At 24.5% G+C, this 72089-nt stretch overlaps 1 protein-coding gene across 1 annotated transcript; it reads left to right on the plus strand.

The window, feature by feature from the left end:
• The first annotated feature begins 7664 nt into the window (after positions 1 to 7664).
• Positions 7665 to 44798, plus strand: LOC107072900 (uncharacterized). The gene is made up of 6 exons (XM_089173207.1): positions 7665 to 8249; positions 8341 to 8437; positions 8531 to 8638; positions 14508 to 14669; positions 33714 to 34252; positions 43792 to 44798. Exons 4-6 carry the CDS (start codon positions 14534 to 14536, stop codon positions 43969 to 43971), a joined length of 855 nt encoding a protein of 284 aa, XP_089029333.1. The 5' UTR covers positions 7665 to 8249; positions 8341 to 8437; positions 8531 to 8638; positions 14508 to 14533; the 3' UTR covers positions 43972 to 44798.
• The last annotated feature ends 27291 nt before the right edge of the window (positions 44799 to 72089 follow it).

The following is a 72089-nucleotide window of genomic DNA, read 5'->3' on the forward strand; positions in this document are numbered from 1 at the left end:
TTCTCTATACTTACATATGTAAGTAATAACTAACATATATTATTCGTACTTACATACGTTTTTTATATACGTGTGACCCCTCCAAACCCCCTCCCCCTAACCCTCTCCACCCCCCATTTCTTACAATTTTAAGTAAAGAAAATGCAAGTTTGTTTCTTGAATTTTGTTTTATTATTATTTGTTTTTTTATTTTTTTACTGTTAGGATATGTTTTAAAGTTTATTTATAAAGTTACAACACGTGTGTTTATTTTATAACTGATATATTTTATACATATAAATAATATTATTCTTAATAAATATAATATTTATTAAATTTAATTATTTATTTAATTTATAATATTATAATATTTTATATATATATATATATATATATATATATATATATATATATATATATATATATATATATAATATTTTTAATATTTAAAATATTTATATAATATTTTATAAATTTAATATTAAATTATTATACAAATATTAAATATTATATAGATAAATATTATAATTTGGAATATTATTAAATTAATAAATAAATATTATTATAAATTTATTTTTTAATATTATATATTTTTTTTAAATATTTTTTTAATATTATAAATTTAATAAATAAATATTTATTAAATTTCAAAAGTAATAATGTGCAATAATAGTTTTGGAAATTTGTTTCTTAAATTTTTCTTTATCATTATATTTGCTTTCTTTTACATTGTCAGAATATTTTTTAAAGTTCACCTATGACGTTACAACACACGTGTATGTGTGTGTGTGTGTATATATATTTTATATATGTTATATATTTTAAACGTAAATAACATTTAATCTAATACAATTTTGAAAAGAAAGAAATACACAATAATATTTCAAATATTTTTCTTACATTTTTCTTTATCATTATTTGTCTTTTTTTTTTGTTTTGTTTATTTTTTTTTTTTTACTATCACAATATCTTTTAAAGTTCACCTATGACGTTACAACACGCACGTGTGTATATTTTATCTCTCTGATATATTTTTTATATGTATATAAATAATACTATATATTATCTAATACAATTCGAAAAGAAAGTAATACGCAATATTATTCTTATAGTAAAATTCTTATTGGATTTGTTTTTATTTTGATAAATACTATCGAACCTTTTATCGAACTTAAAGTCCCATGCAATTAAGGTTAAATGGTCAGACGAAAAACTTCAACGTGTTTCAACTTGTATCCACGTGTTCCTTGAAAAGAACCTGTTTCTGATAAGTTGATGGTATCAGATTTGTGTATATTACGATTTTATAAAAATCATTCTCAACACAATATCATTTAGTAATTAATTATTAATCGTTTTTCTTTTTTTTCATATAACAATGATCTTTTAAAAATTATTAAAAGTTAACGAAAATTACTTTGCCTTTTATTTTGCCATTGACATTCATTTTGGAAACGTGTTAAAGTTATCTTTTAAAATCATTTTCAACGATAACATTATTAATTAATTATAACATTAATATATATTTATAACATTATATTATTAATAACATATAATTAACATATAAATTATAACATTATTAATAACATATAAATTACACTTAAATTATAATATTATTAATGACATATATAATACATATACATAACATACACATTATTAATAATATATAATAGCATACAATATATATATATAACATTATTAATCACATATAAATTATAATATTATTAATAACATATAAATTATATATAACATTGTCATATAACATTATTAATTAATTATCAATCATTTTTCATTTATACAAAAATTAATGTACTTTGTTCAATTTTGATATTACAATTACATATAAGTATATAATATTATAATAATAATAATTATTATTATTATTAATATTATTATTAATTGGCATTAAGAAATTCGAAAGTTCATTGCAACAAATATCACCAAATCCCACCACTGTGATTTAACATTTATTTCAAACAATTCGTATATACGATACGTCGTTTTAACAAGTTGGTATAAAAGACTTTGATCATTTGATATAAGTTACTTTCCTTTTACTTTGACATTGAGATTTGTTTTAAACGACGCAAATGATCGGTTCGCGAGAACACGTAAGTAACTAGTATTACTCTCTCATTCTCTCTCTCTCTCTCTCTCTCTCTCTCTCTCCCTCCCTCACTCTCTCTCTCTTTCTCTCTTTTTCTCTCGAAAGGTTCGTGACTTCTACGAACAACGAGAGAAGAAGTAAAGTCTCCTGACGACTACTACTTACTCTCCAAGCGAAAACGACCAACACTAAACTCCATGTGAAAGAAGAAAATATCAAATTACAGATATTAGTTTTTGTCCTTCTCCTCCTCCTCCTCCTCCTTCTCCTCCTCCTTCTCCTCATCCTCCTCCTCATCCTTCTCTTAGTAGCCCTCCACCCTCAACCCCCCTTCATTTTCCTTGTATGATAAATCTATACATACATACATACATATATATGTGTTTATTCTTTACTTTTGCACACAAGTGTTGGAATATTATATTTTTCAAATGCTTACATACGCGAAACTTTATCATTTAAAACACTGTGTCTGTCTGTTTCTCTTCCGATCATATTTTTTATTTCTCTTTCTCTTTCTATCTTTCTCGTGTTCCCATACACAACACCATATAAATATATACATATATATACTGACCACGTATAGGTTGCATTTTATCAGCGATAAGAAGCACTGTTTATGCACCACGATGCAATGTAAGCGCGTACGACGGTAATCGAATTTCGATGTCTAACCGCCATTTTTCTTTTCTTATCTATCGCGAAAACGTGGTCGCAACTGTATCCTCACCCTCAGCCCCCCTCCCTCCTTCAACCCCACCCACCCCACCTTCTTCCTCTGATTATCTTTTTATTATTATTAGAAAAGTCAAGGTATAGGTGTTCAGAAGTTTTCCAAATTTATTTACTCGAGATTGATTGAACTTTTTGTTTGTTTTATTATTTTTGTTAATAATTTATTAAATAATTATCGAAAGATTTGTGAATCGAAATGATTAGATTTTCTTCTTAGAACACCATGATGACAAAGTTACGCACGTTGTTGTACAATTTTTTTAATTTGACGATTGTACTTTGTAATACGAGGATTAGACGATTATAGCCGTCCTTAGTAGTAACGTGTTGATAAACTTTTTTTTTTTTTTTTTTAAATCATTCATCGAATAAATGACGATCAATTTTCATGGTATAATATCTCTCGTACAATGTTTTTTTACCATTTATTATCTTTATTATAAAACCCTTTTGTGTGTGTGTGTTATTTCCTGTTGAGAATCACTCACATCAGTGAAGGTCGTTTCCTAGATCATTTCCTCCCTCCCTCCCTTTCCCCCCCCCCTTTAACACCACCACAACCCCCTCCCCTTTTTTTTTACTTCTTGGGCTGAGAAAAACATATTTTCTGTTTTTTGTTTTGTTTATTATATTAAATTGACAGGAATAAATGTTAGAAAAAAAAAATAATAATAATTTTAAGTCGATTGGAATTTCGTATATTTCCTGTTTTTGTAAATGAAATTTTAATTCCCCCCCCACCGTCTACTCTTTTTTTTATTTTTTTTTATTTTTCTTATCTTTATTTACGTATGTAGGAAACGTATACATATATATATTTAAGTATATAATATATAATACATTTTATATTATTAATTATTTTAACTTAGTTATTTTATATTATTGTAAAAAATATTATATTATATTATTATTTTATAATATTAATTAATTTTAATTAAATAATAATTATTATTATTATTAATATTATTATATTAAATTAATATTATAATAATTAATATTAAAATAATTAATTATAATTAAATTATAATAATTATATTATATTATTGATATAATATATATATATATATATATATATATATATATATATATATATATATATATATATATATATATATATATATGTATACGTTATATATATGTATATAAATGTTATTATATATGTATGTAGAAAAAGAAAGGAAATGAAATGGAAAGAAAAGAAAAAATGATGGTCATCAAATTGCATTATGAACAATTTCGTACTCTAATCACGTTCGATGAACCTTTCGATCATATGGGGTTAACGTACGAATAAAACTGATAAAAAATGATAACGTACCGCAATTCGTGGCATCGACAACATATGAACGAACGTATGAACGTAGCAGCAGACAAGTTTACTCACCTTTCGTAATGTTCCAGTTTTTCTATCTCTAAAACTTACCTGCATTGATCTTGTTCGTTAACCTTCTAATATTTTCTAATGCTTTAATTTTATCATAGACATTTCTAATCGATTACATTTATTTCTCTTAATTCAATGCCAATATCATTTGATATATTTTTATTTGTTTGTTTTTACTTGAATTCACACATTTTGAAAATATATCAAATTACATTTTTATTATTTATTATATTCTATTATTTTTTTTCATTATTATTACTTTTATTATTTATTATTTTATTATTTTATTTTTTATTATTTATTCTTTTATTATATTATTTTTTATTATTTCAGTTTGTGTTATATTTATTATTTTATTATTTATTTATACACCCTGCCTGGTTAACAGGTTAAACATTATTATTATTATTATTATTATTTTTTTAATTTTATTTTATAATCAATAAACCATATACAAAAAATATTCAATTAAAACCATCATTTAATTTAGAAAGATTGAGATTACATTTTAATGAAAATTAGATAAAAGTTATTAACAAAAATTCATAGTTTTTTTTCTCTTGAAATATTAATTTGTAATTTAAAACAATTATGAAATTGCATAATGCATTTTTTTTTTTTTTTTTAATACAAATACCAAATGTAATTGCATAACAAAGTGTTGTTAATCGATGATTTAAAGGTACTTTCAAATTGATAATCAAAAAAATTGATGAAAATCATGGAATTTAAACAACAAATGTCTCCTCTTTCTTCCCCCCTTTCTCCCTTGTGTCCTAGAAATTGTATTCTTCAGACCACAATACATATATAAAAAAAGTTAGATCCTTATCTAATCAGTTGGTATCAATATAAATAATCTGTATGTACTGGCTTCCTATAAACAGTGATCATACGATCCTTTACAACGATCATACGATGTAATACGAATTATCTCGTATGACTGTCTAGATCAATAAAGACAAATATACAATATAGACAAAGAATAAACTTAGAAAATCATTAAGCACTTTCTTCTTTCTATTTCTTGGGTTTTTTTTTTTTTTTTTTTTTTTTTTTTATTTAAATACAAAACAATTCTATCACATAATTTTCGTGAACGTTAATCAACACAACAAGTTTGAAATAATTTGATGATAATTATTTTTCATACGAATTCAAATAATATTTTTTAATATAATCAGAAAATCTGAATTAATCTTTAATACATTTCTTTATTAAAAATCATAATTATTAATAATATTATTATTTTTTGAAAAAAAAAAACAACAAGACATATATTATGCAATTTTCTTTTTATTATTTAACACTCAATAATAATTGTAATATATATTTAATATAATTAAAATAATATTTTATTATAATTGGAAAATCTTAATTAATCTTTAATACATTTCTTTATTAAAAATCATAATTATTAATAATATTATTATTTTTTGAAAAAAAAACAACAAGATAGATTTTATATACTTTTCATTTTATTATTTAATTAACACTTCATAATAATTGTAATGTATATGTTATTTAATATAATTACAATAATATTTTATTATAATTAGAAAATCTTAAATAATCTTCAATAAATCTTTTATTAAAAATCTTAATTAATAATAATATTATTATTCTTTGAAAAAAAAAAAAAAAAAAAAAAAAAAAAACAAGACATAAATTATACACTTTTCATTTTATTATTCAATATACACTTGATAAATACTTAAAAAAAAAAAAAAACGATGGAATATTCAAGATTCGAATATCTTCAAATTAAATTAATTAAATAACTGATTTGAAATTTAATTTAACAATTAAAAAATTAAATGTAATTCTAACTTTTAACTACCTTAAACAACATTATCATCTCATGCATATTATCTTATGAATATGTTATATTATCTTATGAATATTGTTTCTATTAAGATTTTGTTGTCAATGGTAATCCACCAATTTACAAGATACTACACAACACATTTGAAACGATGAAGTGTGCGTAAGAAAAATCTTACGTGTTGATGGTGGTTCGAAGAGGAGGATGAGATGAGGAGGTGGATGAGGAGGAGTAGGAGGAAGAAAAGAAGGAGGTGAAGGAGAAGGATAGGAGGGGAGACAAGTCTTTGCATCTCGACAGGGATGATCGTTGCGATGAGAGTGCATAAGCTCGAAACAAAGTAACACGAGTTTCTGAACCGTTGACCAGCAACCAACAAACCGCCCACGCGACCACGGTGGTCGTTCTAAAAATATACACATGTACACACACACACATACATACAGAATCAGTTCCACGCGGTACAGAGTGGCTACCGGTTTTAAATCTCACCGCTAGTGGATCGATACCAACCACCACATCCTCCCACCTCATCCACCTCATCCATCCATTTGTAAAACTTATTTTCTTATCCGTTATGCGTCTTTAAGGGATGTGATAATGGTTTTCTTTTTTTTTACTTTTTCTTTTCTTTTCTTTTTTTTTTTCTAGTAACTTCACTTCCAAAAGTTGGTACGTTTTCTTTTTAAAAGTTTTACTAAAATAAGCAGACACGTGTTATTATTATCATTTGTGATAATTGATCTTCGAATCGTGAACAAATTTTTTACATTACTGTACTTTTTTTTTATTTTTTTGTATTTTTTCTTTTTTTTTTTTTTGAAAAATTTTATTGTCCATTTCTATTGAAATTAACTAAAGTTTCTTTTTGTTTTTAGTTTTTTTTATTTGTTAATTCTCATTTTTAACTACTGTCTATTTTTTCTTTTTCTTTTTTCTTTTCGTTTTATTATTTGTTGTTCCCCTTCTCCTATCTTTGATTAGAAATTGCTTCGTGTATTGCGTCATTTGTAATAGATAAAACATTTGTTTTTTTTTTCTTTTTCTTTTTTATTTACTTTTTCTTTTTTTTCTTTTTTTTGAGACACTTTATGTAAAGAAAATAATTTGTTTGTTTCTTTTTAAATCGAGTATTTAATATTTAATTTTGTACGATCAAAGTCCGTCTAGAAAAATGATTTTTGATCGTTTTAAATTGATTGTTTGAAATTTTAGATTTAAAGATAAGATAAGTAGTTTTCTTCTTTCTTTCACATCGTTATAAGATTTATCAATAATCGTAGTTTGTGATAGATAAAATTTATAAATACACTTCGTTCTGTTTTTTTTCTTCCTTAAGATTTAAAATAAAAAAAAATAAAAAAATAAAAAGAGAAAGAATAGTTTTGATATGTATGATTGTAGAAAAAGATTATTTTATTTTAAATATGATGACTAACATGATGACATAAATATGATGAATAAAGCACATAAGTTTGTTTACAAGTTAAGCAGTAAATGTAGTATAAAACAAAGCACATAAGTTTGTTTACAAGTTAAGCAGTAAATGCAGTATAAAACAAAGTATGTACAAAATGCAGTTTAGAACAAAGCACATAAGTTTGTTTACAAGTTAAACAGTAAATGCAGTATAAAACTAAGTATGTACAAAATGCAGTTTAGAACAAAGCACATAAGTTTGTTTACAAGTTAAGCAGTAAATGCAGTATAAAACAAAGTATGTACAAAATGCAGTTTAGAACAAAGCACATAAGTTTGTTTAGAAATTAAGCAGCAAATGCAGTATAAAACAAAGCACATAAGTTTGTTTACAAATTAAGCAGTAAATACAGTATAAAACAAAGTATGTACAAAATACAGTATAGAACGAATCAATTATTTTGTTACAGTTTGTTTTAATATTTATAATAATTAATAATTACATATAATGGTTGATTTTATTAAAGCTAAATTAAATAGCCTGGTTGACAAGTCAGATAAAAAGGGTTTGGCAAGAAACGTGTTAAACTGTATTATAGAAAAAATAAATAAAATCAAATAGGAATATTATAGAGGAACATTGAACATTTTTTATAACATTTATATATTGCAAATAATGGAAACTTAATTATAAATAGAATTAGAAAAATATTTTTAAAAAACTAACAAAATTATTATATTATGTTACAGGTACGAATACGAAGTAAAACAAGGATTGACGAACAATCCAAAATTTTGATGTAAGTATACCTAAGTTTAATTAAAATGTTCTTATCTATTAATATTTTTAAATATCATCATTAATGTAATCTTAATATTCATATGTTACAGATTATAATACGAGTATAGAGAAGGATTAAAAGTATAATCCAAAATAGACAATTTTGTCTGAAGAATATAAAAAAAAATTATTAAATATTGAAACAATGTAAGTATACTTCTTTAATTCAAATTTTCCTTCCTATCTGTTAATATTATATTTAAATATTATCATTAATCTAAACATTCATATACGTTACAGATTACAACATTACAAGTATACAAAGATTAAAAGAATAATTCAAAATAAGAAAGACAATCTGGAAGAAGTAGGAAAAATATCACAAAAGTTACATTTTCTTGATATTACGTGAGTACAAACGATTCTAATTAAATTCAACATGTGTGTCTTATTTATTTATATTATTACATATCATCTATATGTTGTGCAATATCACATTTAAATGTATGTGTGTTGTGTGTATGAAAAGATTCACCTGGCTTTTAAATTCTCATAGGCCAATAATCCAATGACAATGTCTCTTTGGTTTTCTTTTGCTATTAATCTGTTCTTTATACTCATTCTTATCATTATAAAGAAACATATATGTACAATATGTATATGTATATATATATATATATATATATATATATATATATATATATATATATATATATTATCTATGTGTGTCTAGTTTAACTATTAGTATTAGAAACACGTATACATATAAACTGAACGGTGAATGCATCTAGTACCCAGCAGATTGATTCAAGTGGGTCGTTAAAGCAACGCGATAGAAACTGAGATCGATGCATATATACACAAACATACACATATATATATGTACATACATACAGTACACATTCGAGTACGGTTACTTTGTCACGGAAAACCAGTTTTATTACCGTTCGTTCGTTTCATCGTCTTTTAACCCGAACTTGTTTAAATTATTACCACAAGACGGTATTTCTGAAATTTGATCATATTTTTGCTTTCATTAAGCTTTTTTTATTTTTTATTTTTTATTTTTTTTTTTTTTTATTTGCATTATCTGTAATCAATGTGTATATGTGTGTTACAAAAAATCATAAAATTCGTGATTGACACGAGTACGATGATAACGAACATTAGAACACGTATCTTTTTCTCACTCACTCGTTTTCTTTTTGTCTCTCTCTTTTACGAGCTTTGATATTCACTCATAGAAACCAAAAAATATATATAAACCATGATGAAAATGAAACTGAAAATGAACAAAAATGAATTGTCAATAGGCCAATTATTACGTGCCGATGAATGACGTCACACAAATCGTCGTACAAACGATTGAACTATAAATCATAAAATTGTGATTAGAACACGCAATACTTAACGTTGTACATATTCATATTTTTAATTAAATATTATTATTATTATTATATAATATATATATATACAGATATATTAGGTCGTCCAGAATATTTCTTAATTTTTTTTTTTGGTGATAAAAGTTGCACTTAATATTTTTTATGTTATTTTATTAAATAATATTGATAGTATTCTGTATAATTTTTCTTTACTGTATATTCAATACGGTATACTAATTATATTATTATATATATTAATATTAAGTTGTACGTAATATTTTTTATATTATTTTACTAAATAATATGGATTGTATTCTATATTATTAATTTTTCTTTACTGTATATTCAATATACTGTATACTTATATTATTCAATATAAAAAATATTGTGTGTATGTAAAATTATTTAAAAAATTACAGAAACTTTTGGGACGACCTAATATATAGATGTATATATTATACTTATATATATTTTTACAGTATATATACTATACTATATTATAGTTTTATATATATATATACTTTAAATTAATATATATAAGTATAATATATATGTATATATTATAATTTGTTACTTTTTTCTTTTTGTTTTCTCCAAAATTACAGATCGTTGCATTTCCAAAAAGAAAAAGAAAAGTAAAGTATGTAATATCTAACGATCTTATCTAAAAGATATGATGTGTGATCTGAATTATCGAAGAAGTAAAAACGAAGAATGATAATCGAATATGATAAGAGGAAAAAGTGTCTTTTAATATATCACTTCTGGTTATTAAACATTATCTTTTCAAATTAACGAATTAACGATTTGTGTCTCTTAGTGTGACTAACAAAATCTAAACAACGATGTCTATTAATGATGTCTTGGTTGTTTGACAAAATCTACAGAACATATAAAAATCTATTCAAATTAAATTGTCATTAAAATTCAATTTATAATTAATAAGCATAAATAAATGAAGAACAAAATTAGGAGACACATGATTATTACACATTATCTTTTCAAATTAAGGAATTAATGAGTTGTGTCTTGGTTGTTTGACAAAATCTACAAAACATATAAAAATAGAAAATAAAAATATAGATAAATCAAAGTGTCAATTACAGTTCAAATTATTATTAAATAAATATTAGTAAAATAAAAAAATAGGAAACACATGGTTATTATACTGATTCTTTTTCAAATTAACGAATTAACGATTTGTGTTGTTGTGTGACTAATCAAATCTACAGAACATATAAACATAGAAAATAGAAATCTATTCAAATTAAATTGTCATTAAAATTCCATTAATAATTAATAAGTATAAATTAAAAAAAAAAAAAACAAAATTAGGAAACACATGATTATTACACATTATCTTTTCAAATTAACGAATTAACGATTTGTGTCTCTTGTGTGACTAATAAAATCTACACAACATTTATTTTCCATTAATTAAATCAATTCAAATCAAAGTGTCTCGTTACAATTCAAATCATAATTAATCAAAATATAAATAAAAATTAAAAATTAAAAATTAAAAAAAAAAAGAAAAATAACTAAAAGACAAAAAAGAGCAACAAAACATTTTGTTATATTACCAACCACCATGAATATAATATTTTCGATTAGATTTTCAAGGCTGTTTTGGTTAAAGCATCGAAGTAGGAACGTTAAAAGATAACGAATGTCGGGTGATACATCCATCCATCCATCGTACGAAAGACAAATACATATATAAATATACAGAAAATATATACATACACATACCACATAGAGGACAAATACACACAAATACGAAACTAAACGTCCCAGAAACCCTCGGAAGGCGGTCCGAAGAGAGTAACGTTACCCTCCCCCTCGCAAACTACGCAGTTACGTTCGACGAGTGTCATACGCGCGTTCAGAAGCGTGCGCAGGAACGCGCCAGTGCGTTGGAGGAGAAAAGAGAGAGAGAGAGAAAAAGACAGACAGAAAGAGAGAGCGAGAGAGAGAAATAAAAAGAAAAAGAGAGTGAGAGAGAGAGAGAGAGTGAGATAGAAGCAATAAGCCGATGTGCGAAATCTGTGCGCGCGCGAGTCTGTTACTCTCTCTCTTCTCCCCCCCCTCTTTCCCCCTCTCTTACTCTCTCTCTCTTTCTCTCTTCTCTGCCCTTCCTTTCTCTCTCATTCCTCCTTTTTCTCTCTCTCTCTCTCTCTCTCTCTCTCCTTCTTTTCCTTCAACGTGTTTCTCTTCAACCATAACCGATGCGTCATCATTTGAGAGATAAGAGAAAGAAAGAATAACAGAGAGAAAGAGTAAAAGGACAAAAAAAGACAAGAAAAAATAAAAAGAAAGAAAAATGAAGAAAATGAAGAAGAAAGAAAAAGACAAAAAAAAAAATAACTAAATACATTTTATATGTGTACATATGTATGTATGTGTAAGGGAGAGATAGATATGAGGAGTGTCCTTTTGTAGGGCACGTTTTAAAAGACAATATTTTAATTTTATTTTTTTTATATTTATTTATTTATTTATTTATTTATTTAGTGTTTGTTACAATTGCATACATGATTAGTTATTAATTTGTTCTATATTTATATATTGATATATAATTTTGTAACAATTTGTCGTTAAATAATTTCGTAATTTTAACAAATTCAAATCGTGCGTTTAATTTGTATTAAACATTGGAGAAAGTTTGTTTACAAATCTATTACAAATATTTTATATTTGTCACGTAGTAGTAGTAGTAGTAGTAGTAGTAGTTTCGTTTAGTTTTGAATATTGGATTATTTAAATTTAATTTAATTAGTCAATTTATTTATTATCAGAATCGCATACATGAATAGTTATTGACTTGTTCTATATAATACACTTATATATAATTTTTGATTACAATTTATCAAGAAATAATAATTTCGTAATTTTTACAAATTTATATTTGTCAAATAGAGTAGTAGTATATTTATTTAAAATACGTTTAAAATTAGTCAATCTTAAAAAATTGCATTTTTTTTTTTCTTGGCGAAATTTTCGTCTAAAAGTAAAAACGTAAAAAGAGAGAAAGAAAAAAAAAATTAAAATTAAAATTAAAAGAGGATAGTTTTCTTTCTCCCTGTGTCTCTTTCTCTTTCTCTTTTTCTTTTTTGATTTTCGTAGTTGGTGTCTTTAGCCCGCTTGACCCTAACCGGTAAATTTACAACGTTGCGAACGCGTGCATTTCTCGAGAAGTAGGAAGGGAAAGGAGTAGGGATAGGTAAGGGGAAAAAAGTAGAAGATGAAGGTGAGGAAAGGGGAGAGGGTTGCAGTACACGCACACAAATAAACGTGGGCAACTGGGTACGACGAAGACGACGGATAAACTCGGTTCCCGTCGGTTTCCCTTCGGTTCGAACGCCGATATTGGGTTGAGGAAAAAGTGGGGTTGTCGGGGGAGGTTAGTGGGGGGGGGTAGTCCTCGAAAGTGGGGATTTCTCCACTGTCCGCTTCCCTTTATTCCCCACTACCTCACGTTAACTTCGGTCACGCGTTGCGCGCGCATACTTGGTGGGGATGGGAGTGGGGGATAGAAACGTGCGGCCGCCGAAGTTGCTCAGAAACGAAAGCACAGAATCATTATATCGCTAGACTTCGAGGAGAGTTGACGTGTTTGAAGTTACTCAAGTAAAGCTTAGATCTCGTGCTTCCTCTATCAGTTAATAATAGTGGAACAACGAATATATATATATATATCTATATATATATATATATTTTTCGTGTGTTATTTTAAACCGAGACTGTTTATTTTTCTTCATTTATACTCTCTCTTTTGGTTTTTCTATAATTACAAATTTATATTTTATATATTATAATATATAAATATATATATATATATGTACACATATATTATATGTATAAAATATATGAATTATAGTAAAATACGATTTAAAAGAACATTTTACTTGGTTTGTTCTTATATCATTTCGTTGAAGAGAAAGAAAAAAGGACTTGTGAGAGTTTTTACAAATAATAACGACGTGTGAAACGAGTTGCACGTGAGTTGATTAAAAAATAAATAAATAAATAAAAAAAGAAAATAAAAAAAAAAAGGAAGAAGTATCGAACTTTCTTCGTCAAATAAATCTTGTGCACTGTGTAAAAGAACTTAGAATAATTCATTGAACGAGACATTGTTTTCTTCTTCATCCAACTCTCTTTTCTTAAAAAGAGAAGAATCTAGAAAAGATTGGAAGAGTTTGGGTAGTCAAGAAGTTAATTTGAAACAACAATTACAACAACAACAAATATACAACGAGAGCAACAATTTAACGGTGCACACGTCGAATTAGTGAAAATCTCAAGATCATTCGCCGCGTAATCTTCAATCTCGTCGTGTTTTAATCTCAGCACCTATGGAAAGTGATCCGTTCGAGGATCCACCTTACGGACGTTTCAGACGTCGAATTTAAGTGACGAAAAAGAGTGAGACTTGAAAATTTACGGAGAAGAGAAAAAGAGAGACCCTTCTTCAAAAAGACATTTTCAAATTCATCACAATTGCTGATACATATCCAGCAAAATTGAACGAACTATCGTAAAACGCGAACTACTAGTTTTCTTTTCTGCCGAACGAACACATATACATCGTCCGTTTAAATTAAAAAAAAAAAACAACAAGACTACTTTTTTTTTAATTAATTAATTAATTAATACTGTGGGGGTTTTATTCGACGAATAAACATTCGTAAAATATTGTTAATAATAATAATTATATAATAAACTTTTTACGAAGATACATAAAGCAAAAAGGAATAAACAAAAAGACATTGACATTGGTTGACAAAAAAAGACTTACTAGTTTTTATCTTCCCAATAGGGGGATAAAATATTGTAAGAGAAAAAAAAAGTTACAAAGTTTTTTAAATAAAGCTCATTTATATAAACAGAAAAGTAATTAAGGTATACGAAGAAAATGGCAATACCTTTTTTGATACCTGCCGCCGAGGAGGACCAGCAGGAGTTCTCCACTCAACAGCTGCAAGCCATCCTAGCGTTGTATTCGGCGCTAGAAAGACATCTACGCACCAGAACTGGTGCAACACCGACATGTGAGTTTTTATTTTACTTTACTATGACTATTTTTTCGATATATGACCTTTCTACAATTATGGAAATTATTCAAGTACTAAACGGATAAATTAGATCGAACACTTCGTTAGAAACAAACTCAAAAAAAAAAAAATGATTTAAACAAATAGAAAAAAAATGATGCAATAAGCATCAAATTACTTACGGGATGGTTCAATTATTCTTTTGCCACTTATTATTTTTTAATTTGTCTTATTCTTCTTTGAGTTTTCACCACCTGTTCGTCATTTGACTGCGAACGATATTATTTTCTATTTTATTGTATTTTATTTCTTTTTTTTTTTTTTGGTTGTTTGTTTGTTTGTTTGTTTATTGTATTATTATTTTGTAATATTGTAAACATCGAGAAAATGTAATAACCGAATGTGTAATTTAATATTGTTAAAATAATTGTTAATTAATTGTTAAATAATTCGATATAAAATGAAAAGATAATTGAATGATTGGAATCAAGCAGAAAAACCACAAATGTATGTATGAAAATCAAATAAAAGTATCAAGAAAATAAGAAATGAAGAATTTGTTTAAAAAAAAAAAAAAACAATGTAATAGTTACGTATGTAATAATTAAATTTATGTTAACGTTTTATCAGACAAATAATACTCGAAATATTGTAACGCAAATGGGATACACGTGTGGTAGTGTTCTTTGGTTGGATGGTTGTTTCCCTTCCGGTTAGGTGCAACACGTGGTTGTTGTTGAATTTGTCCGTAAAGATTCTCAAACTGGCGTATGAAATTATTCTGTAGAGTAAATTTCGAATGTAAATTTAAAAAATCATTTCGAATCTCATGCCATTTTTTTTATTTTCTTCTCATTTTTCTTTTTATTTTATTTTATTTTATTTTTTTTTCTTAGTATTTGTAGGCTCTGCATTTTCTTTCATTTTCATTTTCAATTATTTTACGAAAATTCATGAAATTTCATAATGAATTCGAGATCAATGAACGAGAAAAGAAAACTGTAATAATAATTTGTGTGTTAAAATTTGAAATTAAAGTTGATTGAAAAGTTAGTTTTTGTTAAGAAAAGTCAAAGTTGTTTTTTTTTTGAGCCAATTGAAGTTTTTTGTTGTTTTAAAATTAAATTTGAAAAACTTTTCAATAATTGTTTTAAACGTTGTTGTTACGTTTCTTTCTAAAGTTATCTCGGTTTCAAAATGATGACATTAAGAAAGTTATCTATGATGATAATCGAGAGATTTTTCATTTAAAATTGAAATAAGTGTTTTGTGTATGTAAATATTTGCTTTTAACACATTTGTGACGAGCACATTTTTTCCTTTTTTTTTTTTTATTTAATCCTGTGTACCAAACAAAAAAAAAAGAAAGAATTATTTCAATTTATATTTAAATAATAAAATATAATGATTGAAATATTATCATGAAACAAGTGAATATCAATTTATTTGTATGAAATTTGTCAAATTTAAAATGACGTGAAATTCACGTCAACGTCAATTAGAAATAGAATTTGAAAATACGTGAGTGAATTTACGTTAGCAGTCGTGAATGTGTTAAAATAGGAAGAGTAATGTAAATAATAGAAAAAAAAAAAGAAACAGTGTAAGAATATAAAAGAACGTTAAAAAAAAAAAAACTCAACAAATAAGATATTGACACTGAAAAAAAAAAAAAAAGAAAAAAGGATAATAGTTCAATTTCAACGCAATTTTCAAATAGTTTGCTGAAACCGAACCGTAGGTCAATGTACCCCAACCAAATATCACGTGATTGGTCGTTCATGAGTCATGTTAACAAAATCTTTCGAGTTTCATCATTCCAGGTATTAAGATCGAAACCTGTCTTCATTAAAATAACATGTGAAAAATGAAATTGACATTGATGACAAATTTAGTGAAAGTTGTACAATTCGTTTGCATACTTTTTCTTGTTCTTTCTAAAATTCTTGATACTTTTTTTTGTTTTTGTTTTTTTCAAATTAATTCGATATTTTTGTTGTTCACGTTTCTGTTGGTATTCGATTAATATAAATTGTTCTAATTTTTTTTTTATTTAAATATAGTACAATTATTTATTATTATCCGTAACGATGAATTTTTATAAAAAAAATATTTCAACATTTATGTGAAATATGTATGTTCGTTTTTATTTAATAATTATTATTATATTTTATTTATTTATTTATATATTCGTGTATTGTTCACGAATATTTAAATTAATAATCTTGAAATAATTTTATTTGTTTTTTTATTTGTAATAATATATAATTGGTACTATATTTAAAAAAAAAATAATCGAACAATTAAAATATCTTTGATCTTTGAAAAAGATCAAGGGAAAAAGAACTAGGACTTCATACAGATAAAAATAATAAAATTAGAAAGTAATTTAGATAAAAAAAAAAATAAAACACCCCTATCAACTTGCATTACACGTTTCACAAATATGAAATTAAAAATCCATAAGAGATAATCTAATGAAATTTTAATCGCCATTATACGATAGTTCATATCTCTATGATTCCATTTCTTTTTTCCTAATTTTGTTTAATCAATTTATCCTAAGTGATAACTCGAAGTAATGTAATTATTACAAATAAGTCAATAATTATTGATAAATTTAAGAAATTATACAGCGATATATTTTCTAAATTATAATTTATATTATAATTATTATATTTTCTAATAAATTAAAAAATTTCCTAAAACATAAAAAAAACAAATTCAACGAATATTACTAATATATTCTCCAGAAAAATGTTCATTTCAAAATCATCAAAAAAAAAATCGTAAACTTTTTGAAATTACCATCATCAATCTTCGACAAGACTACTACAAAAGAAAAAAGAATATCATTAATGTTACATCAATTACACGAATAATAATAAATTCAATATAATAATAAATAATTGAACACCCCCTCCCCCCCCATAGAAATAGAAAAAAACAAGTTATCGTAATCAATCTGTTAAAAATTAGATGAAGTACCATTTTCTTAATAAATAAATAAATAAATGAATGAATTACAAACCACCAAATGAAATTTGTAAAACTTGTTCACCAACAATTATGTGCAATTGTGGGCCCCGTTAAAAATTTGATAGTAACAAATATAAAAAATAAAATTAAAAAAAAAAAAAAAAATAATAATTTGTTAAATTTGTTAATAACAAATGCAATTTGCAATTGTGACACACAAAATGAGAGAAAGGATAGAAGAAATGAATAAAGAAATGTATAGAACAGATGTATATATATATATAATGTGGGTGTATGGACAATTTTATGAGTGTGTATGGCAGACGATGTCCGGCCATGACCCTGCTGTGTTGGCCGAGCCTCCTCTCTTTGCTAAGAATAAGAGAAAAAGATAGAAAAGGTGGTCGGGGTGGAAGAGGTAGAGTGGATAAAGGTGGCGGAGCAGTCAGCAGGGAGAAGGGGTTATAACATTGGTGAGAGGGTGGGGGGTGGGGGTGGGGGTGGGGTGGGGGCGGGTGAATACGATGAACGTGCATTCGCTCAGTTGCATGAAGGAACAATAAAAAAAAAAATGAGTAAATGTAGAAAAAGATAGAAACATGTTGACGACCAGTGGTCAGCCACAGTGTTGCACAGTAAAACAAAAGTTTTGTTTTTTTGGTGTACTGTTAACTCCAGGTAGATTACTAGCAGATTTACCTTTACATTCATAACGGAAGCTCAAACTTTTGCTTGCAGATTGTTCTATTATCTCCACGTAAGGTTGTGTCTCATGTGTTTTCTATCAATTTCCATCGTTTTTTGATCCTTGTGTCGGTTAGATTGCACAAAACTAGGGTTGGTAGTTAGTATGATCTTGATGACATCACTTATGTTCAAGTTGTCATCGATTATATCATGTTTCATGATAATTGTTAAACTTTTGTTTTACAATTAGTTAATTTTACGGGCATTTTAATCATCTGCAAATTATAACCATAAATGACATTGACAACAAGCTTTATAAAACGCGATGTTCAACGAGAGAGGGGATTCATACATGGAAAAATGAGAGGGGGACAGTGAATCTTTTTCTATCTTTTTTTTTTTCTTTTTTTCTGACATTTTGTATTTTTTTATTTTTTTTATTTTTTTGTAATGTTAACAAGTTGTTACTTGTTAAATCATGAGGTGTATTTGCATATGTGTAGGTGGATAATACGATACTTGGTGTTTTCTAAGTCAAATATTAAAAATTGTCATATTCGATGTATATATATATATTTTTTTTTATATATTGCATTTGATTATTTATTTATTTTTTTTTTTGTATTAATTTGTACGTTTAAATGTCAATTATAAATTTGATTTTTAAAAGTATTTTGTATCTTTTGTTAGAGAAAGGTTTTTTTTTATGTAATTCGTAATTATTGACACGATCGAGTTGAGAATTAAATTGTTAATTAATTAATTATTTAAAAGTAGTATCTTGTTTATTTATTTATTTCTTTTTTAATTTTGTTTTGTTCACAAGACTATTTGCATTTATCCAAAAAATTGTTTCAGACGAATGTTTTTTTTATTATATTATAATTAACTTACTGTATTATGTTTGATATTATATTTGATAACTTATTGTTCTTCGTGTAAATGTAAAAATGGTAATTTTGAATGAAATCAAATTTAAAAAAAATATATATATATGAATATTGAAGAGTTACATTTTCTAAGATAAATATAATTTTGAGAAATGTTTATGCCAAGTTACTTAGTTTCTTTAGAATCCCATTAGCGAATATCTGTAAAAAAAAAAACAAAAAAAAACAGTAAAAAAAAGAATTATTAATAATAAGGTAGAAAATGTAAAAAGAAAATATCAAAATTAACCTAAAAATTAAATTTCTTTTAAGATTAATGATAAGATCGCCATATTTCTTTATCAAAACCAGAAAAAAATAAAATTGAAAAGATTATAAACTTTTGTAAATGAGGGTTGTATGTGAACATCTTAAAAAAAATTAATTATAACAAGGTAGAAATAGTAGAAAAAAAAATCAAACTTAACCTAAAAATTAAGTTTCTTTTAAGATTGAAGATAGGATCGCCATATTTCTTTATCGAAACCAGAAAAAAAAATATGAAAAGATCATAAACTTTTGTAAATAAGGTGTGTGTGAATATCTTTAAAAAAATTATTAATAATAAGGTAGAAAATATTTTTAAAAAATATGAAAATTAACCTAAAAATTAAGTTTCTTTTAAAACAAAAGATAGGATCGCCATATTTCTTTATCAAAACCAGAAAAAAAAAAATACGAAAAGATTAAAAACTTTTGTAAATAAGGTGTGTGTGTGAACATCTTAAAAAAAAAAAAAGAAAACAAAAATTAATAACAAGTCATAGAAAAGAAAAAAAAGAAAAGGATATCAAACTTAACCTAAAAATTAGATTTCTTTCTTTTAAGATAAAAGATAAAAGATTCACCAAATTTCTTTATGTAAACGCCCCAAAAAAAAAAAAAAATGAAAAGATAATAAACGTTTGTAAATGAAGGGCCTGTATTAGGGATTGGAAGAGAATATTACTAGAAAAAATATTAGTCCACGTAACTTTTCGTAAAGTTGAAAATTGTCGAATGCATTGAAACATTGAAATGGCGTTGAAATGAAGTTTAAGGTTTACACTCTCGTTCGTTTCGGTTTCTCGTACGATTTTCTAAACGGAAATAGTAACTTGACGACGAACAGAGAAAGAGAAAAAGAAAAAGAACAAGAAAAAGAAAAGATGGGGTTAAGGAGGAGGGAATAGGGCGGGTACGAGGGTCAATAACCATACTTGCTTTTGAAGGAACGAGAGAGAGAGAGAAAGAAAGAGAGAACATGCAGAATTACTATGGTGGTGTTAGTTAGATGGTGGTGTGATGGTAAAAGCTCGTGTGGTTGCATCAAATCGGGGCTTTCGGGGTTTTGTAGTATTTATAGAAACAGCTGTGGGCAGACACACACCACACCACACCGCTTATTGCATTTCTGCTGCATCTTTTGCTTATTGCTGCTTTGCTTTGGTTTGGTTTTCTTAGTTTTACCGGTACGTACGGGAACGACCCATGTTGTTAAATGGTAGCATCGCGAATTTCCACCTGTTTTTTTCTTTTTTTTTTTGGTTTCTTTCTTTCTTTTTTTTTATTTTATTTTTTATTAGACTATCATCTCACATATAAGAGAAGTTTTCAACACGTACAACTTTTTTCCCCCTTTCGTCATCGTTCTAAAAATGTAATAACACCATCGACGATTACGCTAGAAGTAATTCTCAGAGAGGTGGGAGGGAGGCATGGGAGGGAGGCATGGGAGGTGGTGGGGAGACTTTTGGTCTCACGTTCGAATTAACAATTTGAAGAAATGAGAACGTTTTTGGTTATGAAAGAGAGTAATGAGAATGATTGAAGAATTGAAATACCTAATAGATTTACAATTGTAAATTGAAATTCTATTTCTCTTTTCTTTTTTTCTTTTTTTTTTCTTTTTTTTTTTCAGTGCTGTAATTTTTGTAATGGAAGTTAACTCGGTGAATAGCAAAGTATTTTGTAATATTTAAAATATATCGAAGAAAAGATTTAAATAAGGAAAATATAATAATTATTATGTTGAATATTTTTAATTAATTTCTTTATTGTAGCTTTATTCTTAATTTTTTTTATATATTTTTTTAATTATTAATTATTTTTAATATATTTAATTAATTTCTTTATAATACCTTTATTCTTAATTATTCTATATTTCTATATTTCTATTTTTTAATTATTATTATTATTATAATTACATAAATTTTTCTTATATAATTTTTATAATTTTAGATTATTATATATTATTATATTTTATATATTAAATATTTTATAATTTAGATAATTTTAATTATGGTAAATATTTTTAATTAATTTTTTTATAGTCGTTTTATTCTTTATTATTTTATATTTCTATATTAATTTTTTTTTTTAATTATTAATTATGTTTAATATTTTTAATTAATTTTTTTATTGTAGTTTTATTCTTAATTATTTTATTTTTCTATATTTCATTTTCTTAAACAGAATTTTTTTTTTTCAATTTTATTTCAATTTTTTCGATACAAACATCTTATAAAAAAATAAACTTTGCAAGAACGAGTTTTTTTGGCACCAGTCTACTTTTTTTTTTTATTTTACAAAAAAAAAACAAAAATAATAGCACTGAAGATTTTTCATTGAAGCAAAAGATAGAAAAGAGAATCTTTCTAAAACTTCGTAAAAAATTCATTGAAGACTCTTCCTTGTTGAAAGAAATCTTCTTCAATCTTTTCTCATTTTTTTTTCTCATTTTTTTTTCTCATTTTTTTTTTTTGGTTTTCTTTGGTTTTCTTTCTTCAAGCTTTCGTCGACGATTTTCGTTATCAAGGAACAAGTTAAACCTTTGGTTTATCTCGAAATGCAAGTCAGTCTGACATCAGAGAACCGTGAACCACAGCAGCACTTTTTTTTCGTTATCTCTTTTACGTTTTTATCTTTTCTTTTCTTTTTCTTTTTTTTTTATTTATTTATTCGTCCCTTCAATCATCGTATACAGTAAAAGTAATATTCGATTGAAATATTTCAAAGATATATACATGTATATGTATATTTCATGTTTCTATCACTTCGAGCAATTTAAAGAGGCGTGAAAGATTTTCACGCTCTCTTGAACTCGTTCACGGCAGGGTAAAAATAATAATAATAATAATAATAATAATAATAATAATAATAATAATAATAAAAAGTAAAAAAAAAAAAAGGGCACGCGTTGTCTTCAACGGTTCATGAAATTTGGCAGATCTTATCTTTTACCGAACTCCCCCTTTTATTTTTCTTTCGATTAATACTTTTACGTGAATAACTCGTTTAGTTTATCATAGTGTTTAATCAAACATATATCTACCTTGTATTTTAATTAATCAATCTTTTTACATTATTTCTTACACAATTACAAAGATAATAAATCATTTAACTAATCATTTTTGTAATAAGTTCTTATCATTCGAATTTTACGTGATAACGATTACTAATCTACTATGTAAATGTTACAAATGATTTAATATGTTGTTAATTTTGCATTTATAAAAAAAAAAAAAGGAAACTTATGAATTTTTTTTTTTTTATGAAACAATTTGTTAAATTATATTTGTAAGAAGTTGATGATTAATGTTTAAAACAAAATTGTAATATGTGACAATAATTATTAAGTACAATATTTAATATTGTAATTAATCGAAAATAATAATTGAATAAGTTATCAAAAATATATTATAATAAAATGATTATTTTTTTTTATAATTATTAACACATATGTGTGTACAGGTATCCCTCGAATAACACACGGTACATGAATTGCACAAAGTTGCAAGAATTAAGAATTATGTTTATAAAATTGTACTTTTTATATTTTTAGATTTCACTTGACGAAATTTGAATGAATTTTATGTTATTTTTGTAGAATGAAAATTTGACAAATTAAAAATATAAAAATTATTGTATGTAAATATAATAATAGAAAAAATATCATTTTCAATTATAACTTTTAATAATATATAATATAATATTAAAATATAACTTTTACTATATAAAATATTATATTTTATAGTAAATTCTACTCTTATTTACTTTATAGTAAATAATATAATTTATTATATTATATTAAATTATCAAATTTTATCTATTTTTATGTTTTTTTTTTTAAATTTAATTATAATTTAATTTAAAATTTATTTATATTATTAATATTTTTATTAAAATATTAATAAGTATTATATAATATTATATTGTAAAAAATATAGATATTAAAAATACAAAATTATTATATTGTATTATAAAATTTTATATATTTTTATTATTTTTTTTTTAAATTTAATTATAATTTAATTTAACATTTATTTATATTATTAATATTTTTATTAAAATATTAATAAGTATTATATAATACTATATTATAAAAAATATAGATACTAAAAATACAAAATTAATTTAATATCAAATAACACAATTTCGAATAACACGTCTGATTGGTTCCTTGTTATTCAAAGTATACCTGCATATCTATATATATATATATATTGTATTACGTTTTAATTATAATAATTTCATTAATCGAACAATTCTGTAACCATAACCATAATTGTAATTTTATAATATCAACAAATATGTATTACTATAATGCATTAAAAGTAACTTCAAAAAATAGGAAAAATGATAAAGAAAGTAGTAAGAGTAAGAGAGAAAGTAATATGTGGTTTTTTGAGATAAGAAACACACGATCATGTGTGACCAACAAATGACTGATGCAATCATTATAGTATTATGCGTCATGGTTGCATCTTATTTAATTAAGATTATAACAGACAGACCAACAAATGGTTGGCCTATTTGATATTAATGTTTCCATTTGTTAGTATGATCATCATCATCATCATCATCATCATCATCATCATCATCATTTTTATTTTTATTTTTATTTTGTAGTTTCTCTTTTGCTAACGTTTTTCCTATTTTTTGTAGAGACAACTGAGAAAAGATCTGGTTACTTTAAATATTTTTATGTTTTTTTTTTTATTTATCCTATTTTTTAATCTAATTTTACCATAAACAAATATTGATATTTGCACTTTGAACCGGACCTTTTCTCAAATTTATTTGAGTACATTAGGGCATGTAATTTTAAGATAAACAATTGATTATTTGATGTTATCATCAATCACACACAACACCATATCATGAAAACTATGATAAACATGTATATATACACTTAATAGACACACAAATACATATACTTTACATAAACACAAACACACACTCACACACACACGAGTCTTTGCATCTATAAATGTTTGGTTTTTTTTTTCCTTTGTACTTTGAATGGAAAATAAATTTTTTCTTATTCAGGTATGGGAAAAAAATGATAGGTGAATCATTTAGAAAAAATTTTGTATAAAAATTGAGTCAAAGGTATTTTAGTATTTATTTAACTTTTATCTTTATCTGGGATATAGGCAATTTTTGTATCTAAATTTATCTACGCATTAGTAATTTTTATTTTTTACTTTTTTTTTGGTTAGTATTTTCGAATAGTTTTGATACAAAAATAATTAATAAATAATTATCAAATATATAATTTTAAAATAGAAAAAATGTCAAATAAAATTGTCTTATTTTAATAGAAAATAAAATTAGATCAAATATTCAGTGAATTATTTTATTTAATATTTTTTTTTTATCAATAAATCTTTTAAAAAAATTTTTTTTTTCTAACAAATTTAAATATATAATTTATAACAGATAACATATATATATATATATATTTTAAAATTAATTTTATTTGTTATTTCCTTTTAAATAAATAATATTACATTAATGTATATTAAACTCATGTATTTCAATTATACTACGTAGTGTAATTTCAGGATGCAATGACAGCAAATTTTTTCTTTTTTTTTTTTTTAATTACTAAACACACAATTGAACACGAGGAAACATAAAACAACACACATACAACTTGGTTTGAACGTACAATAACCCGTTCGGACCTGTTCATGCTTGTTTTTGTGTTCTCTCAGCTGTCCGAGTGGTGCACTCGATGGGACACACCGAGTACCACCGAATGGCGCACATATCATTTTTTTTTTCTTTTTCTTTTTCTTTTTTTATTCTCGATCCCTTCACCGCCAACACAAACACAACAGGCAACGAATTAACAGGGGACAATGGCTCGCATTATACTTTGACTGACTCCGGAGACAGACAGTTTACTTCACTTTTGGTTTCTTTCTATCTTTCTCTTTGGTTGAAAGCCGACGTAGAAATTTTTCTTATTGCAGTAAAAGCTCGTTAAAATGTTCTCTTGTAATCTCTTAATTTGAAGTACACTACGTGTAATTAGGAAGATTTTTTTAAAAATTATTATAAAATTCAAATAAATTCATCGAGTTTGTTTTGTGTTTCGTTTTGTAATTGAATATTCGAGACGTGTTTCAAATTCGTTCGGTTATTATTTTTTTAAATGATTTTAAATAAATAAAAACGATACTCTTTTAACGTTTTTAAAAAATATTAAAATATTTGAAGTACTACGTGTAATTAGGAAAAATTTTAAAAATTATTATTTAATTTAAATAAATTCATCGAGTTTGTTTTGTGTTTCGTTTTGTAATTGAATATTTGAGACGTGTTTCAAATTCGTTCATATATTATTTTAAAATAATTTAAAATAAATAATAACGATACTTATATAACTAAATATAAATAAAAGATATTGAAAACAACAAATAAATTAAAATAAATTACATTTTTTATATTTGTTTATTACGAGTTTCGTAGAATTGAACAAATAAACAAAAAATTGCATTAAAAAAATATTGCATTGAAAGATATTCAAATATTCATCTGATTTTTTTCTTTTTTTTTTACAAAAATAAATAAAATCTGATTATAGTGATCTGTTTTTTGAAAAAAGTACGGGTCTTTTATATATTTTTTGTTAATTTTTTTTTACATAGAATATATCTTAATTGGGGTATTAACAATTAGTACAAAAACAAATCGTAGTATTTTCCATATGCGACAATAATGAATAAAGAAAAGAAGAAAAAAAAACCATAATTGATTTATATATGAGAAAGATAGAATGAACTGGAAGGAAGGAAGGAAGGAAGGAAGGAAGGAAGAAACGACGCAATTGAAATCGTAATTTTATTTATCGCTTATGGTTAGTAGTATTAGTGTACGTTTAACTCATTGTTACGGAAAACGTGGCGAATGTGAGTCGCGATAAAAAAAGAAAAAATTTGCATTCTCCAACTGCAACGGCGCTTATGCCGATTCGTACACATACTCACACATGAACATACACTCACACGAATGAACATACAGATACACACGAACGAACATACAGATACACACGAACGAACATACAGATACACACGAACGAACATACAGATACACACGAACGAACGTACAGATACACACGAACGAACATACAGGCTCACACGAACGAACATACAGGCTCACACGAACGAACATACATTCATATGAACGAACATACACTCACATACTTACATATATACATGATGTAGATGATGACTCCCTCATTCCAGCCGTTCACATTTGTTATTTTTAATATGAATGATGAGACCTGACTTGACTCAAAACTTTGTTTAACATTTGAAACAAATCTGCAGGTTGTTGAACGAAATATTAGGCTGACTATAATCTGCCGGTAGTGGTTGTTTGTGGGTCCCATTTTTTCTTTCTGTTTTACTTGATCTCAGTAGATTTGACTGTATTTGAATACTTATCCTTAATATGGTTCAATAACTTAATCCTTGGTTTTGGTTTTGTAATTACACATATTACAAGTCAGGTTCATATCAGGCTGTACTTCTTCTAAGGGTTGTTCAATTTTGTAGACTAATTTGACTAATCTTTTCCATCATGTTTATAATCGCATAAATGGCATTGATAAATACAGTTTCCTTTATTATCGTCCTTTTCATAGAATACTATTTTTACCTGTTGGAAATATCTATTCGTTACTTTTAAATCAAATGTTTTTAAACAAACGTAAATAAATGAATGAAGAAATATACAAGTAGTTTGACCAAATAATGTAATTGAAATGCAGTTAATAATTAATATTAAATTAATATGCAACACTTGTTTGCTTTTTAAGTAACTTTTACTTTTGTATTTAGAATATTTTGAAACGAACTCCACACACAAACACATTTTTTTAAATTTTATTTTAAACTAACCATTTATGAAAAACCAAATCATGTTAAAAGTAACAGTAAATATTAACAGTAAAAATATGAACAAAAATTTTCTGGAGTTGGTTACAAATCACTCTGGAAAATTCCTGGAATGATAAGGGTTATTAAGTGTTTTTCTACATACATACTAACAAACATACATGCATATGTAAAAAGAGACATGTATGGATGCTCATTCGTGAAGAAAAAGGAAGAAGAATTGTATCAGTGGCCTAACATTGTATGTGATTATTTTACACGTTCGTATATTTGTGAGTGTATATGTGTGTGTCTCTTTTAATTTAAGTTTCATTCTATACACATAATGTGTATTAGTTAGTATGTGTATTCCAGAAGCAGAAGTATTAACAGCAACAGCAGCAGCAGCCAACAGTAACAGCAAGAACATACAACATGCAGAATGCAGAATGCAACAGCAGTAGTAGCATGCAGCATGCAACATGCAGCGAACTCCGTACGCGGCCTTGAGAGAGGTTCTTTGTGCGGTTCAGCGTTCACTGTCGATTACTCCTATATACGCTCATATACATTTTAAAACATACATACATATATGTATATATACACACTCATATGTATTGTTTGTAAGTGTATGTGAAATCGTACGTTCGTTGTGTCTCGTTGTCATAGTCGTTGTCTTCGTTGTTACATATACTGTAACAAGTTGCGTTGCACTTATGTACAAAGTGCGCTCAATGTGACTCACGTGCTCTCGCATATGCTACCGGGACGTATATATATATATATATATGTATGTATGTATTCTTTATTTTTTTTCTCTTTTTCTCACACAGTCTTTCTTTCTTTTTCTCTCTTTTTCTGTGGATCCATATAACTCCATCTAGATATATATATATGTGTATATATGTATGTATATACGTAAGAAGGAAAGCACATGGAAGTTACTGAAAAAGAGAGAGAGAGAGAGAGAGATAGAGATAGAATGCATGCATGCGGGTGTCGGCCACGTGCGCGTTGCACTTTTTACTCTCGTACGACCCATTCGCGTCCTCTCTCAACGTCGAAATTTTTATGTTTAAGTATACAATATACTACTACTACTACTACTACTACTATTACTATATATATGTACCTTTACTTATAAGTTTTAGTCTTAAACGTTTTAAATTTAACGTTCGTTGAACAAAGCTTTAATTACTCAACGCGTTACTACTTTACCTTATTTTATTACACACAAATACATATATAACATATATATACATAAGTACATAGTCTATATTCGAGTGATTGGAAATTTAATTTTAACAAAAATAGTACTTCAAAGAGTAATTTATGTACGTATGTACGTGTGATATGTATGCATACACGTATCTTACTATTAAAGTATTATAATCGTTTAGGTTTATTTAATTTTTTTATTATTTTATTTTATAACACACAGATACATATGTATATATATATATATAGGTACATAGTCTATATTTGAGTGACTAGTAATTTTTTAATTTTTTTTTTTTTTTTAATTATAGGATGTATGTACGTGTGATATGAATGCATACACGTATGTTAGTATTAAGGTATATATATATATATATAAACCGTTTAAGTTTTAACATATACATATATATAAGTACATAGTCTATATTCGAGTGATTAGAAATTTATTTTTTACAAAAATTGTACTTCGAACTAATACGATCATTTTTTTAATGATTTTTTTTTTTAAATTATATGCTGTATGTACGTGTGATATGAATGCATGTACATATGTTAGTATATATATATATATATAATCGTTTAAGGTTTGTTAACTATAAGATTACACAATAAGTGAAGGATGCGAAGGTGTAGGAATAAGTGAAAGAGAAAGAGGGAAAAGTCGTTTATTGAAATAAGCTCTTTTGCCCTGGCGAATGAATTATCGGATTGAAAAGGCGCCTATAAATCACTTTTAGTAAAGGTCCCCGCTTGGGTTTCTCACGGGCTTTTTACAGTTTTATCAATCCACTACAACGACGAAGGGGACTACGTGAGCTGCATAGTGTACGTATATGTCCATTCAACACTACTCCGAATGAGATTTTATTGGAAAAATACATCAAATATATAAAGATAGAAAGTAACGTACCCGAGAGGATGATGATGATGATGATGATGATGATGATGAACTGGAAGAATACGACAATAATAGGTGAGTTATTGAGAAGATATCCCCCAAACCCTTTCATCGACAAAACAACCAACCTTGACAAAACCCTGACATAACCCATTTTTTGTTGTTTTTTCGTAAGGAGATAAAAACTTCATAAGACTCTCAGGTCCTCATAGGACCCTCAGGTCCGGTACCTGAGGGAATCTTGACCCAACCCAAATACAACCGTGACAAAATCTTGGCGCAATACAACCCTAATACAATACTGATACAACCCTGACAAAATCTTGACGTAACCCTGATACAACTTTCTATCTCCTCCCTTAAACACTTTCTCTTTCGTTCAAACTTCATTTGTTTTGTTCATTCATTTTCTATTTTTTCTTGATTTTTTTCTTTTTTTTTTTTTTTGTTTTTTTTTTCGTCATTCTGTTAGAGCTAAACACGTTTTGCAACCTGTTGTGGAAAGTGGTTACATTATCGAGCATGGATTTAAGGTGAAGGAAGAAAGAAAGAAAGAAAGAAAGAAAAGTTGAGATTTGATCGAGTCTTTTCTCAGTGTGTTATTTTTGTATGTGTATAATATGTGTAGTATGTGTGTAGGCGAGATGGGATCTCTGGTATGAAGTTTTTTTTTTTTTTAAATAAAAAAAAAACACATGTTAGAGAAAATGGGATAGAGAATAGGACAGAATGAGAGAAAGAGAGAGAGAGAGAGAGAGAGTCATCTTACAAGAAACGTTTACTTGAAATGTCAAGGATGCAACCATGTGTGAGCGAGTGAGCGCACGTGCCAGTATCAAAGAAAGAGAAATAGAGAAAGATAGATAGATAGATGGATAGATATGTAATAAATGAGATAGAAAGAAAGAACGATATAAACTTGGCTCGTAAAACAATGCCAATAAGAAAGGCGTGTGTTGTATTATTGTTATTTTGTCACGCGTTTTCTCAACGTTGGGTTTTATCTATATATATATATATGTATGTATATATGTATGTGCATTGTTATTATTATTATTATTATTATATGTATATATGTATATTACATAACTTATATCATGTTAGAAGGGACGACGTGTCAGGTAAAACGAGATAGAACTTTTGAAATGTTTTCGAGGGCCCGCGGCATTTTAATGAAATACTTCGTTTACATTGTGTTTTATTGTTATATTGTTTATATTTAGATTGAACAATTATTTTTTTCTTATTTTTTTTTTTTTTGATATATTGTATAGTTTTCTTTTTGTTAAATTTTATTATTTTAATAATTTTATTTTATATTAATTATTTAATTTTGTTCATTGATTATTCGCGTATTGTATTTGAAAATTTCGAGATTTTATGAAACTTTGTGTAATACTACGATGATATATATATATATATGTATATGTATATGTATATTTATATGCATATCGAGATAAGGATATTTAAGAATGTATATTCTTTCGAATAAACGTCGTGACGGATTTGATAAAAAAAAAAAAAAAAAAAAGAAAGAAAAAAAATGATAAATAAAAAAAGAACAGAAATTGTATGTAATCTATAGGAAATGAAAATACCTATGTGTATACGTAATGTATTTATTTTAAAAACGGAGTCAAGCAGTCTGACTGTATTTTATATTATCTATTATATATATATATATTTATCTGATATCGATAAATATCGATAAATATTATTAGCATGATTTATCGATCTGATTACTAAACCCCCTCACCTCACCGTAACGCTAATATGATTTGTTCTTATCGATCATTTATTTTGTAGCAATCGTTTTATCTTATTCGTCATTTTCTTCGGTATTTTAATAGTTTGGAGAACAAAATATTTGAAATAATAAAATAATAAAGAATAAAAATTAAAATTAATATTAAAATGAACATATACAGTAAGAAGGAAGTAATAGAAATAAATTTTTAATAGTTTTGGAACAAATATTGGAAACAAAAGAAAATAAATAATAAATAATAAAATAAAATGAAAATAAATTACAGAGAAGGAAGTAATAAAAGAAATAAATGTTCTTTTATTCAGTATTTTAATAGTTTTGGAATAAATATTTAAAATAATAATAAAACAATAAATAGTGTGTAAAAAATAAAGTAAAAATAAATTACAGAAAAGGAAGTAATAGAAATAAATTCTTATTCTATTAAATTCTATAGTTTTGGAAATAATATTTAAAATAAAAGAAAAAGAAATAATAGAAATTAAAATAAAAATAAAAATAAAAATAAATTACAGAAAAGAAAGTAAATGATAGAAATTTTGAATAGTTTTGGAAAATTATTTGAAAGAAAAAAATAAAATAAAAATAAATTTGCAGAAAATGTAAGTAAAAGAAATAAATTCTTATTCCATTAAATTCTATAGTTTTAGAAATAATATTTAAAATAATAAAATAAATAATCAACATTGAAATTAAAATAAAAATAAATTACAGTGTAAAGAAGTAATAAAATAAATAAATTTTCTTTTCTTCAGTATTTGAATAGTTTTGAAAAAAAAAAAAAACAATATATAAACTAATAATAAAACAATAAAGAATAAAAAAATAATATAAAAATAAATATAAAGATAAGAAAGTATAAAAGAAATAAATTTTTAATAATTTTGCATCAATCATTTGAAAAAAAACAAAACAAAAAACAATAAAATAAAACAAAAAATATACATAGAAGAGAACAAAGTCAAAGATAATAAATTTTCAATTAGTTCCTATAAAAAAAGAAAAGTATTTTCATACTTTCGAGCAAAAAAAAAATATATTTGAAATAAGAAGAAAAATAAATAATATCAAATAAAATAAAATAAAATAAAATAAAGAAGTTTTCACTTTAAAAATGAATTACAGACAAGGAAGTAATAAAAGAAATGAATGTGTTTTTTTTATTTTTTTTTTATTTTTTCTTACGTTGCATTACAGACGTCAAAACACGAAGGTCGATCATTCGCCCTTCGTAAAGTCTTTTAAAACACGATCATTATCCAACAATGTCGTTCCTTGCCATTCTCGGACACGTTGTGTTACCTTGTTACGCGTGACACGCTGACGTTAAACCCTTATAAGCATGATAGCGGTAGCTCATGCCTTTCCATTAACCTGGGACGACATCATTTCAAACGTCGAACCTATCAGTACGACGACACGTGATACAATGTGTTGTTGTGTACACCTAACACCGATAAACACACATAAACAAGCATAAACACACAAGGAACATCTGATAATATTCTAAATAACTTTCATTGTAATTCATTGCAATTAATTTTCATCTGTTGCATCGAATCTTTAACTTTGTTTATTTGAGAACGTGAAACAAAACAAAACAAAAAAAACAGAATCATGTGTTTAAACAATTTTTGATTTTGTCGACGATGTACAATTGTAAAGTATGCATGAAGTTAAGATTTGTCAATGTTCAAAAGTTTAAATTATGATTAATATTTGTTAAAAAAAAAAAGTATGATTTAATGTTTTAGATTTGTCAACGTGTTTTACATGTATTTCATTCACGATAATATTTGTAATTGAAATCGTGTAATATCTTCTTGTAAAACGATATGTCAACTTTTACGATATTATTTATACGACATTTATATGTGTTTCACGTTAATATTGCTAATTAATTAAAATAAATATATTAATATATATTAATTAATTTAAATACAAATTATTAAATATAAATTAATTAAATATATATTATATTAAATTAATAATTACAATAAATTTATTTGATTATTTTATTTTATACACATAATATAAAATACAATTTTAACATAAAATAAAATTAAAAAAATTAATTTATTTTTATTATTAATTTTATATATATATATATATTTTTTTTTAATTTATTTAATAATATATTTAATTAATTATATATTTATTTAATTAACATATATATATTATTATAGAATACTAATATAATTTAATATATATTATATATATATATATATAAAATTAATAAATTAAAAAAAGGAACCTATATATGCATTATAATATGTGCATACATGTACATATGCATACATACATTTATTAATTGAATGAAATGATAATAAAACAAATGTCGTTTATTTGATTATACCACGATTGATAAAAATATCATTACTAATTAATATTGTTTCGTTTTTTTTTTTGCAGATATAAATAATCATCGGGTAGCTTTTGGACCATCTGGATTAGTTTTGTTAGATCAAGATATGTCAGGATTACCACCATTACCAGATTTGGTATCATCGGCGATGAGACAATTGCAGCCACCACCCACGCCGAGGGTTACGGTATCTGCACCTACTAGCCCTACGAGGGATGCAACTTTTCAATTTCCTGAATGCAGTTCATCCAACAATGCAGCAGTAGCTGTTGCTGCTGCCGCTGCATCGTACGCTGATGCTGCCAGAAATAGAAATTATAATAATGAAAATGAAGATGATGAAGAAGAAGAAGAAGGAGGAAATGTGGCACCCGTGCCAACTCCAACTCCAAGGCCAAGACCACGAAGGAACAGACCTAGTAATGTTCGTGTACCTTTCAAAAAGGCATTACCTGTCTGCAATGGCGAATTAGCGAACAATTGTTCCGAATATCCTGGCCATGTTTTAAGCAACGAACAATTTTTGATTGACATCGGGACCACTTTGAGAAAAATCGCTCAAGATTTGCAAGCAACCAAAAGCAAGGTCAGTTATTTATTCATTTTCTTATTTTTGTTTTCTTTTTATTTCTTTTTTTTTATTGTATTAGGAGTATCGAAAAATAATGGCAATTTTTATGTTTTCATAAAAAAAAAAAACATTGATTGATTTTTATTGGACTGGTATTTAGAAAATTTATTAGAAATATCACATGGATAAAGATTGTTGATAATGAGGATGATTTTACGTTAATTATTTCTAATAATTTTATTTCTAATTTAACAGTAATTTTTAAAAATTTGGAAAAAATTCGATTAATAATATTAATTAATATATTAATATAATTTATTAATTATTTTATAATATTATATTAAAATTATATAATATATATATAATATTATTTATAGTATATAAAAATAAAATATATATTAATTTAATATATATTAATATAATATAAATATTATAAAATAATATTATAATATTTTAAATTTAAATTAATAATTAATATTATAATAAATTATTATATTTTAAATTTAATTTATACATATATATAATAATAATAATTAATATTGTACAAATAAATAATATAATATTTATATAATATTTTTTTATTATATTTATATTATATAATAATATAATATATATTAATTTAATATATATAATATAATATTTTAAATTTAATTTATTAATTAATATTATATATAAATTATTATATTTTATTTATATTACATAATAATATATTAATATTACTTATTAATTAATTATATTATAAAAATTCGACTTTTTGCAATAATAAATCCCTTTAATTTATTTTTATTAACATACTGTTTTCTCATACGTGACAAATAATGTTTAAATGAAACCCAAACTTTTTAAGATAAGTGTTTTTTATTTCTCTTTTTTTGGGGGGGGAAGATTATGTCAAACTAAACTTTAAATTACGATTAATCTAATATCTGCTTTTAAACTAAGATTAGATTTGTAATATTTAATATAAATAATAAAGGATCGTTCACACATATTCACATTGACGTTTATGTTGACGTAGGTTAACATTCGTGATTTGTAAACAGGGAATACACAAATAAAGACGTTCGTAAAATAAACACAGGTGTTGCGTAGTAGGGTAGCTAGGTAGCAAGTTTCAGATCATTTCAGATCGTTTCAGATCGTTTCAGATCGTTTCAGATCTTTTCAGATCGTAGAAAAGGGAAACTGATTAAATGCTAACTTCTTAGCAAAATCTCTCACCATATTTATCTTGATCGTCCCTTTTCATCTCTCGTAAACATTTTCTACAACCAAAGTAGCTATCATTTTTCTTAGGTAAAATTTACCTTTCTCATATATAAAAGAAACTCAAAATGTTTTCTCCAGATGTTCATCTTCCTTTTCGTGTTTCAAGTGTTTCTTTTCAGATTCTAGTTTCCTTTCAAGATGTCATATATTTTTAAATTAGGAGAGTTTCTTTTTTCTCACGTTTCTAGATTTAATATAATAGGATTTTGTTATGCGTAGTCACTATAATTCTTTTCTTATATCGTTTTTTATTTTTTTTTTTTTTTTTTTTTTTTTTTTGGAAACATAAAATACATAATGTATAACAATATGTATATATATATATAAATAGGATTTGTTTCATTTTTATTTAGAATTTTATTTCATAAATTTTTCATTAACTTTTTTTTAGAAAGTCAAGAATTTATCAAAGTAAATATATTTACTTTTACAAAATATATAATATGTAATTAAATATTTATTATAGATTTAATTATTATATATTTTATTTCAATATTATAGTTTTATTAATTAATTTTACATTTCTTAATTTATTAATATATATATATATATATATTAATAATATTAATTTTGTTTTAATTTTTAATATGCATTATTTTAATTAAATAATATATTATATTATGTATTTAATTATTATAGAATACATTCTATAATTATATTAATTAGTTTTATATTTTTTAATTTACTAATATATATATATATATTTTTTATTTTATTAATTTTTTTAATAATATATATATTTATATAATAATTTATATAATAATAATAAATATTATTATTAATATTTATATATTAAAATATATATTTAAAAATATAATATATATATTTATATATTTTATATAATAAATATAAAATATATATTTAAAAATATATATATATATATATATATTTAAAAATATGTATATACATTTTTTTCTACACGTGTCATCAAATTCTAAATCACAAATTTGATTACAACATTTTGTAAATTTTTAACATACAATGAAAAAAGATAGATAGATAGATAGATAGATAGATAGATAGATAGATAGATAGATAGATAGATTGAGAAAATGTTAGATAGAAAGACCATAAACGCGAATTTAGTTATATCATGAGACAGTGTGGATGTTCCCAAAGGTATAATAAATATCATCTTACCACCCGTTAAGACGTCTAGTATTGCTCCCATGGTGTGTTCTTGGCTCCTGTATCCCATAGGATACTTCATCAAAAACTCAACCCACAACTTTACCATCATCTATATCTTTCTCTTTCTTTTTTCTCTTTCTTTTTATTCTCTTCTCTGTCTGTTTCTCCCTTTTATTTATTTGTTCATTTCACTTTGTCAAATCGATACGATTCAATTATTTACATCGATATACTTGAAACAATTGCAATCATTTTTTTATATTATTATTATTATTATTAAATCTCTGAATTGAGTAAAAGATTACAAAGATTATTTTCTATCCAATCAAATAACAGGGAAAAGTAATAAAAGAAGTAGAAAACATGAGATTCTTTTTCTTCTTTTTTTTTTTTTTTATCCTCTCTCGCCTTTATCCTCTTTGAAGGTTCGTCAGCGTGATACCCAATTCTGGAACGTCTAATTATCGTTGGTTAAGTGCCGGTAATTGAAGGGGGAACCAACAGGACCATGAAATCGAAGAAATCCTGTCGGCTTTTCAAAAACCATTTCTACCTTTATCCCTTCTTTTCTTTTCTTTTTCTTTTTTTTTTTTGCTTTATTTTTCATTCTTTATCCCTATACTTCATACAATCGATCACACAATACTCGTTCAGGTTAGTCTCGAGTTGGGCTAATACCACCCCTTACTACCACCCCCTCCCCTCGAACCTCAGACGCACTTTCGATCTACGACTTTTTTTTATTTTATTTTATTTTTTTTTTGTTATCTTTAAAATCCTCCCTTTTTTTTCTTTAACATTGATTGCATTAATTAACTTTGTGTTTTAACATTTTAATTAGATTAAATATATTAATTGTGTCACTTGTTACTTTTGTTATAATCAACATGTGATATGATGATATTTTTATGATGAATATTATTCGTTCTCAAGTTTAATAACAAGTTGATTTTTGAATTATTTTATAGTATAAATATCTGGGTTTTTTTTTTTTAATATTATTTTAAATAATATTAATCTTTTTAAAAATAGTTTAATAAATTGATTCGATTCGGTTATAGTTCATAATATTATATATATTTTTGTTCATTTGTAATATATTTATCTTTTCTGTTTGATAATATTTAATTATATTCTTAATATTATTAATTATATTAAATAATATATAATAATAAATACTAAAATAATAAACAAATTAATTATATTAGGAATAGAAATAATGCAATTTATATTAACACAGAATTTTATATTTCAATTAGGAGATTATTTTTTACGATCACAATAGAAATAGTAAAGTTATATTAATAACAATTATATTTGAATTAGAAGATTATTTTTTATAATTACAATAGAAATATAATTTTTATTAATAACAATTGTATTGTAATTCAGAGAATATTTTTGATTTTAGTGAATTTTAATATCACCTAACTTTTACTTTACAATGCTTAATTAAACGTGTGTTTCTTTAGCAAATTATTTTGATAGTTATATATAATAAAAATTAAAATTAAAAAAAATAATAATAATAATAATGAACACTATAAATATCTTTACTTTATATATAATTAAAAGAAATTACAGAAGATTGTTTAATTAAACAAATTCAAATTAAAAATGGATTAATAATAATTCCTATAGAAATATTTTTTTTACTTTAAATATAATTAAAAGAAATTACACCGTAATCATTCAACTTTGGAACAACAATAACAATTATGAAAAAAAAAACATTTGATTTTAACAAGTAAAATGAAAATGACATTTTAATTTGAATTAAACAAATTCAAATTTAATAAAGTAATAATAATAATAATAATCCCTATATAAATATCTTTACTTTATATCTAAGTAAAAGATATTAAAGAAAATTGTTTAATTCAACAAATTCAAATTAATAAAGTAATAATAATAATAATATAATATAATATAATAATTTAATTTTATTAAACAATTTTAAAATTACAAAAGTAATAATAATAATATAATATAATAATTAAATTTTAATTTAACAATTTACAATTTAAATAGTAATAATAATAATATAATATAATACTTTAATTTTAATTAAACAATTTTAAAATTTAAAAAGTAATAATAATAATATAATATAATACTTTAATTTTAATTTAACAATTTACAATTTAAAAAGTAATAATAATAATATAATATAATAATTAAATTTTAATTAAACAATTTTAAAATTAAAAAAGTAATAATAATAATATAATATAATACTTTAATTTTAATTTAACAATTTTAAAATTAAAAAAGTAATAATAATAATATAATAGCATAATTAAATTTTAATTTAACACTTTAAAATTAAAAAAGTAATAATAATAATAATCCCTGTATATAAATATATATATATCTTTACTTTATATATTATACTTTACTTTATATATTATATAATTAAAAGAAATTACACGTAATCTTTCAACTTTGGTAGAACAATAACAACAATAATAATAAAATCTGATTTTATCAAGTAGAATGAAAACGAGAATGAAACTTAACATAGTGAATAGGTCGACGAGTGTAAATTATGAGCGTAATATCTTCTCCTATCTCTCTCTCTCTCTCTTTTACTCTCTCTCTCTCTCTCTCTCTCTCTCTCTTTCTCTCTTTTACTCTTTTACTCTGTCTCTTTCTGTCTTTCTTTTCCCTAGTCATTTCTCGTGGAAAGCCACGAACTCGAAGTCGTGTTTTACATATGCATGGGAGAGTAAGCGAGCATGTAACGGCTAAGTGGCCACATCCCCTTACGTGAAAGTTAAGTGGGCATGGCGTAGCACGAGCCATGGGGCCACGGGCCGAGAAAATTATCTTCAATTATCTCGCCCGATCGAAGTCCTTTATCTTTTTTTCTTTCTTTCTTTCTTTCTTTCTTTCTTTTATCTTTTTTTTCTTTTTTTTCTTATTTACATTAATCTCTTCCATTTATTATAAATTTATTTTTATATTTCAATTTTATGGTGATACAATTATTATTGTTTTAATATTTGACGTATTTTTTTGTTCAGGTCATTATAAAAAAAATATTAACATTTTTTAAATTAAAGTATCATTCTAAAATTGATTAATAAACTTCGTTTAGTTTTTGTATTTTGATGACGTGTCTGACTCGTGATCAATTTTTATTTCAATTTTTGTCTGCAATTTTTACTTGAGTTTGAAGTTAGTTGTGGGAAACATCATTTGAGTCAGAAATTTTATAGGAAAGTGTTTAAATCGATGTAATACAAGATAATCGTACGATTGATGAATTTATTTACAACTTCAATTAACCAGTTAACTGTGAATTTGTGACGAATGTATTCGTCATGAAGAAGAAAGTGGCAGAATTTTGTGTCATGCGTAAAAAGTCATGACCCATTGGCTATTTAAATTGTAAGATTAGAAGATTTTGAAGAATTATCTTAAATTTTAAGATTAGTAAGATGAAATAGAAGATTTATAAATTACTATTTTGTTTTAATTTTATTTTTAGAGTTCATTTTATGTTACATAAATGTGCAATTTTAATCTCAAAACTTATCATCGGTCGACTTTAGCGACACACAGCGGTGCTCACTTTCAAAATGGAGTGCTACAGTTAACTTAAGCATAGAAAGATATTTTATTGAGAAAAGCTCAATTTATTGCTCAAATTACAAGCTCAAAATTATTAAATTTTGCTTATAAGAATATTTGTAAAACTATTCATAAAATAATACGATTAGAAACAAAAATTGTATCCTACATAAATGTGCAATTTTAACCTCAAAATTCGCCATTGGTCGACTTTAGCGACACACAGCGGTGCTCACTTTCAAAATGGAAGATTACAGTTAACTGATTAAGTATAGTAAGATATTTTATGAGAAAAGCTCAATTTATTGTACCAATTACAAGCTCAAAATTATTAAATTTTGCTTATAAGAATATCTGTAAAACTATTCATAAAATAATTTGATTAGAAAAAGAAAATTGTATCCTACATAAATGTGCAATTTTAACCTCAAAACTCGCCATTGGTCGACTTTAGCGACACACAGCGGTGCTCACTTTCAAAATGGAAGATTACAGTTAACTGATTAAGTATAGAAAGATATTTCATTGAAAAAAGCTCAATTTATTGTTCCAATTACAAGCTCAAAATTATTAAATTTTATTTATAGGAATATTTGTAAAACTATCGATAAAATAATTTGATTAGAAAGAAAAAACAAAAAAGTAAAGAAACTTCTTAGTTTCTTGAAAAATCGTCGTCATAGTAGTGTCGACATTTATCAATCGTTTAAATTATCAGTCGACGTATAAATTGATACATTAGTAATCACTATTTGCTGCTGTGGTAGCACCAGGTAACGGATCTTTCAATTGCTATGTCGTAATAATGCTAGGTAAACGTTTGGAGATCGATAAGTTAAAAAGACACAACACACACACACATACACACAACACGCACACAAACACACACAAACACATAGAAAGAAAGAGATGGAAAATTTTAGAACGTACCACAAAATAATCAAAATAATCATTTCTTTTCTCCTATTATTATTATTATTATTATTATTATTTTTATAAATTACCGAATGATGGAAAACTTATCGTCACCGCATGAATCAAATTTTTTCTACGTGTACAAAAAAAATTTTTTTAAAATAAAAATAAATAGAAGAAGAGTCTCAACGTTCTATTTGAAAGTGCATCGTGTTGCATATGTTGTTGTTGAACCGCAACTTCACTTTTCCATCGATTCTTTTTATTTAATATACGTCAGGTATAGTGCACGTTGTTTTCTGTTCGTCGTCGTCTTAGTTGGAGTTTCCATTGCAAACCACCGTGCAATTACGTTGCACAATAATCTATCTCTCAGTTTGTCTCTTATGTAGAAGAAAAGTATATTGGTGTATGTGTATAGGTATTTATACGGAATACACACGTGTTTATGTAAATCTCTTATAGGATAGAAAGTGTGTTTAAGTAGAAAGATTTAGATAAATATTTAAATATGTGTTGATCATATACGTATGTATTGGTTTTTGATTATTCGTAACATCTAATGAAAATGATTTGGAAAATTATGAAATATATAAATATAATTAATAAACAAAATTGAGATATATTTTAAATATAATATTTAGACTAAAATTTAGAAAAGAATAATTTGTTATTTTAATCTTATATAATTTAACGTTGTTAAATACAAATTTATAACATATAAAATACTAGGGGTGCCACACTAGGGGTGCTGTGACTTACAATCAATCCAATACACACGTCTTTAAGTCAAGGAATTACCTAATACCTCCATCTGTTAGAATCTTATCGAACTAACTGAGATAATCATGACTCTTTGTTAATAACCAAATAATTCGCGATTAATAAAATAATATTGCGATCATAAATTGAGATATAAACTATCTTATCTTTCAAGTTGAATGAAATTGCACACAGTGTGGAAAATTTGATTAAAATCGGTTCATTAGTTTAGGAGTCCATTGCGGACAAACAACGTGACAAGTAATTTATATATATATATATTAAAAAGATATTAATATATATTATAAAATTAATTTATTATTTAATAAATAAAATTTTTAATATATTAATAATAAATAATACAAACTCTACAAATAAATGAAATCATTTTCCGAATGAAAGAAAAGTAGAAAGACAAATTTATGACTTCACATCCATGTCCATATAATTTATAATACCACCACTACCACTACATACTACTCCTATTCTCAGAAATAATCCTGAAACTCGACTTCCGATTCTCGTTTCGTCTTAATCTACCGGACTTCTCGTAAGGCATTGAAGAAAGCAATAATAAATGAGTGTATGTGTGTATATGTGTGTCTGAACGGGAAAGGGCAACAATCTCCTAAAGTTCAGCTTTTATGGGAAAGGACAATAATAATATCTGCTCATCGTTCAGTCGATCGACGAATGTTGTGTCCCATCTAACACCTCCCCTCCCCCATCCCTCACCCCTCTCATTCCCTTTTCACCCTTAATTTTATTTCTACGCAACCCTAGAGAAACTCATACACACACACACACATGCACATATCACACAGTGTTATATACGTACATCTGTTTTATAGATACAAAAATCTATGGTGTTTCTATCTATCCGTCTGCCTATCTGTCTGTCTATCTGTCTGTGCATTTGTGTCTCTGTGTCTGTGTGTGTGTGTGTGTGTGTGTGCATCGAGAAAAACCTGGAAAGAAAAACACGTTGTGTTGTTTCTCGTGTGAGAAAAGAGATTATCTCCGGTGTTGGGTGATGAGAAAAAGGAAAAAAGGAGGGTTGGAACAAAATAGTATATTGAAGGAGGAAGGGTGGTAAGGGTGGTAAGGGTGGTAAGGGAAATAGAAAGAAAAGAAAAGCGTCGCATTAAGAGAGAATTATGAGTTGACCAAGAAGTACCCGTGGGAGTCCTCCTCCTCGTCAATTAATACTGTCTTTTCTCTCGCCTATTCTTCTACACTTTCTTCTACTATTATTATTGCTATTATTATTATTATTATTATTATTTCTGAACTTTAAGTTCCTTCCTTTTCTTCCTTTCTTTCTTCCTTTCTTCGTTTCTTTATTTTTTTTTATTTTCTATGCTAGATTTCAATATATACATATATATATATATATATATATATGTTGGAATAAATTATAATATAATATAATAATAATGAATTATATATATATTTATGTATATTTTATAATAATATTTAAAAAAAAATATATATATATATATATAATTATAATATAATTATAATAATATTTATATTATATAATTATATAATACTAGAGGTGCCACGTTACGCGTTGCTGCGGCTCAAATAATTCGTAATAAAATAATATTGCAATTATAAATTAAGATATAAACTATCGTATCTTTCAAGTCTTATGAAACTGCACACAGTGTACAAAATTTGATTAAAATCGGTTCAGTAGTTTAGCAGTCCATTACGGACAAACAACGTGACACGTAATTTATATATATAATAATAAGATATTTATTATATGGATTATATATTATTAATTAAATACAATATTTAAGAAGAGACAAAAAAATGATGAAACAATACGTTAAATCAATAAAAATGATTAGTCTAACGTTTAAATTTGGATTTTGGATTTTGATTTGTTACAGAACAACGAAATGGAAAATTTACGACTTTCGTTGATGTCATCTGGTTTTTCGAGCAACAACACAAACAGCAATAGCGAGGATATAGTGGGTTCATTGATACCAGCATCCTTTAGAGAAACGACGTTATGGGTGACAGTTGTATTATACCTTGGCTGGACTCTCATCTCTCGTCTACGATAAGTCATAAAGCTTTCAACACGCCTAATCATCATCCCAGAGTATCATCGCATTTGACAAGATTTGGGGGATCACATTATCATCGTTTAACATCACCAAACATAAAAATCTAATGGAAAAGCACCAACAACAACAACAACATCAACAACATCAGAAGAGAGAAAATATTCGAAAGAGGAGAAGAAGAAGGAGGTGGAGGAGAAGGAGGAGAGGTAGAGGAAAGGATATTTTGAAGTTTTTGGAAATAGAGTTGAATGGGAGGAGAATTTTTGAAATTATTTTAACAATTTAATTTCATTTGGATTGTTTCAATTAATTTTTTCTTTTCTTTTATTTTTTTTTAATATTTTAATTATACCAAAAAAAAAAACATATATTCTCCTTTAAACTCTATTTCCATTTATTTGCTTTTCCTAAGCTTTCATATATCTATATATATATATTTTTCTTTTTTTTATTATCTTTTTTTTTTTTTTAATTATAAGTGATCGCACTAATAATCCGATCTCTTGTTGCACACAAAAAGAAAAAAGGTATAATATGAAAGTTAAACGAAGATTATAAGTGAGAGAGAGTGATATTTTTCTTGCTCTAAAAAAGAAGCAAAAAAAAAAAAAAGATACGAAGACAAAAAAAAACGAGACCGATCCCACAATTCTAATTACCATCATTGCTATATTATTATTATAGTATTAATATGATTATTATTGTTCCGATGTGTAACATCCGACTTGCTATCGCATTCCTTTTTTTTTTTTACAAAAACAAAAAAAACAAAAAAAAAACGAAGAAAAAAAAATTACTTTCGAAACGAACATGGTGTTTTTTTTTTTTTTTTTTTTAATATTCGTTGGTTTTGTGGTTTTCTCGATGAGATTAGTACTCGTCTTCCTTTTATTTTTTTAAATGATTTAAGAAAAAAAAAATTAAAAATTAAAAATTAAAAATTAAAAAAAAAAAAGAAAAAAAAATCAGACGATTAAGAAGAAAAAAAAAGATTGAAAAATAAAATAAATAAGAATGCAAAAAAAAAAAAAACAAATCAAAAGGGAAGACAAAATTGCAGATTGTTAATTAAATGAGGATTGATACGAAAAAAAAGATTTTTTTTTTTTGGTTTAAATTATTTTTAACTTTGTAACAATTATAAAAAATATAAATAATAATCTCATCGAGTTATGTTTATTAATTATTAATTAATAATTATAATTAATATATATATATGTATATTATCTTATTATTATTATAATAATAAGATATATATTTTTATTATTATTACAATAATTTTTTTCTTTTGTTTATAACATTAGAAAAAAAAAAAAGAAAAGAAACTTTTGATAAAAACACCATGGAACGTTTATGGTTGAATAAATAAAATAGGGAAGATGATAGCACATTGGAGAAAAGAGCATTGGTATTTTGCGATACGATTCATTCTCTCGCCCTTTTGCACCCTTCCGAAGGTGTAACTAATAAAAAAAAAAAGAGAGAGAGAGAGAGAGAGATAAAAAGTGAGTGACTTGCGAAAGATATGAAGGACGGTTTTGATGATTCGTGCGATGGTTTTTTTTTTGATATAAAAAAAAAAACAAACAATCATTTAAAGAAATGATGAATGAGAGAGAGGGAGAGTATGATTTTAATGAAAGGATTATTTGCAAAGGGCGAGGGAAGTGAAATGAGAGGTTAAAAAGGGTGTGATGGGGAAGCTTGAAAAAGGACGAGATCCAAAGAGGAACCTAAAAATCAAACGATGATCTCATTACGAATAAAAAAAATAAAAAAGAGAAGAGTTAAATAGAAAGTAGTGTGATTATCGTGGGCGAAGGGGGAGAGGAACTTGATCTTCTTTTTTATTTTGTTTATTATTATTACTATTATTATTATTATTATTTTTATTTTTTATTATTATTATTATTACTATTATTATTATTATTATTATTATAATCTGTGTGTGTGATTTTTTTTTGTCTCTTTTTTCTTACATTTTTTCTTCGGATTTTTAATTCTCTCTATCCACCCATTTTATTTACTTCGTATTACTATTTTTCTTTTTCTTCTTCTTCTTTTTTTCTTCATCTTTTTTCTTCTTCTTCTTCTTCTTTTTTCTTCTTCTTCTTTTTTTCTTATTTTTTTTTTTTTTTTGATTTTTCTATTCAACGAAAAACATCATTTTTTTTTTTTACAGTGATCTTAGTAATAGTAAAAAAAAAAAAAAAAACACGCTGTTATTCAAACGAATTGTTGTTCAAAGCATTTTGAATTATTTTATTTATTAGGCGCATTTCGTGAAAAAAAAAACGACCAATCATTTTTGTATTTTTTTTTTTTTTTTTTGTATTTTGGTAATTTTTTTTTTTTATTCTTTTTCATTTTACATTTGTAATAACATAGAAATTATTCTTTGAATATAATTTTTCGAAATTATATATATATATATATCTCATGAAACGTTTATTAATATTTACGATCGAACGTTTATTTCAATAATATATATTTTTTTTTTTTTCATTCGTCGTTGATTGTATTTTTTTTTTCATATAAATTTTCTATTATTTTTTTATTTTTTATTTTTTATTTTTATAATAACGTAAAATTAGTCTTTTGAATAGAATTTTGAATACCATGAAATTCCATTTGACATAGAAATAAAATGTCTGACGTTTTATCTTTGAAATTTACATTGTTTTATAAAATTCAATGAAATTGATAATTAATTAAATAATACTATAAAATAATAATTTAATAATTTTCTAACGTGTGGAGATATATACTTCATAGAATCAAAAACAGTTTTTGACATTTTGGATACGTCAAAGTTTACAATGGCAAATGTAAATAAATTACATTTCTCAAACGTCATTTTATGTCAAAGGTTTAAATATTAATATCCATGAGATTAACATTGATCGAACGTTTATTTTCATATTTTTCAATAATATTTCTATTTTTCATTCATCATTGGTTGTTAAACGAAAAAAAAAAAAGAAAATAATTCAATCATAATAACAACAATATTTTATTTCATTTTTTTTTTTAATTTCTTTTTTATTATAAATATTGACAAGATTCAATCATGTGAACAATAATAAACAAAACAAATTGCTTTGACAAAGTTTTTTTTTTTTTTTACTGTAAATATGATGAAAGGTTTAATATCTGGGTTAGTCCGGGAAAATTTTGGAATATTTTTGAAAATGAAGGAAAGAATGAAGGAAGAAATGAAGGAAGGAAGGAAGGATGAATGGTTTAAAAGTAGGAAAGAGATGGACAGTAAAGAAAGTATAATAAAGATAAAGATAGAGATAGTGATAGCGACAGTGATAACTAGAAACAGAAAGAAAGAAGAGAGAGAGAGAGAGAGAGAGAGAGAGAGAGTAAGTAAATGAATGAGAATGAGAGTGAGTGAGTTAGAAAAAAAATGATGGGAAGATTTTTTTTTTTTTTTTTTTTTTTTTTTAAAGAACATAAAAACCGGACATAGTGAAGTAATAAACATTTTGATGTTTATTCGATTTTGAGGGAGAAGGAAAGAATAATAATGCGTGTTTTAATAAAAACGTAGGAAATTAATTCGGTGTGCCTTAAATTCAAATGAAAATAATTTAATAATTAATATAATTAATTACATAATAATAATAATAATAATTATAAATAATAAATCATAAATTTGGATGATTCTTTATCTTTTTCCCATTTTTTATTTTTTATTTTTTTTTATTTTTTTTATAAGACACCGAATTAATTGCTACACCATTAAATGTATGAATTTAAATTAAATTAAAAAAAAAAAAAAAAGGATATTAAGTAATGGGAAATAAAAAAATAATAAAAAAAAAAAATAAAATATAAAAAAAAAAAGGTAATAAGCATTCATTAAATAAGTTGGCGTTAAATAATTAAAGTAGATAATCGCGATAGGTCGAGGATCGCGGCATCTTAATTGGCTAGCCGCGAATTCCCGTTAGACAGTTTTCGAATGATCTCCTATAGTTTAGCTCTTAGGCGAAGAAGGACGTTCTCGTCACAATTGCGAGACGTCTTTTGTGGCACGCGTGCCTTTCTGCCCTTCTAATTTTCATTTTTTTTCTTTTTCTTTTCAGTTTTTTTCTTTCTGATTTTTTTTTTTTTTTTTTTTTCTTAATCTTCCAACTGTGACAAAATCAGCCAGCCCTGCCCTAAAACCAATCCGAATCAAATTTTTTTTTTTTCATTTCATTTTGTATTTTAATCATCCGTGTGTGTTTTTTTTTTTTTTTTTGATATTCAATCATTTTTATAAATTTTTTTTTTTTTTTTTTTTTGATGATTCTAATTTTTCTGATTTTTTTTTTCTGTTCATTGCATTTTTTTGATGATTCCAATTTTTCTGGGTTTTTTTCTTTTGCTTTTTTGCATTGGACATTTCTTCCACTTTTTCTTCTTTTTTTTAATATATATTTTTTTTTAATTTTTTAATATCTAAATTGTTTTATTTTTTTCACAAATAGTTTTCAGATTCTATAAACATTTTTATAGATGACATTTTTATATTTCAACAATTATTTACCTTCAATTACCTATGATAGAGACACACAAATTGTTTATTATAAAATTATTTGATTCAGGATGATTATTAACAATTTATTATGAAGATTGCTATTATTACTATCTTTCTTCTATTCTCGCGTATTTAATAATTTCTTTCCCTTTTTTTTTTTTATTTGCTTTACCCCCCACTCTCCCATTTTTTGTTTGCCTTTACCGAATTTATTTTCTTCTGTATTTTTTTTTTTTGTTTTTTTTTTTTTGCAATTATTTTTCCCTCGTTTTAAGTAAAAATGTTGGCGTATTACTTTAAACAAAAAAGTATTCCAATATATAAATAAGAAATATAAGTATTTATTTTATAGGTGATACACAGACACACGCATACACACACACTTTTTCTACTTTCTTAAACAGAAATTAAAAAAAAAAAAGAAATAAATAAATAAATAAATAAAAAGTAGATAGATATCGTTCCAAAAAATAGTTGTAAGGCAAAAGAGAATAGTAAGAAAGAGAGAAAGAAAGATAGAGAGAGAAAGAGAGAAAGAGAGAGAGAAAGAGAGAAAGAGAGAGAGAGAGATAGTGTTTTTTTGCTTGTAAAGGAATGTGTGTGCTGCAAATTAAGAATTTAAGGAATTTAATGATAAACATTAACAAAATAATGTGTTTATATTATTAATACAAAGAATCGGATTTTACTAGAAATCCGAGCAGGTTTATATGTCTCTTGGTGTTGTTTCTAATCGTAATAATATTATTAAACGCATTTATTATATAAATAATATCGTGTTTTAGGGAACACAATTTTCAAACCTGAGAAGTTCAAATTGCATTCGAGGACACAGGTTGACCATTTGATTATTTGGAGAATCCAGAAATCATTGTTTTTCATCTAAAGTTATATCATATATCGTTTTCATTTGAAACAATTTCACATAAAACTATGTATATAGATATATACATATTAATAAGAGCACATATATACATATATGCACGTATTTGTTTTTGAGTTATGATAATAACATGAAATATGATTAAAATGTTAACAGAATGGGTGCCCTATTTTAAATATTTTTTTTAGTGGTTGATTCAAATTTTTCAACATTTTTGTATTGGATCGTAATAATTTTAATTATATGATTTAATTTAATTAATATTGGTAGTTAATTTAGTATGTTAACAGTATATGACAGTAATTAAATGTGAATTTGTTGAAAATGAATTTTTCTATTACAATAAAATTACATTCTAGTAAAAATACTAATTATAATAATACAATTATAATAATATAATTATTATAATAATGAATATAATAATAATTAATATTATAATATTATATAGAATATTATATTATATTATATATACAATATTATAATAATAATTAGTATTTTTAAATAATAATTTAATATTTAATGATATTAATAAAAAAAATACATATACATTTTTTTATATTAACACGCACATATATACATTTGCAATTAATTTTTTGTTGAATTACAATAATAATTTGAAATATGATTTAAATGTTTACTATGATAAAAAGGGTGCCCTATTTTGTATATTTTATTATTGATTGGTTTAAATTTATCAACAATTTGATATTGGATCAATAACAATACAATAACAATTTTAATTATATTATTTAAATTAATTATTATCATTATTGATAGCACATATGTTAACAATACATGAAAGTAATTAAACATGAACGTATTTAAAATTGATGTTTCTATTAAAATCAATTTACATCTTATTAAATATATTAATTATTATTAAATAATAATTAAAAATATATATACACACACACATACACATACACATTTGTTGTATATTAGAATAATTTCTGGATTCTATGACCAATGGGCTTGTGTTCTCGACTTCTCTTGAAATAGGATTTCTGCCTTTTCTATCTCTGGCGTTAACTTTTTCGTCTAACTCATAGAACATTTAATGTTTTTTTTTTTTTTTTTTTTAAATGAAGTATGACGTTAAAAGTTAACGCAAGGCCATCATCTCAGACCGTGATATAATTAGTAGTGATCGCCATTCCGATCGAGAAGATGTACTTTTCCCTTAATTTATATGTCAAGGGAGTTTGTGTACTCTTCCGTGAAAAGGGGTGCAGTATTTTAACCAAAAGGGAATACTCTCCCACTTCTCTCTATTTTATTTTTTATTATTTTTTTCCTCTACATCCGTAAGAAGAAGAAAAAGATAACCTTTCCTTTTTTTTCTGTTTTTGTTTTTTTTTTTTACATTTATTGTTATTCATCTCCCACCACGTTTTTACGACAACACCCTTTTTTTTACCATTTTTACCATTTATTTTTTACCATTTTACTATTACCACTAACAACCCCCAACCCCCACCCCCTTCCCAATTTTCATTACTGTTTTTTGACTCTCTAATAATATTTTATTCAAATCATTTTGACGATGAATAAAATTAGGGGATGAAAATTAGGGAAGATGAACCAACTGTTTTTTGTTCTCCTTTTTTTATTCATTTTTTTAAATCAATTTTTTGTTTTTTTTGTTTTCCTTTTCTTTTCTGATTTTCTTATCTCGTTTTGATTATTAATGAATTATTTGCTATTCCTAATGATTGACAATTGCAATTAGATTTTTGATTAAAAAGAGATAAAAATAATATGAACTTGTAGCTTCTTGTACATAGTTGCTTGTGTCTCTCTCTTTTAAGAAATTTTTTTTTTTTTTTAATTTGAAAAAGTACTATATATATATATTACTATATATTAATTTGATTTATAAATTTCTTCTTTCTTTTAATTTTTTGAGGCTAATGTACTTTGTTCATTTTCTTTTTATTTTTTTTATTTTTATACTCATTGAATATATAGAAAAAAGATAAATAATTATTATCTTGATTGATGTACTTTTTTATCTTCTATTTCATTTTTGCTTTTGTTTTTTTGATTTTTTTTTTTGATTTTTTTTATAATTGTCGAATATACAGGAATAAATAATTAATAAAAAAAAAGAAAATAAAAACATTTTTTAGCATTAGTCAAACATATTCCAGAGTATAAAATAAATATAACGAGTAAATACTAATACTGTGAACAAAAAAAAATGATATAAATATATATATATATATATACACATATACACATAATATATATATATATGAATACATAAACAATACAAACTTTTTAAAGAAAATTGAAATGATTGAATCCATTTCGATAGAAAGAATAAAAAATGATTTTTCGAAGGCTCTTAAAAAAAAAAGAAAACTAAACAAAAAAGACACAGAAAAGAAAAGAAAAGAAAAAAAAGATGAATTTTTCTATGAAAGGTACTACGAGAGTCAAGAAAAGATTTGTTGACGTGATTTTTTTCTTCATATTTTGTAAACTGTCAATGAATTTTTTTTTTTTTTCTAACATCGATAATAAAACGAGAATAAAAGATAAATGATAGAGAAAAAAAAAGAACACAAAAGAGAGAGAGAAAGAGAAAGAGAGAGAAAGGAAGTGAGTGTGAGAAAGGGGAAGATAAGGGTGGAGGAGGATGGGGGTGGAAAATGTGGGAATAGGAGATATAGAAATAGAAGATATAAAATCTTTATGACAATGCGGATCATGGGGGGCAGGCTGTTCTGAAAAATTCATTGCTTGTATTTTTGTACTTTTGTTTATTATTTTATTTTATTTTTTTTTTTTATTTTTATTGTGTCCACCTTTTTTAATCACCCTAGAAATTAATTACGTTTCTTAATACATACAGTTAATTTCGTTTAAGTTTTTTCTTTTCTTTTTTTTTCTATAGGGGAGGGGTTGTATCTTCTATTTTTCTCCCCATACATACATATATATATATATATATATATATATATATATATATATATATATATTTTTTTATATATATTTTTCATCTTTATTATAATTATGATGAATTTTAACCTTGTATTTAACAAATAATTTAATTTAAATGTAATTTAAACAAATATTTGTTAAAAACAAATTTGTTCAAACAAATTCATAAGTTTAAAAAAAAAAGACAATACAAAAAGAAAATTTCTATTATACTTTATCGTATATACACAATACACTTACATATATACTCACCCACTCACACATACATTATGAATTTTTATTATACTTTTGATAGGATTATAATTTTCTCGTTCTTCACCCCTTTTTATTTTTCTTACAAAATTTCTAATTTATATCGTATACACATAATATACTTACATATATACTCATACACTCACACATACAATATACCATATGGGTGATATGAATTTTTCTTATACTTTTGGTAAGATTATAATTTTTCTTTTTTTTTTTGTGGTTCTCCTCCCCTTTTGTTTTTCTTTCTTCTTTTTTTTTTTTTTTTTATTATTTGTTCATTTTCATAGATATTTTTCATATGTGTATATAAATATACATATATGCATATACGTATATAGATATGTATGATATACTATAGTTCAATAGTTGTGTAGCAATAGTAATACTAGTAATTTTAATATTACAATTATTATTATTATTATTATTATTATTATTATTATTATTATTATTATTATGTAGTAGTAGTAGTAGTAGTAGTAGTAGTAATAATAGTGGACGAAGCTAACTGCAGCTTGCCCACCCGAGATCCCCGCGCGTCAAAGCGTTACTGTGATCTCTTAAATAATTATTAATTATATATATAAAAAAAAAATAATAATAATAATAAACAAAACAAAATATCCGATTTATTATTAACTAAATAATAAATCAATTAATAATCAATTTATTATTAATTGATAATAATAAATCCTATTGGATATTGTTCTAACTGTGTTCTTCCCTTTTTTGCTAGAAAGAGTATGAGAGAGAGAGAGAGAGAGAAAGAATGAAAGAAAGAAAGTAAGAGAGAGAGAGAGAGAGAGAGAGAGAGAGAGAGAGAGAGAGAGAAAAGAATGAAGAAGAAGAAGAAGAAGAAGAAGAAGAAGAAGAAGAAGGAAAATAATTTTATCTTTGCCATTTACACTAATATATACTAGGGACTATTTTTTCTACTTTTCTACTTTTCTACTTTTCTATTTTTCTATTTTTACATATCGTTGTAACTTTAGCAACTTTCCGTTCTTTTTTCATCTCGTCTTCGTTTGTTTGTTTCCCCCTCCCACCCCCCACCCCCCGTACTATCATCCCCCTTCCACTACCTGTTTGTTTATTCTATGTTTTTTTTTTTAATCTCTTTATATTTTCTTTTGTTTTTTTTTTTTTGGGTGCCTTTTTATTATTATATTTTCCATCTTTCTTTTTTAACTCTTTTTATTTTCTTATTACGATTATTATTATTATTATTATTATTATTATTATTATTATTATTAATTGTAGTATTATTTTATGTAAAACAATTATGTTTATTAGTTTTAATAATTGCGTAATTTTAATGATACGTTATTATTATTATTATTATTATTATTATTATTATTATTATAATTATTATATATTATTATTATAAAGGAATTATATTTTTTTTCAAATGATCTCCTTAGAGGCGTCGTAGATCGATAAGGCGAACTTACCAATCCAATGACATTTATTTCCGTAACAGCTGATTTTATAATTGAACACAAAAATCACAAAGACATCTTTGCGATATTGCAAAATGATTAAAAAAAAAAAAAAAAAAAAAAAATAATAGTGAATGGAATGGAGAGGAAAAAATTGATAGTAGAAGGACACAATACATATATATACACGTTAATAATTATATTTATTATGCCCTTTTATTAAATATTTCTATATATTTAATAAAAATCATAAAATCGTCTATCAATGAATGAATTTGATTTGTAATTGAAAAATAAAAAAAAAAAAATGATTGAAATGAATGGAAGAAATGGGAAGTAGACGATGACACAAAATGTATATGTATATATATACATATGTATATGTATATGTATACGTATATATATATAATTAAAAAAAAAATCGTTAAATCATTATTTAATGATAGACTTTTGATTTGCAATGAATGAATTTGATTTGCAATTACAAAAATAAATAATTGATATGAGAGGAAGCAATGGGAAGTAATAAAGCACAAAATATATATATATATATATATATATATTTAAAAAAAAAATCATTAAATCATTATTTAATGATAGACTTTTGATTTGCTATCAATGAATTTGATTTGCAATTAAAAAAAAAAATAAAAAATAAAAAAAAATAAAACAGTGTTACTTTGAAGTAAATGTCATTGGCGTCCATCGATCGCGCCTCTTCTTATAATTAAATAAAAAAAAAAATAAACTTATGAATTAAGAGAGAGAGAGAGAGAGAGAAAGAATAAGAGAGAGAATGAGAATGAGAATAAGAATGAGAGTGAGAGAGAGAGAGAGAGAGAGAGAGAAAGAGATATGAGAAATAAGAAAGTATTCTCGACGCAATTAACATAAATATAGCGTTGTTATTAAAATTGCGATATTAAAACACTATATTTAGGTTTACAACAACGAAAGAAAGAATGAGATAAATAGAAAAGAAAAGAAAAGAAAAGAAAGTAAAAGTAAAAGTAAAAGTAAAAGTAAAAAGAAATTAAGGAAGAAGAAGACACAAAAAAAATTAATTAATTAAACAAATGAATTATCTGAATTATCTGAATTATCTGAATTATCTGAAATTATCTGAAATTATCTGGTGCGTTTTTACTCACATTAAACAATCGTCTCGCTTAAAAATAAATAAATAATTATTATTATTACAATTATTCATTATATTATTGTACTCGTTGCATATAAAACATTTAAACTTCGATGTTTTTACACACTATACGTTTTTTTAAACTGCTACGAAGAGGTAATAATAATGATAATAATTATAAATATTATTAATAATAATAATAATTATTAATGATAATAATAAACAATAATAGTAATAATGATAATAATGATAATAATCGATGAGGACGACGATAAAGACAAAGATAATGATGATGAGTATGATGAGTATCATGATGATGATGATGATGATTAATATGATGAATATGATGATGATGATGATGATGATGAGTATGATGAGTATGATGATGATGATGATAATTATAATGATTACAGACGATTATTGATATTTTTGATGATTGCACTAGTCTTTCAACCAATCACTGATTATTTTTTTTTTTTTTTTTTTTTTTTTTTTTTTTTTTTAAACATATTCTTGGTTGAAAAAGTGAATAATTTTTTCTGTGATGATCATGGGTGTGTTCATTTGTTCTTGTTTTATTTTAATTAATTATTTTTATATTTTTCTTATTTTTTTTTGGGGGGGGGGGAGGGTGGAGAGGAGGGGATGGTTTATTTTTGTGAGTAGAGTTTTTCTTCCTTTTCTTTTATTTTTTTATTTTTTTTTTTTTTATTTGACACTAGAGTTTTGTTTTTTTTTTTTATTTTTTTTTTATTTGACACTAGAGTTTTGTTTTTTTTCTTATTTTTTTTTTTTTTTTTTTTTTTTTTTTCATTTGAAAGTCGAGTTTTCCATCTTTTTATTTCTTATTAATTTTTTGGTTTTCTTTTTCTTTTTGCGAGTACAGGGTTTCTTTCTTATTCTTTTCTCTTTTCGGTTTTTAGATTAAAAAGTCGAGAAAGATAATTTTATAATTATTTGGAAATTTATATTGGAAAATATAAATTTTTCTTACCTCCTTCGTAGCCAAACAATCCTCAAATAAATAATCGAACGAGGTGGGGAGAGAGAGGGATTGCAATAATTCTCGCGAATGATTGCAAAGAGGAACAAAATGATCGCGGTCGGGTTATTCTGTTCCTCCTGGTAATCATATTTTCTTTTTTTTTTTTGTTCTTAATTTTTTTTTCTGAATTCAATCGTCATCGAATTCTTTTGGTTTTTTTTTTTTTTCTTTAATATCGTGAGAACAGTAAAACCCCTCTCCTACCTACGATTTGTAATTGACAATTTCAAATAAAAATAATTATTGTAACGACGAAACAAACGAACAAACAAAAAATCATAATTATTCAATGACGTACACGCATAAACTCATTTTATTCTACATATATATATTTGTAATATATAGATACAAATACGCACACACAATATATATATATATATATATATATATATATATATATATATATATATAGATACATACATGACACGTAATTTGTGAGAAACGAAAGAGGAAAAGAAAGTTTGAAAGAGAGTATCGATTGCTCACATACACAGAGAATATTTTTTATGATATACGTTTGTAATATTATTATTATTATTATTATTATTATTATTATTATTATTATTATTATTATTATTATTATTATTAATATTATTAGTAATATTATAATTGTACGTTTGGAGAAAAAAAAAACATTTTTTTCATTTTATTTGTGTGTTTTAAAAATGTTAAAAAATGCAAAGAAAGAAGGAAAACAAATAAAAAGAAAATATAAAGAGAACAAAAAAAATTGATGCAAATTTTGTATTTTTGTTTTTGTCTATAATACTTGTACTGGTGATTATAATTTCTTTTTTTTTTTTATGGTTTTTTTTTTTTTTGGTTGATTTTATACATTGAAATTGAAAAAAAAAAAGGTTTCCAATGGTTATCGAACGAGCTTCGATACACTCTCTCTGTCCTTTGATTTTTTTTTTTTTTTTTTTTTTTTTTGAATGAAAAGAATGAGGAATCTTGGAGCGAGTTCGATCAGCCGTAACGACGATGCTTTCACTTTGCGATAAATCGATCGACTGATCGATCGATTATCGAGATATTGCTCTCTTTGACTTATTTTAAGATTATTATATTCTCGAGTAGAAACTTGACGCGAGTGGTGTATCTTGTTTTTCCAAGTTTTCTCTTTGAATTGAACTCTTGGTTGTTTTTAATATCCTTCCATTCGATTCGATTCGATTTGGTTTGGTTTGGTTTTTTTTCCATAGAAAAAAAGGGCGTATGGGAATAATAAAAAAAAAAAAGAAAAAAAAATGGAAAAAAGTTCGATCGTACGAATTACGTAAAGTGGTTTTTAAAGAAATTCTTGATGACGAATTAAATCGACCATTCGTGTATCTGGCAAATCATTCATTTCATTTTTATTTTTTTTTATTTTTTATTTTCAAATTCAATTGGATTAAATTGAATTGAATTAAATTAAGTTAAATTTCATTAGGTAAAATTTTGGGACAAAATATTGAAATTTTACAACGACAGTTTATTTATTTATTTTATTTATTTTTTTTGTTTTTTTTAAATTGAATTGGAAAAAAAAACCTTGTGGAATTTTAGAAAAATATTGAAATTTCAAGGACGAAAGAACACGCAACACTTTTATCTATAATCAAACATCATAAAACATGTTTATGAATAAAATAAAATCATAAAATATAATAAGCAAAGAAAAAAGTGTTGAAAATTAATAACAATAATAAAGAAGATAAAAAAAGAAAGGATAATAATTTAAAAAAAAAAAGAAAAATGATATCGATGAACAAATAAAAACTAGCTCGAGATAAAAAGGAAGAGAGAGAGAGAGAACAACAAATTAAAAAATAATCCAGAAAGTGAGACAGAGAATGAAAAAAATGCAATGAACACGTGTAATGTGTACACATATATATATATATGTGTGTGTGTTTCATTTAAACAAACAAAACAAGAGACCATAAGATTTAATAATATTACAAAATACTATTACATAAAAAAAAAAAAACAAATTAACAAGTTAATGAGACTTCTTACGAGAATATATTTAAAAGAAATATAAAAAAGAAACTACAAAAAAAAAGCACAAAAAGCAAAGCAAAGCAAAGCAAAGCAAAAAATAAAAAAAAAAATAAAATAATAATACGAAAAATGACGTGAACGAAAAAAAAAATGATAAATAAAAAAAGGACAAAATAAAACAAATACAATTAAACAAATACAATTAAACAAATAAATAATATTATGGGATGATATTTCATGTTGTTGTAAAGCTCGCATAGGCTGCCTTGTGATAATAGCATTCTGGGTGGGTGGGTCTTTGGGAAAATTGATAAAATTGGCTAAAATAAATAAACGTGTTAATTAACCCTTGTCCTAATTATATTACACATAATTAAATTTAAAATAAATTTAATTTAAAAAAACAATACAAAAAAAAAAGAATATCCAACCACCAATCAGATTCGTGTTGATTCGTTTCGAATTCCAAATTTGCTTTTGATTCAAAACGAAATGTCACGAATCACATTTCTGCTTACATTAAATTAATTTTTTAATTCAATTTTTTTTTTTTTTCATGAGTTAACCAATGTGTGTGTCTCATTGGTTGTTTCAGGACAAGAAGTTAAAACACGTATTATTATTTCCATGCCCACCATAAGAATATAAAATAGAAAGAAAGAGAGAGAGAGAGAGTAAAAGATAGAATGAAAGGTGTGTGCTACGAGTTTTATTGATGAATGATTCTTTTTTTTTTTACGGGTAAGCAAAGAGAGAGGGGTGGGGGGAGAAAAAGAACGAAAAACAAAAACAACCATTAAATGAAATAATAACGTGTCGTAAAACGAAAAACACAATGAAAAAAAAGAGAAAAAAAAAATATATATATATATATATACACATAAATGTCGTCCAACATTGTAGACCAATCCAAAGAAGCGACCAAATAAAGGGAGGTAGGGGGGGGGGGAAATAATTCGAAAGCACAACGACGCTTGAGAAGCTTTTTTTTTTTTTTTTTTTTAATTTTTTACTTCTATTCCATTTTCTTATTTGTTTGTTTTACCTTTTATTATTATTGTTATTATTAATATTAGTATTATTATTATCATCATTCCTACGTGTTCTACCTTTTTCTTCTTCTTTTGTTATTTGTTTTTTTTTTTATTATTATTACTTTCTTTCTTTTTCTTTTTTCGTTTTTTTAACAGTATTTTCAATCTTTCTTCTATCACCCATATTTTTTTCTTTTTTTTTTTTACCTTTCGTTAAACCACTTTTAACCCTTTGCACTTGAGCGACGCTAGTAGAACACTCGGCAGATTGTTGCAACTCGAGAGGCGCTGATACGGCGCCCACTGACTGATTTCAAGTCTTTTGTTAATCTATCTGTTTATTTATGATGTGTGATAAGATATTTCTTTGAAGATATACTTAAAGATAATACTTAAAGGGCCGAAAAGGGACTTTAAAGTTTGCACTGATCGTAATACGTCTGAAGGTAGATGGGAAGTAACATTTTATTGTGATACCTGTCCTGATAAACACTTAGAATGCATTTTGGGTATTGTTTTACGAAATTTCATACAAAAACTAATTACAGTGTATAATATTTCTCAAATTTTTTTGTTTTTAATATAAAAATAATTAAATTGGTGAAATTTGTATTATTTGTATACGTTTGTTTGTTTATAAATGACTTTAAAGTACATGTCAAGTGTTTCCTTAATTTGTAAACATTTTATTTTGAAATCATCTCGAGTTGCTGATTAGTGCAAACTAAAGGGAAAAGGGCCACGAGTGCAAAGGGTTATTATTAATACCCTTTTTTTTTATCATTTCACTTTCTTTTCTTTTGTGTTCTTTTTTTTTTTATTTCCTTGACCATGGTTTAATTTTTTTAAAAATAACGAAAACCAATATACATGTATATGAAAAAAAAACTTATATAAAAAAACCTAAAAAAAACGAATAAAATAAATTAAAAATAATTAAAAAAAAAAAAAAAGAGAGAGAACGAATGCGAGTGTTAAAGAGATTGAAACAAACAAAAAATGGGACTTAAAAAAGAAAAGAAAAACATTGATGATAGGTGGAGACGACCTCCGTATTGCGAAATCCATTTTTGTAACTCCTTCGAAAAAAATTGGCGCGACACGTCCATTTGTATATTTTTTTTTTTTTTTTTTTTTTTTAATTGCTGAGAAAGAGAGAGAGAGGGAAAGAGAGAGGACGTATCCGTCAAAGGAAAGAAAGAAAAAATGAAATGAATTTAAAAAAAGATCGTCGTGTGTGTGTAGAGTCTGTTCGAAATTTTTTCGATATTTTATTGTGATTTAAAAAAAAAAAAAAACAAAAAAACAAAAAAACAGAAAAACCATAAATGCGAGAAAATTATCGAACGATAAAAGGAATGACGAATTTAATTTACTCATTTTCCTGTATCCTAATATTATTATTATTATTATTATTAATATTATTATTATTATTATTATTTTTATTTTTATACAATAATTTATCTCCTTTCTTTCGTTGTGTGTTGCGTTTTTACAAAAAAAAAAAAAAAAAAAAAAAGAAAAAAGAGAGAAAGAAAAAGAAAGAAAAATCGTTGCACAAATTTGTGCATTTTGAACGAGTTGAAATGAAATAAAATGCGCCCATTCGTTGTGCGATTTTTTACAAAAAAAAAAAAAAAGCTAAAAAATAAAAAAATAAAAATAAACAAAACAAAACAAAAAATGAAAAAGACTTTCGACAAAAAGTTATCATATATATATATATATATATATATTTTTTTTTCTAATTTTTTTTTTTTCGTTTCTACTTCTCGTTCCTCTCCTCTTGTTTCCATAAGTAAGTGTTTTTGCGGAGGTTTATTTTTTAAACAAACGATAAAAGACCGTGGGGCCTCGATAATACTCGTTTTTTTTACGATCCTTTTACAAATGTTATAAGAAAAAAAAATCAAGAAAAACAAAAATATGTTTGCGTAATGTGTAATAAAAATGCGTAATTGCGAGATACGATTAAAAATTAGAATTTTAAATAATCGACAAAAGTTTGATCAACGATCAATGAACAAATGATTCGATTTCTTGTGTATGAAATTTTTAATATTAATTAATTAAAAAAAAAAAAAACAGAATTGTAAATTTGAAAAAAAAAAAACAAATGAAACATTTTATTTCTTCAGCGAGTACGAGAGTTAACCACGGCTTCAACATTACGTTGCTGTGCTTATTAAAGTCATTATAGATGGTGTTATAGAATAATTTTTATTATTATTATTATTATTATTATTATTATTATTTTCTCGTTTATTATTATTTTATCACGATTTTTTATGTTATTAATATTATTGAGTTTTGATTTTTAATATTAAGCGAATCAATATATTATTATACAAACAAAATGTAATAATAATAATAATAATAATAATAAGAATATTAATAATAAAAATAAATAATACCTGTAAGAGGAAATTATTATTATCATTATTATTATTATTATTATTATTATTATTATTATTATTATTATTATTATTATTATTATTATTATTATTGTTACATTTTATTATTATTATTATTACTATAATTATTCCTTTACTTATTGTATTATTATAATTATTATTATTATTATTTTTATTATTTTTATTTTTATTATATATATATATATTATTCTATTTTGTATTATTAATTATAATCATGATAATCTTAATAACTTGTAATTATTACTTCCTATGATCGATGATTAATTTAACAAATAGTTCTCACGTCCGCTGCTCGACCGCAGATTGGCACGAAACTTCGAAGTCTCAATTTAATTAAATTATCTTTGTATAATTCACATACACACACACACACATACTCACTCATTTACAAATACAAACACACACACACTCTCTTTCTCTCTCTCTCTCTCTCTCTCTCTCTCTTTCATACATGCTTATATTAAATGTTTTGTTCATTTTTTCGAATAATTGTTTCTCATTTTTTGTACAAATGATTATTTGTATTAAAATATAAAAAAAAATAAAAAAAAAAAAAATCAGACTTCGAAGTAACGCGTCCGGTCAATGGGAGTTTGCAATGGGACGGAGGCATCTCTCCGCTACCCGTACGTCTTTCATTGTACAGATTTTTTCACTTTTATATAGTTATCGAATAATGATGATGATGATGATGATGATGATGATAATGATGATGATCATGATGATTATAATGAGGATGATGTATAATGATAAATATATATATAAATATATATCATCGTGTGAACGTTATGCGAAACGTCAATTGCCGATAGTGGAGTTAAAGGGTGTCAAATACCCAAGCCGCTCTAGCAACCAACCACTGTCCATTTATTATACTTGATTTTTTTTACGAATAAATGTGAACACGCCGAAACAAAAAAAAAACAAAAAACAAAAAATGCATCGATGTCTATTATATTATATATACATATACATACATATATATATATATATATATATAATATTCTATATGTATATCTCTTTTTTTTCCGTATATACTTGTTGTGTGCCTTTTATAACATATAGAATTATTATCTCGTAATGTTTCATATTCCTAATCATCATTGTGACCATAATATATGAAAGAGTGGTCTAATTGTAAGTCAAAATTAATTTAAAAAAAAAAAACAAAAAATTAGTTTATCAATTATTACGCACTACATTATTTTATAAATTCAATAAATTCAATGTAATTTAATTTATCAATATTATTGATAAATAATATAATATTTATTGATATTCTAATCTATCTATTGATAGATAATAAAATACGTTTTGATAAATAATATTATCAAAAATGAATCGTCAGATAATGTTTGTTTGTTTTCTTTTTTCGATATTACTTCGAATTCATTTAGTGTTCAATTATAAATCTTTAAATATCTCGAAACATGAGATACATGACTTAGACCACTTCCATAATTATGGACACTTATTATCCTTTTACATAATCCATCTTATTTCGTATATTTTTTATTGTTTTTATAAATATTATTATAACCCTTTGCACTCCGTTGTCGCTGCTGAGGCGACATTGACATTTGAGCTGATAACTCCGGTCAAAATGACCCAGGAATGTTGAAACGTTGTGTTAAAAATTGTTTGGAGTACAAAGGGTTCATTTATTCTATATATTATTAAGCCATTTATTTATTTTATAATATCTATTATAGGTAAGTAATGATTTAAATTGTTATTAATTATTATTATTAATTTTATTATTGCAATGTGTCAAAGATAGGATTATTATCTCGTAACGTATCATATTCCTAATCATATAATTATCCTTTTACATAATCCATCTTATTTCGTATATTTTTTATTTTTTTTATAAATTTTATTATAACCCTTTGCACTCCGTTGTCGCTGCTAAGGCGACATTGACATCTAAGCTGATAACTCCGGTCAAAATGACCCAGGAATGTTGAAACGTTGTGTTAAAAATTGTTTGGAGTACAAAGGGTTCATTTATTCTATATATTATTAAGCCATTTATTTATTTTATAATATCTATTATAGGTAAGTAATGATTTAAATTGTTAATAATTATTATTATTAATTTTATTATTGCAATGTGTCAAAGATAGGATTATTATCTCGTAACGTATCATATTCCTAATCATATAATTATCTTTTTACATAATCCATCTTATTTTGTGTGTGATCATTTGTTTTGTATATTTTTTTTTAAATAATATAAATTTATTCTAAATATTATTATTAAGCGATTTATTAATATATATTTCGCAATATCTACTATAGGTAAGTAAGAATTTAAAATATTATTAATTATAATTATTAATTTTATTATTAAAAGGGGTGTCAAAGATTTTTGTTTCGTACAAAAGTTGTACATCTTTGACATTGTACTTCTTACAGTTGTGTGTGATAATAATTTTATATTATAATATATTGAAAATTTATTTGAATAATATATATTTTTCTAAATTTATGATATTTCCAATTATATTTATAATATGGTTGCTGGAAATGATTTGTGGAGATTTTTAATGAAATTTTAAGTAAAACAATTATTATATTGTTTTTTTATTTATATATTAATTGATATTACCATGCAACTATGTGTTACAGATTAAAACATAATATAATATAATAATAATAACAATAATAATATATTTAACTAAATAATAATATAATATTTGATTTAATAAGAAGAAGAAAAAGAATGGAAAATTTTAGAAACTAAGATGAACATTTATTATAAATGTTTATAAGATCATATAAAATTATAATATTCCCAAATATATTTGTAGTATGATTAGTAAAGATTTTTAATGAAATTTTAAGTACAATAATTATTATATTTTTTTATTTAGATATTAATTGATATTACCATGCAACTATGTGTTACATATTAAAACATAATAGTAATAAAATAAATAATAAATTAAAACAAATAATAAATTCGACCAAGTAATTATTTAATATTAAATTAATAAGAAGAAGATAAAGAAAGGAAAATCTTAAAAACAGATAGATATTTTCATGCAACATGTGTTACATATTAAAACATAATTGTAATAAAATAAATAATAAAATAAAACAAATAATAAATTTAAATAAATATAAATTAAAACAAGTAATATAATTTCAAATAAATATAAATATATAATAAATAATAAATTAAAACAAGTAATATAATTTCAAATGAATATAAATATATAATATTTGAAAAATAAGAAGAGAAAAGAAAGAAACCTAAATCTTAGAAACAAATAAATATTTTCATGCACAACTTGTGTTACATATTAAAATATAATATTAAAATAATAATAATAATAATAATAATAAATTGAGCACAGTAAGTACTAATATAACATTTAAAAACTAAGAAGAAAAAAAACAAGAAACTAAAACCTTAGAAACACATAAATATTTCCATGCACAATTTTTGTTACATATTAAAAAACATAATATAATAATAATAAATTTAACAAAGTAGTACTAAAATACTACTATATATTTGATTTAAATAAAAAGAAGAAAATGAATAGAAAATTTAAAAGAATAAATCTTAGAAACTAAAACATGAAAATTCATAATAGTTATTTTGTAATATAACAATCATAATAACACATTTTGCAAATGTTGTAACATATGCCTATAGTATCGAATTGATTTTCCTGTTTAGAATCGGTCTAATGGGTTTCCTGAGACGTGCCATCTGTGTAACTCATTACCAAGGGATGTAACCACAAACCAATCGAGCGTCGTGTACCTATTCTATTCGAATAGTGTTCCGAATTTAATGCCATACCCACAAGACGTTTACTTGATTCCTATTACAGATTATAATGTAAATCACCAATCGAATTGTTTAGTTAACAATTTGGAATATTACATTTCAAAAACAATGTTTCAAATTGACAATTTTTTTTTTTTAATAACAATTGAATCTAACATTTAATTTGTTGATCAATGACGAGTTAACCTCTTATTTTTGTGACTGAACGTTGCTAACCTGTCACGAGTTAACTCGTGTTGATTTAATGTAACTCGTGTTACATCGTAATGATGCACTTATTTTTTTTGAACATCACGCTATTTAAAAGGAAAATGCAGTGAAAATAAATATAAATATAGAAGGACTTTCTACAACACGGTATCTTACAACACGGTTTCCCACAACATGATATTTTATAGGAACCTATTTATCGTGTTATAGGAGGGGGTTACCTGTATTATAATTGTAAAAGTTGTTGTGTATTATTGTTAAATTGTTTATCATACTAAAAAGAATTATTTAAAGTTTAATAATAAGTGAAATTTATTAGAAAATTACTTAAATTGTTTTAATTTTCAATCCGATTACAAAAAAAGAAAAATAGCATGTGGCATGAGATAAATTTAAAAAAACAAAAAAAAATTGCAAGTCTCTCAATTGCTAATTAATTGACAAAAATAATTGGAAAAATATTTCAAATACAAATCTCCGATTTCATTTTTCATTTTTTCAATGCATTTTTATTTGTACATTTTTATTATTATTATTATTATTATTTTTAAACGATCGATACGATAAATGTATCGTCACGTAACTTGGCTTACGTTCTAGTTTATTTCTATTTTTTTTTTTGTTTTTTTTTTTTTAATGATTTTCAACGAACTATAAAAAGAGACAAAGGGAGAGTGAGGGAGAAAGAGAAAGAGAGAGAATAATGGAAAAAAAATACAACGAGAATGAGTGAGAGAGATAGGAACATACGTATTCGCATGCGAGACAGGAAAATCCGTGAATGGAAAAATAAACTTCGATGGGAGGATTTCAATAAATATACATATGTATATATATATATATATATATATATATATATATATATATATATATATATATATATATACAGTACTATAGTTGTGTTCGTAACGCATTGTTACGAATTTTAATCAAAGTTAGTTTATTGCTATAATAAAATAACATACAGCTATTTTATTTACATTCTCTCATATGAATTTTTATTCCCTAAGTAATATATATATATATCAAGTATAATATTTATAATGAAACAAAAATTGATTAAATCAAACCTAAAAGACAAAATATTTATGATAATTTATTTAACAATAAATAAATGAGTATATACGAATTTTAATTAGAAATGTTAATTATAAAATGGTCATGTGAATCATGATAGTTTGAACAATAATAATAATAATAATAGTAATAATAAAAGGTATGAGAAATAAATTGATATAAAAAAATGCTAAGGTATATGATATATGAAATAACACATTTCATATATAACACATGGTATATACAAAATATATAATATATATAAAAAGAAAATACCATAACCATATATTATTCTATTATTTAACATACGTAGCAATGTTATATCTATGATATATAAAAAAGTACCATAACCATATATATAATTTTATTATGTAATATATATAGCAATGTTATATCTATAATATATAAAACTAAATACCATAACCACATATATAATTTTATTATTTAATAAATATAACAGTGTTAGATTTGTAATATATAAAAAAATAATACTATAACCATACATTATTTTATTATTTAATATATATAGCAATGTTATATCCATGATATATAAAACTAAATACTATAACCACATATATAATTTTATTATGTAATATATATAGCAATGTTATATCTATGATATACCCAAAAAAAAAATACCATAACCACACACATATATTATTTTATTATTTAATATATATAACAATATTATATCTATGATATTTAAAAAAAATACCATAACTAAAAAATACCAAAAATAACATATATGTATATATAACAATGCTATATATTAAATAGTTAAATACGAAAATGATATATGGTATATATATGTATATATATACGTTATACACAAAAATAATACCATAACAATATATCATTTTTGTATTTAACTATTTAATATATAACATTGTTATATGTGTTAAATACGAAAATATACCATACACATATAACAATGTTATATATGTTACCTATAATATATCCATATGATATTCTGTATATCATACATGTACACAATATCATATATACATCTATCTATATATCTACAATATACACACATACACACACACAAAACCATAACCACATACCATTTTCATATTTAACACATAACAATACCATATTTATGATATACACAAAAAGTACCATAGTTAAATGGTAAACATAAAAAAAAAAAAAATATAGAACCATGACGATGCAGTATTGGAATCGATAGGAGGAGAAGGAGGTGGAGGAGGAGGAGGTGGAGAAGGAGGAGGAGGTGGATAGTGGCCTTGGAAAGTGGGTGGTGGGAGAGAACAGGTTAAACCAAGTGCACATGTCGCCAAAGCACGCGTGTCACCAACTAGCCGTGGTATATCTGCCGCGTTGCATCCATATGCAGATCCCCATTGATATGACAACATTTACATACTGCATATTCGCTCTGGGCCATATACTCCCTCGCCAATTCCCCATTGTTGGCTTTCGGCCACCAGTGCGTTTGATTGACATTATTGGTCGCGCCGCTGACACCAGATTACATTTCTATTTGCATACATTCGCGAACCAGTTTGATCTCAACCACCACCCCCGCCCCCGCCAACGCCCCTTTCCCCCTAACCCCCAACCATCATCCCCCACTTACTTCCCTTTTTCCATCCTTTTCTACAGCTTTCCCATATCCTGTTTTATCATTCCTCTCTTTCTCTATCATTTTGAAATTCACGCCTCGTCCTTGTCCTGGACCATCAACGTGAAGCTTTTTACGCGATCATCCACGCGTCATATTTTGGAAGCTGTTGCAGCTGCGTTTCCTCTTGGCTTTGATGGACCAATCGAGAATACAACGATGCGTTTTATTTTTTTCCATGTTTCCTTTCAAAATAACTTTGGTTTGTATATATCTACCTGCAATCAAAGGTAAATTTAGTTATATCAATGTTTGACAAAATATTATTATATTATAATATTTGTTTATGTATAAAATAGTTTAATTATAAATAGTCTTAAAAATAGTATTATTATTATATCTATATATATATTATATATTATATATTATATATATATAGATATATATAATATAAAATTTATATTATAATATATATATTTTATTATATTATACTATATACTAATTTAAATATATAATAATATAAATTAATATAAAATAATATTATTATATATATTATAAAATATATATAGAATTTATTGTTAATTATAATAATATATTATTACAATTTATTATTATATATATATATATATATATATATATATATATATATATATTTTTGTTATTATTATATTATATAATAATGTAAATATATAATAAAAATATATAATAATATAAATTTTATTAATATATAATAAACATATGTAATTTATTATAAAAAAATATAATAAAAAATATAATAAAATAAATATATATATATTATAGAATAATATATACTTATAATATATGAATATATAATAATATACATTAATTATATATATAGAAATTAGTTTCTATGAAATAGAATCTAATGGTAAGATAATATAAATATATTTAATTTGTTTTTATTTATATTAATAAATAATAAATCAATTACAAAGAAGAAAAATGTTGAATATAATAAATATCATAAGAAAAGAAAAAAACAAAATTGGATGTAAAAATCATATTTATGAATATTAATTGATTATGTTGGTAAGTCATAAAAAATTTCCAGTTGAATTGCATTCCCACGACATCGTACACTTCATCGTGAAAGTATTAATAAATTCTTTTTCTGAATCATGTTTTTTGAATCGATAATAAACGATTACGTACAATTAATTTCACCATTGGGAGCGATTCTAAATCGTCGAACCGATCATTTTCCAATCGAGTTCTCGCGAATTGTCGCGAGTATATATATATATATAGGTTAGGTATATTAATCCATAGAAAATATATATATATATATATATATAGAATAGATTATGAATGTGTTAGTAGGATGATGGTTATCTTCACGTGCTCTTGCATAATCAAATTCGCCTATATGCAATTCTCGGTTGGTCGCTTATCCCTTGAACACAAAAGGTGACGGTTCGCATATTTCATGCGAAACCAAAGGTAGATTGATAAAAGGGCTAACCATGAACACTGACGCCCTTTCCCCTTCCCAAACGTTTGACACACGTCATCCTTTTGTCAACACTTTAGTCCTATTGTTTCTTTCTTTCAGAGTAATTCGATTCACCTTTACATTGATTCATTCAAATAATTCTTTTTAAATAATTTTTATAATCATCATTTTCAAATTGTCACGTTAAAACAAAATTATATATATATATATATATATAATAATTATAATATATTAATTTAAATAAAAATAAATACCTTATATTATGTATAATATATATATATATATATATATATATATATATATATATATTATAATATTCATTTTTTTTTTTTTAGAACAAGAAAATATAAATAAAACAAAAATTTCTATTCGAATAGTTATCATACACTAACCAATGAAATTCATAGTTAACTTGTTCTATATATATATTTTATTTTTATTATTTTATTATTATTATTATTATTATTATTATTATTATTATTATTATTATTATTATTATTATATTACTATATTATATTATATTCTTATTATTATATATTTTATATTATTATATTATATATATATATATATATATATATATTTTTACTTTAGTTAAATGTAATAATAAATTCCCTAAAAAAAGATAAAACAACCCTTAAACCACATCAATCATTACACCTATCTTAAAAAAAAATATATGTTAACTAATATCATAAAAATATCTTGAAAAATAATCTTAAAAAATATATTACAGATACATTATCATTTTTATCGACAGATTGAATATACAATTAATCGATTAGATCCAATCACAATATAGATTTTAAGATTATTCTTTGACGTAATGATATTATCTTCTCTTTTCAATAAAAAGTCATCTTATTTTCTTTATTATTTATGATTTATCGTAAGACAGAATTATCATCATCATCATCATCATCATCATCATTATCATCATCATCATCATCATCGAAGATTTGAATAGTTTGAGGTTTGAGGATCGAAGTTGCAATTTGATTATTGCTCACACATCGATACAAAGTCATTTATTGCAAATAGAAAATAAAAGAAATTAAAGAAGAAGAAGAAGAAGAAGAAGAGGAAGAGAATAAGAAGAAGCAAATGAAAGAAAGAAAGAAAGAGATAGGAATAAAAAGCACATTAGTTACGAACGAGTAATATCCGGCACATGGAATAAATAACGGGTTCGTCGATCTACGATAATAAAAAAAAAAAAAAAAAGAAAAAAGAAAAAAAAGAAAAAAAATTGCAAGAAAATTTATTTTTAGATTGGCTCGCGTACATCGAGTTATTTTTTTTTTTTTTTTTTTTTAATCGTTGAGAGTTTAACGTGTCACTGACTTTAAAATCGATTTTAGTAATCGCCGTGTGATTTTTTTTTATCGGTTCGCACCGTAGACAAAGGAATAAAATAAAAGGAAAATGAGAACATACGTTCGTGTTGATTCCAGTTAAAGTATTGCGTTCACCTTCTCGTTATAGGTTGTCATCGTAGAATTTATTTTTTGTTTTGTTTGGTTTTTTTTTTTTTGCAATAGACAATACTTAATTGTAAGTAGTAGTAGTAGTTTTTTTTTTCTAGTATATCATCAAGTTGATTAGAATAAATAGAAGGTAACAAGTGATCGTTAAAGAAAGGTGTAATCATTTTATTTTAATATATTTTAATATATGTAGGTAAGTATACGTATATGTTAAGTATACGTATGTAGTATAATTATAATTATTAGTTATAATAATTAATTATAAATTTATGTTATATAATATTTATGTTATATACTATTATATAAATTAAATATAAATACTGTTAATACTATTAATATTAAAACTATATTATAAATTTACAAATTAAAACTATTAAGGGGACCTTCTACTCTGCAATTTAAAAAAATTTATTTTTTTTTTTTATCATTTTTCGAATGTATATATATGTAGAAATATTGTGTTAAAATTTCAAAAAGATCCGATGTCTCTAACTACATTTTTGGTGCCTGAACGTAACTACCTCGGACTGCTTTCCTGAGCGTTCGGCGCGCACGGACGACTCTTATCTTGTTCAATCCCTTTCTCTTTCATTGTTTATTCAAGCAGTTTTTTTTATTGTAATCTGTATAATCCTTCGTATTGTCAGGTATATTTTTCGGGGGATCAGACATAGAGAAATATATAACTGTTTGAAAATGATGATATATAGATTATTAAATTATGATGATGTTAATGGGCTAATAATTTGAATAATACGTGGCCCATTGCTGGGCCCACTAATCGGCCAATGATGAACTACCAT

The sequence above is a fragment of the Polistes dominula genome, unplaced genomic scaffold (assembly GCF_049000335.1).
Source record: "Polistes dominula isolate Pdom_NZ unplaced genomic scaffold, Pdom_raw_medaka scaffold_35, whole genome shotgun sequence".
Lineage (NCBI taxonomy): Eukaryota > Metazoa > Arthropoda > Insecta > Hymenoptera > Vespidae > Polistes > Polistes dominula.

Coding starts and splice junctions, on each gene's coding strand:
- LOC107072900 (XM_089173207.1), top strand. CDS start 14,534: ATGGCAATACCTTTTTTGATACCTGCCGCCGAGGAGGACCAGCAGGAG. Junction 14,670..33,713: donor AACTGGTGCAACACCGACAT/GTGAGTTTTTAT, acceptor TTTTTTTTGCAG/ATATAAATAATCATCGGGTA. Junction 34,253..43,791: donor TGCAAGCAACCAAAAGCAAG/GTCAGTTATTTA, acceptor GATTTGTTACAG/AACAACGAAATGGAAAATTT.